The sequence below is a fragment of the Melospiza georgiana genome, chromosome 32, assembly GCF_028018845.1.
Source record: "Melospiza georgiana isolate bMelGeo1 chromosome 32, bMelGeo1.pri, whole genome shotgun sequence".
In the NCBI taxonomy this organism is placed as follows: domain Eukaryota; kingdom Metazoa; phylum Chordata; class Aves; order Passeriformes; family Passerellidae; genus Melospiza; species Melospiza georgiana.
The window spans coordinates 425,001-486,333 of NC_080461.1; the positions used below are offsets into that span (position 1 = coordinate 425,001).

A 61,333-nucleotide genomic window follows, 5' to 3' on the forward strand; every position below is an offset into this window, starting at 1 on the left:
AATCAGGATTGGGATTAGGACCGGGATTGGGACAGGGACTGGGACTGGGATTGGGACTGGGTTCGGGATGGGGATGGGGACCAGGACTGGGACTGGGATCAGGATTGGGATTGGGATTGGGACTGGGATTGGAACTGGCACCAGGGTCAGGATCGGGATTGGGATTGGGGCCAGGATCAGGACAGGGACCGGGATTGGGATTGGGATTGGAACTGGCACAGGGATTGGCACCGGGACACGGGGCCCAGGTGGGGAACGGGAACGGGGCGGGGCTGGGGGCGGGGCCGGGCTCACCTGGCAGCTGTCGGAGCCGCCCCGCGGGTTCTCCGCGCACACCTGGGGCGGGGCCGCGCTCCCGGCGCTGTCGCAGAGCTCGGGCGGGAGCAGCCGCACCTGCACCTCCCGCATCACCTCCCGGGGCGGGGCTGCGGGCGGGGCCGGGCGTGAGAGCCAGAACCGGGCACAGCCGGGCACACCTGGGCACAGCTGGGCACACACCTGGGTACACCTGGGATACACCTGGGTACACCTGGGTACACCTGGGGACAGCCAGGCACACCTGGGGACAGCTGGGGACACACCTGGGGACACACCTGGGCACACCTGGACACAGCTGGGGACACACCTGGGTACACCTGGGGACAGCTGGGGACACACCTGGGCACACCTGGGGACACACCTGGGTACACCTGGCACCCTTGGGACACACCCTGGGCACACCTGGGCACGCCTGGGACACACCTGGGACACATTTGGGATACACTTGGGCACACCTGGGTACAGCTGGGGACATCCGGGTACACCTGGCACCTTTGGGACACACCCTGGGCACACCGGGACACACCCTGGGCACACCTGGGCATACCTGGGATACACCTGGGCACATCTGGGATACACCTGCCCCACACCTGGGCACACCTGGGCACCCCTGGGCACACCTGGGACACACCTGGGCACACCTGGGCACACCTGTGTCTTCTGTGGGACCCCAGCCCCCATCCCAGGGACCCCAGCCCACCCTCAGGACAGACCCGAGACCATGATGGGATCTTAACCTGACACAGAGACACAGCTGGCACTCACCTGTGCCCACCTCAGACACACCTGGCACTCACCTGTGCCCACCTCAGACACACCTGGCACTGACCCGTGACCCCCATCGTCCCCGGGCACTCACCTGTGCCCCCTCAGCCCCAGCTCAGCCCCACCTGACCCCTACCTGTGCCCATCCCATCCCCCTGGCACTGCCCTGTGCCCAGCACGGACCCCCAGCCCCAGCTCAGACACACCTGGCACTCACCTGTGCCCACCTCAGCCCACCCACTGCTCACCTGTGCCCATCTCAGACACACCTGGCACTCGCCTGTGCCCATCCTCCCCTGGCACTCACCTGTGCCCACCTCAGCCCACCCATTGCTCACCTGTGCCCCCATTCCCCATCATTGCTCACGGTGGCCCTGCCCCAGCTCAGCCCCCCTGGCACTGCCCTGTGCCCACCTCAGACACACCTGGCTCTCACCTGTGCCCATCCCATCCCCACCTGGCACTCACCTGTGCCTGCCAGCGGTGCCCACCCCACGGTGTAGCAGGGCCTGATGCCCTCTGTGCCGCTCTGCCCAGCTCAGACACACCTGGCACTGCCCTGTGCCCATCTCAGACACACCTGGCACTCACCTGTGCCCACCAGCGGTGCCCAGCCCACGGTGTAGCAGGGCCCGATGCCCTTGGTGCCGCATTGCCCAGCTCAGACACACCTGGCACTCACCTGTGCCCATCTCAGAAACACCTGGCACTCACCTGTGTCCTGCCCTCACCTGTGCCCCCTGGCACTCACCTGTGCCCGCCAGCGGTGCCCAGCCCGCGGTGTAGCAGGGCCCGATGCCCTCGGTGCCGCTCTGCCCAGCTCAGACACACCTGGGGCACACCTGGCACTCACCTGTGCCCGCCAGCGGTGCCCAGCCCACGGTGTAGCAGGGCCCGATGCCCTCTGTGCCGCTCTGCCCAGCTCAGACACACCTGGCACTCACCTGTGCCCACCTCAGACACACCTGGCACTCACCTGTGCCCATCTCAGACACACCTGGCACTCACCTGTGCCCGCCAGCGGTGCCCAGCCCGCGGTGTAGCAGGGCCCGATGCCCTCGGTGCCCCGCCGCTGCCGGGCCCGGCTGACGCAGCCCAGCTGCACGAAGTCGCTGCACCGCGCCGGCGGCTGCAGCTGCAGCAGCGCCACGTCCAGCCCCGGGTGCAGCCGCGCCCGCAGCACGCGCCGCACCTCGGCCTCGGGCCCGGGGTCGCTCAGGTCGGCGGCGCCCAGAACCACCCGGCAGGCGGTGACGTTCCTGGGGACACCGGGACACCGTCAGGGCAGCCGGGACCAACCGGGACCACCGGGGGTAGCAGAGGGGCGGCTGAGAATAACCGGGACACCGGGACACCGTCAGGGCAGCCGGGACCAACCGGGACACCGTGAAGGGGCCGGTGGGACCAACCGGGACACCGTGAGGGGGAGCTGCGACTGCCCGGGACACCGGGAGCACCGTCAGGGGAGCCGGGACCAACCGGGACCACCGGGGGTAGCAGAGGGGCGGCTGAGAGCAACCGGGACACTGTGAGGGGCCGGCGGGACCAACCGGGAGTACTGGGGATGGTGAGGGAGAGCTGAGAGCAACCGGGACACCGTGAGGGGTGGCTGAGAGCAACCGGGACACCGGGCACCGTGAGGGGGAGCTGGGACTGCCCGGGACACCGGGAGCACCGTCAGGGAGCTGGGACCAACCGGGACACCGTGAGGGGCCGGCGGGACCAACCGGGACCACCGGGGGTAACGGAGCGGCGGCTGAGAGTAACCGGGACACCGGGGGTAACGGGGGGCCGGGACAGAGCATTCCAGGGCCATCCTGGGACCATTCCAGATCACCCCGGAGAGTCCCGGGGCCATCCCGAGGACATCCCAGGTTATCCCGGATCATCTCAGGGCCATCCCAGAGTCCCCCAGGGCCATCCCGGGGCCATCCCAGATCATCCCAGGGCCATCCCAAAGCCCCCCAGAGCCATCTCAGGGCATCCAAGGACATCCCAGATCATCCTGGAGCCATCTCGGGTCATCCCAGACCATCCCAGGTCATCCCAAAGGCCCCCAGAGCCATCTCAGAGCATCCCAGGTCATCCTGGAGCCATCTCGGGTCATCCCAGGTCATCCCAAAGCCCCCCAGAGCCATCTCAGAGCATCCCGGACCATTCTGGACCCCCCCAAAACTCCCTAGGGCCAACCTGGATCATCCCAAGATTGTTCCGGGGCCCCCCAGAGCTTCCCAGCACCTCCTGGACCCCCCAAGACCATCCCAGGTCCATCTCAGATCCATCCCAAAGCACCCATGGCCATCCCAGATCATCCTGGAGCCATCTCGGGTCATCCCAGATCATCCCAGGTCATCCCAGGTCATCCCAAAGCCCCCCAGAGCCATCTCAGAGCATCCCAGATCATCCTGGATCACCTGAAAGCGCCCTGGGGCCATCCTGGGTCTTCCCAGGACCACCCCAAAGCTCTTTTGGCACCATCCCGGAGCCTCCTGGGATCATCCTGGACCATCCCAGATCATCCTGAGACCATCCCAGGGCCATCCCAGAGCCCCCCAGGGCTATCCTGGATCATCCCAGGACCATCACAGATCATCCCTGATAATCCCAGATCTTCTTGAGGCCATCCCAGGGCCATCCTGGGGCCATTCCAGATCATCCCAGAGCGTCCAAGATCATCCCAGGTCATCCCAGATCATCCCAGGGCCATCCCGAGGCCATCCCAGAGCATCCTGGACCATCCCAAAGCCCCCCAGAGCCATCTCAGAGCATCCCAGGTCATCCCAAGGGCATCCTGGGGCCATTCCAGATCATCCCAGAGCATCCAGAATCATCCCAGGGCATCACGGATCATCCCAGGGCCATCCTGGAGTCCCCCAGGGCCATCCCAGACCATCCCAGATCATCCTGGAGCTTCCCAAGGTTATCCCAGGACCTTCCTGAGGCCATTCTGGATCATCCCAGAACATCCCACAGCCATCCCACAACCATCCCAGAACATCCCAGAGCCCCTGGAACCTTCCTGCAGCATCCCAGGACCATCCCAAAGCTCCTCAGGGCCATCCCTGAGCCTCCCAGAGCCTCCTGAGGTCATCCCGTGGCCATCCCAGATCATCCTGGACCATCCCAGATCATCCCGGATCATCCCGGGGCCATCTCGGAGCCCCCCGAGGCCATCCTGGAACCTCCCAGATAATTCCAGATCGTCCCAGGACCATCTCAGATCATCCCAGGTCCATCTCAAAGCCCCCGTCGCCATCCCAGATCACCCTGGACCATCCCAGATTATCCCAGATCATGCCAGGGCCATCTCGGAGCCCACCAAGGCCATCCTGGAACATCCCAGGTAATTCCAGACCATCCCAGGTCCATCTCAGACCATCCCGGACCATCCCTGATAATCCCAGATCTTTCCGAGGTCATTCCGAGGCCATCCCAGATCATCCCAGGTCATTCCAGATTATCCTGGATCATCTCAGAGCCATCCCAGAGCCCCCCCGAGTCCATCCCAGATCACCCCAGGTCATCCCAGATTATCCTGGATCATCTCAGAGCCATCCCAGAGCTCCCTGGGCCCATCCCAGACCATCCCTGGCCATCCCAGGCTCATCCCGGGTCCATCATCCCAGCCCATCCCAGGGTTATCCCAAAGCCCCCCGAGGCCATCCCAGCCTATCTGGTTCATCCCAGTCCGTCCTGGCCCATCCCAGCCTATCTGGTCCATCCCAGCCCATCCCAGTCCGTCCCGGGCCCATCCCAGCCTATCCCAGTCCATCCCAACCCATCCCAGTCCATCCCAGCCTATCCCAGTCCATCCCAGTTTGTCCCAGCCCATCCCAGTCCATCCCAGTCCATCCCAGCCATCCTGGTCCATCCCAGGATTATCCCAAAGGTCCCTGAGGCCATGCCAGCCCATGCCAGTCCATCCCAGCCCATCCCAGTCCGTCCCGGGCCCATCCCAGCCTATCCCAGTCCATCCCAACCCATCCCAGTCCATCCCAGCCTATCCCAGTCCATCCCGGGCCCATCCCAGTCCATCCCAGTCCATCCCAGCCCATCCCGGGTCTATCCCGGTCCCACCCTGGCCCATCCCGAGTCCATCCTAGACCCATCCCACGCTCATCCTTGCCCATCCCAGCCCATCCTAGAGCCCCCTGGGACTATCCTGGGTCCATCCCGGCCCATCCTGGGCAAACCCCAGCCCACCCCAGCCCATCCCAGCCCATCCTGGTCCCATCCCGTGTCTATCCCGTGTCTATCCCGCTCACTGGGGCAGGCAGTGGGCACAGTCAGCAGCCAGCCGGGGCTGATCAGGCCCATCCCGGCCCATCCTGGTCCCACCCAGTCCCACCCTGGCTCGCCCTGGGCCATCCTGGAACTATCCCAGACCCATCCCAGTCCATCCCAGACCCATCCCAGTCCATCCCAGACCCATCCCAGTCCATCCCAGTCCATCCCAGACTCATCCCAGTCCATCCCAGACCCATCCCAGTCCATCCCAGACTCATCCCAGTCCATCCCAGACCCATCCCAGTCCATCCCAGACCCATCCCAGTCCATCCCAGTCCATTCCAGACTCATCCCAGACCCATCCCAGCCCATCCCACTCCATCCCAGACTCATCCCAGACCCATCCCAGTCCATCCCAGACTCATCCCAGCCTATCCCAGACCCATCCCAGTCCATCCCAGTCCATCCCAGACTCATCCCAGCCTATCCCAGTCCATCCCAGTCCATCCCAGACCCATCCCAGTCCATCCCAGTCCATCCCAGACCCATCCCAGTCCATCCCAGACTCATCCCAGACCCATCCCAGTCCATCCCAGTCCATCCCAGACTCATCCCAGACCCATCCCAGTCCATCCCAGCCCATCCCAGTCCATCCCAGACTCATCCCAGACCCATTCCACTCCATCCCAGACCCATCCCACTCCATCCCAGCCCATCCCAGTCCATCCCAGCCCATCCCGCTCCATGCCAGACCCATCCCAGACTCATCCCAGTCCATCCCAGTCCCACCCCAGCCTGTCCCAGGTCTGTCCCGCTCACCGGGGCAGGCAGCACGCCGCGGTCAGCAGCCAGCCGGGGGTGATCAAGCCCATCCCAGCCCATCCTGGTCCCACCCAGTCCCACCCTGGCTCGCCCTGGGCCATCCTGGAACCATCCCAGACCCATCCCAGACTCATCCCAGACCCATCCCAGTCCATCCCAGCCCATCCCTGTCCCAACCCAGTCCCACCCCAGCCTGTCCCGGGTCTATCGCAGTCTGTCCCGGGTCTGTCCCGCTCACCGGGGCAGGCAGCGCGCCGCGGTCAGCAGCCAGCCGGGCGCGATCAGGCTCCCGCCGCAGACGTGGCCGCTGCCGGCCCGCAGCGGGTCCTGGATGCTCGCCAGCCCCGGCCAGGCCCCGGGAACCGGCCCGGAGCCGCCGCCGAACTCCTCGGCCATGGGCTGGAGACCGCACGTACCGCTGGGGGGGACAGGGACAGATGTGGGGACAGGGACAGACACGGGGACAGGGACAGACACGGGGACAGGGACAGGGACGGGGACAGAGGGCACAGGGACAGGCGTGGGGACAGAGGGACAGGGACAGGGACAGGCGTGGGGACAGGCATGGGGACAGGGACAGACGTGGGGACAGGGACAGAGGGACACAGGGACAGGCATGGGGACAGAGGGACAGGGACAGGGATGGGGACAGGGACAGATGGGACAGGAGCAGGGACTGGGACCGCGACACGGGACAGGGACACCTGACACCAGGACAGGGGCAGGGACAGGGATGGTGACACGGGGGCAGGGACATCACCCGGGGACGTGACCGTGCCCACCGGCTCTGCCTGACCGGCTGTGCCAGCCCTGGGCTGTGACAGTGACAGGGACACGGGGACACAGTGACACTGCAACACGGGGACAGTGACACTCTGACATCGGGAAGGGACAGGGACACAGGGACAGGGACACGGGGACAGTGACCCCCAAGATGGGGAGAGGAACCGTGACACTGGACAGGGACAGGGACACCCCGACACGGCGACAGGGAGACAGGGACAAGGGGACCCCCGACACGGGACAGGAGTCCCCAGTGCCACACGTGTCCCCCTGGTGGTGCCAGAGCCTGGCACGGGCACGGGGCTGCGACCCCCCCCCCGGGCTGTGGTGACCTCGGGGACCTCGGGGACCCTGGGGACACTCAGGGGACTCAGGGGACCCTCAGGGGGACCCTCAGGTAACCCTGGGGACCCTCGGGACAACCTCGGGGACATTCGGGGATCCTCAGGTGACCTTGGGGACCTTCGGGGGACCCTGGGGACGCCCTCAGGTGACCTCGGGGACACTCAGGAGACCTTGGAGACCCTCGGGGACCCTCAGGTGACCTCGGGGACCCTCGGGACGCCCTCAGGGACACTCAGGTGACCTTGGGGACCCTCGGGACGCCCTCAGGGACACTCAGGTGACCTTGGGGACACTCAGGTGACCTTGGGGACCCTCGGGGACACTCAGGGGACCCTCAGGTGACCTCGGGGACCCTCGGGACGCCCTCAGGGACACTCAGGTGACCTTGGGGACCCTCAGGTGCCCTCGGGGACCCTGGGGTGTCACCCACTCGCACGAGTCCCAGGTGGCGCGGGCGGGCGCGGCCAGCAGGAGCAGCAGGAGCCAGAGCGGAGCCATGGCTGGGCCAGGGGACAGCGGCAGCGCCCGAGGCTCCCCGAGGGTCCCCCCCGGTCCCGAGGGTCCCGCCGGGCCAGGGATGACGTCACAGAGCGGCCCCGGTTCCGCCCGGCGCCGTCACAGAGCGGTGGAACCGGGGGAGGGGCGGAACGGCCGCGGAGGGTCCGGGGCGGCCTCGGGCAATGCCGGGAACTCCCGGAACAAAACTCCGGTCCCGGAAATCCCTGTCCCAAAAAATCCCGTCCCGAAATTGTCATCCCAAAAAATCCCATCCCGAAAACCCCATCCCGAAATTGTCATCCCAAAAATCCCATCCCGAAAACCCCATCCTAAAACATCCCAAAAGCTCCCAGACCAAAATCCCGCCCCAAAAATCCCGAACCAAAAATCCCATCCCAAAATCTCCCAAAATCCCCATCCCAAAACTCCCATCCCGAAATTCCCATCCGAGAATTGCGTTCTCAAAATGCCCATCCCAAAAATCCCTTCGCAGAATTCCCACCCCAAAATATCCAAAAATCCCCATCCCAAAATTCCCACCCCAGAATTGCCATCCCATAATTCCCCTCACAGAATTCCCACCCCAAAATATCCCAAAATATGCCAAAAACTCCCATCCTAAAATTCCCATTCCAGAATTCCATTCCCAAAATCCCCATGCCAAAAATTCCCATCCCAAAACATCCCAAAACTCCCATCCTAAAATCCCTATCCCAAAATCCCCATCCCAAAAACTCCCACCCCAAAATTCCCATTCCAAAATTGCGTTCCCAGAATTCCCATCCCAACGTTCTGATCCCAAAATATCCCTAAATCCCCATCCCAAAATCCCCATCATAGAATTGCATTCCCAAAATCTCCATCCCAAAATTCCCATCCCAAAATATCCCAAAAATTCCCATCCCAAAACATCCCAAAACTCCCATCCTAAAATCCCTATCCCAAAAATTTCCATCCCAAAATTCCCATCCCAAAATATCCCAAAAATTCCCATCCAAAAACTCCCATCCCAAAATACCCCAAAAGCCCCATCCCAAAATCCCCATCATGGAATTCCATTCCCAAAACTCCCATCCCAAAAATCCCACCCCAGAATTACATTCCCAAAATTCCCATCCCAAAATATCCCAAAAGCCCCATCCCAAAAATTCCTATCCCAAAATATCCCAAAAGCCCCATCCTAAAATTCCCATCCTGAAATTCCCATTTTCACCCCAAATCATTTTTATCTGAAAAATCCCTGCTTGCAGACTGGGGAAGCTTCTCAGCAGGGAATTTATTTTTATTTTTTCAATTTTTATTTATACAAAAATCTATTTTTCTGTATGTAAACAGAGGAAAGTTCTCAGCAGAGAAATTATTTTATTTTAATTTTATTTTTATTTTTATTTTTATTTTTATTTTTATTTTTATTTTTATTTTTATTTTTATTTTATTTTAATTTTAGTTTTAGTTTATGTATATGTTTATCTTTATGGTGTCTTTATTTTTATTTTTAAATTTTTATAAAACTCAATTTTTCTCCTTGAGAATGGACGAAGGTTCTCAGCAGGGAACTTTATATTTATATTTATTTATATTCATATTTATATTTATATTTATATTTATATTTATATTTATATTTATATTTATATTTATATTTATATTTATATACATTTATATTTATATACATATTTATATTTATATTTATATATATTTATATATATTTATATTTATATTTATATTTACAGTTATAGTTATTTTTATATTTTATTTATATCTTTATTTTTCCAAAGCTCCATATCCCCTGTACACACGGGAAGGTTCTCAGCAGGGAGAATAAATAAATAAATAAATAAATAAATAAAATAATAATAGTTATTGTTATTATTATTATTAATAATATTAATATTAATATTAATATTATTATATTTTTATTTTCCCAAAGCCCCATTTCCCCTGTCCAGACGGGAAGGTAAATAATAAATATTTTAATTTTAATTTTAATTTTTATTTTTATTTTTATTTTATTTTTACAAAGCTCCATTTGTGGTCAGGGCCCTTTTCTGAGGCTGTCGAGGAAGAGCCGCTCGCTCTGCAGGAACTCGTGATCCTGAGGGACAGAGGGCGGGGCTGAGCCAGCCGGGGCATCCAGGCCCTTCCAGAACGTTCCGAGCGCCCGAGCAGCCCAGCCCCGCAAAGCTGGGCACAAACCCTTCCCTGCAATCCCAAATCTCCTCCCAGACAATCCCAAACCCTTTCCAACAACCCCAAAACCTCTCTCATACAATCCCAAACCCTTCCTCACCAGTCCCTTTCCCTTTCCACAATCCCAAACCCTTCCCCACAATCCCAAACCCTTCTCCACCAGTCCCTTTCCCTTTCCCCAATCCCAAACCCTTCCCAGACTGTCCCAAACCCTTTCCCACAATCCCAAACCCTTTCCAACAACTCCAAACCCTTTCCCCAATCCCAAACCTTTCCCCAATCCCAAACCCTTTCCCGGACTGTCCCAAACCCTTTCCCACAATCCCAAACCCTTTCCAACAACTCCAAACCCTTTCCCACAATCCCAAACCCTTTCCAACAATCCCAAACCCTTTCCCCAATCCCAAACCCTTCCCCACCAGTCCCTTTCCCCAATCCCCAATCCCAAACCCTTTCCAACAACTCCAAACCCTTTCCCTCCCATCCCAAACCCTTTCCCCAATCCCAAACCCTTTCCCCAATCCCAAACCCTTTCCCCAATCCCAAACCCTTTCCCCACAATCCCAAACCCTTTCCCCAATCCCAAATCCTTTCCCCACAATCCCAAACCCTTTCCCACAATCCCAAACCCTTTCCAACAACTCCAAACCCTTTCCCCACAATCCCAAACCCTTTCCCCAATCCCAAACCCTCTCCCCAATCCCAAACCCTCTCCCCCAGTCCCAAACCCTTTCCCCAATCCCAAACCCTCTCCCCCAATCCCAAACCCTTTCCCACAATCCCAAACCCTTTCCCCAATCCCAAACCCTTCCCCCCAATCCAAATCCCTTCTCCCCCATTCCCAGTTTCCCCAGTTCCCCCAGTCCCGTTCCCAGTCCCGTCCCCACCATCCTGGCGCGGTGTTTCAGCAGCAGGACGTGTCCATAGAGCGCAGCCGTGCTGTCCCCACTGTCCCCAAGGAGTGTCCCCAGGGCTGGCAGGAACCCGGGAGAGGCTGCAGGAGGGGACAGCAGAGTGTCCCTGTCCCCAGTGTCCCCAGAGCCCCTGCAGGAGGGGACAGCAGAGTGTCCCTGTCCCCAATGTCCCCAGAGCCCCTGCAGGAGGGGACAGCAGAGTGTCCCTGTCCCCAATGTCCCCAAGGAGTGTCCCCAGGGCTGGCAGGAACCCGGGAGAGGCTGCAGGAGGGGACAGCAGAGTGTCCCTGTCCCCAATGTCCCCAGAGCCCCTGCAGAGGGGACAGCAGAGTGTCCCTGTCCCCAAGGAATGTCCCCAATGTCCCCAGAGCCCCTGCAGGAGGGGACAGCAGAGTGTCCCTGTCCCCAATGTCCCCAGGAGCCCCTGTAGGAGGGTACAGCAGAGTGTCCCTGTCCCCAGTGTCCCCAGAGCCCCTGCAGGAGGGGACAGCAGAGTGTCCCTGTCCCCAGTGTCCCCAGAGCCCCTGCAGGAGGGGACAGCAGTGTCCCTGTCCCCAATGTCCCCAGGAGCCCCTGCAGGAGGGGACAGCAGTGTCCCTGTCCCCAATGTCCCCAGAGCCCCTGCAGGAGGGGACAGCAGTGTCCCTGTCCCCAATGTCCCCAGAGCCCCTGCAGGAGGGGACAGCAGAGTGTCCCTGTCCCCAAGGAGTGTCCCCAATGTCCCCAGGAGCCCTTGCAGGAGGGGACAGCAGAGTGTCCCTGTCCCCAATGTCCCCAGGAGCCCCTGTAGGAGGGTACAGCAGAGTGTCCCTGTCCCCAGTGTCCCCAGAGCCCCTGCAGGAGGGGACAGCAGAGTGTCCCTGTCCCCAATGTCCCCAGGAGCCCCTGCAGGAGGGGACAGCAGAGTGTCCCTGTCCCCAATGTCCCCAGGAGCCCCTGCAGGAGGGGACAGCAGAGTGTCCCTGTCCCCAGTGTCCCCAGTGTCCCCAGAGCCCCTGCAGGAGGGGACAGCAGAGTGTCCCTGTCCCCAAGGAGTGTCCCCAGTGTCCCCAGAGCCCCTGCAGAGGGGACAGCAGAGTGTCCCTGTCCCCAAGGAATGTCCCCAATGTCCCCAGGAGCCCCTGCAGGAGGGGACAGCAGAGTGTCCCTGTCCCCAGTGTCCCCAGGAGCCCCTGCCGGAGGGGACAGCAGTGTCCCTGTCCCCAGTGTCCCCCAGCAGCGCCTCCCACCTCACCCCACCCTGCACCCCCAGCCCATGAGGATCCCAAAGACGGCCCCGCAGGGCTGAGCCTCCCCCCGTGCGCTGATGGGCGCCGTCCCTGTCCCCATGCTGTCCCTGTCCCCAGCAGTGTCTCCAGTGGTGTCCCCAGCACTGTCCCTGTCCCCATGCTGTCCCTGTCCCCATGCTGTCCCTGTCCCCAGCAGTGTCTCCAGTGGTGTCCCCAGCATTGTACCTGTCCCCATGCTGTCCCTGTCCCCATGCTGTCCCTGTCCCCAGCAGGGTGCCCAGTGGTGTCCCCAGCATTGTTCCTGTCCCCATGCTGTCCCTGTCCCCAGCAGGGTGCCCAGTGGTGTCCCCAGCACTGTCCCTGTCCCCATGCTGTCCCTGTCCCCAGCAGTGTCTCCAGTGGTGTCCCCAGTGTTGTTCCCAGCAGTGTCCCCACCCTTGGCAGTGTCCCCAGCGCTGTCCCCGTCCCCATACCCAGCAGTGTCCCCATACCCAGCAGTGTCCCCATACCCAGTAGTGTCCCTGGCTGTGTCCCCAGCATTGTCCCTGTCCCCAGCAGTGTCCCCACACCCAGCAGTGTCCCCACACCCAACGGTGTCCCCAGGAGTGTCCCTGTCCCTGGCAGTGTCCCCAGCGGTGTCCTCATAACCAGTGCTGTCCCCAGGGCTGTCCCCAGCATTGTCCCTGTCCCCAGCGCTGTCCCTGTCCCCAGCGCTGTCCCTGTCCCCAGCAGTGTCCCCAGGGCTGTCCCCATACCCAGCAGTGTCCCCATACCCAGAGGTGTCGCTGTTCCTGGCAGTGTCCCCAGCGTTGTCCCCAGTCGTGTCCCTGTCCCCAGTCGTGTCCCCAGCAGTGTCCCCATACCCAGAGGTGTCGCTGTTCCTGGCAGTGTCCCCAGCACTGTCCCTGTCCCCAGCAGTGTCCCCAGCAGTGTCCCCATACCCAGAGGTGTCCCCAGCGTTGTCCCCGTCCCTGGCAGTGTCCCTGTCCCTGTCCCTGTCCCCAGGGCGGGGCCCAGCTCCTCCTGCAGCTCCCGGAGCTGCTCCCGCTGCCGCTCCAGGCTGCGCCGGCCCTGCAACAACGGGAACGGGAACGGGAACGGGGATGGGATGGGATGGGATGGGATGGGATGGGATGGGATGGGTGGGATGGGATGGGATGGGATGGGATGGGATGGGATGGGATGGGATGGGATGGGATGGGATGGGATGGGTGGGATGGGTGGGATGAGTGGGATGGGTGGGATGGGATGGGATGGGTGGGATGGGTGGGATGGGATGGGTGGGATGGGTGGGATGGGATGGGACGGGAACGGGAACGGGGATGGGATGGGATGGGATGGGATGGGATGGGATGGGATGGGATGGGATGGGTGGGATGAGTGGGATGGGTGGGATGGGATGGGATGGGTGGGATGAGTGGGATGGGATGGGTGGGATGGGTGGGATGGGATGGGACGGGAACGGGAACGGGGATGGGATGGGATGGGATGGGATGGGATGGGATGGGATGGGATGGGATGGGATAGGATAGGATGGGATGGGATGGGATGGTGGGAATGGGGAATGTGGGAAATGCGAAAGGTGGGAATGGAATACTGGGAATGGGACAGGTGGGAAATGAGGGAATGGGAAAGGCGGGAATGGGGATGTGGGAAATGGGACAGGTGGGAATGGGAAAGGTGGGAATGTGGGAAAGGGAAATGTGGGAATGGGGAAGGTGGGAATGTGGGAAACATGGGAATAGGAAAGATGGGAATGGGACAGGTGGGAAATGTGGGAAAGGTGGGAATGGGAAAGGTGGGAATGGAATGGTGGGAACGGGACAGGTGGGAATGGGGAATGTGGAAAAGGTGGAAATGGGAAATGTGGGGAATGTGGGAATGGGAAATTTGGAAAGGGGAAATGTGGGAATGGAAAGGTGGGAATGTGGGAAAGGGAAAGGTGGGAATTGGAAAGGTGGAAATGTGGGAATGGGAAAGGTGGGAATGTGGGAATGGAAAGGCGGGAATGTGGAGAATGTGGGAATGGGGAATGTGGGAAATGTGGGAATGGAAAGGTGGGAATGGGACAGGTGGGAAATGTGGGAAAGGTGGGAATGTGGGGAATGGGAAAGGTGGGAATGGAATGGTGGGAATAGGACAGGTGGGAATGGGGAATGTGGAAAAGGTGGGAATGGGAAATGTGGGAAATGTGGAAATGGGGAATGTGCGAAAGGGAAAGGTGGGAATGGAATGGTGGGAAATGTGGGAAATGGGAAAGGTGGGAATGTGGGCAATGTGGGAAAGATGGGAAATTTGGAAAGGGGAAATGTGGGAATAGAAAAGGTGGTTATGTGGGAAAGGGAAAGGTGGAAATGGGAAAGGTAGGAATGGAATACTGGGACAGGTGGGAAATGAAGGAATGGGAAAGGTGGGAATGTGGGGAATGTGGGAAACGTGGGAATGGGAAATGTGGAAAGGGGAAATGTGGGAGTGGGAAATGTGGGAATTATGGAAGGGGGATTTTCTGGGGAGGGGGGATTTTCCCGGGGGATATTCAGGGAAGGAGGGGGTATTTTCTGTGACGGGGTATTTTCCGTGGGGATTTTCTGGGGGGATTTTCAGAAAGGGGAATTTCCTGGGGGGCGATTTTCTGGAGAAGAGGATTTTCTGAGGGGATTTTCAGGGAAGGAGGGGGGATTTTCCAGGGTGATTTCCAGGGAATGAGGGGGCATTTGCCTGTGTAAGGCGCTGCTCCTGCTGCCGCAGCCGCTCCTGCTGCTCCTGCAGCTCCTGCAGCCGCTGCCGCTGCTCCTGCTGCGTCCTGCGAGACTCCCGCAGCGCCCGCTGCCCGTCCTGCTGCTGCTGCGCTGAGCGCTGCACCGGGAAAACAGGAATGGGATTGGGAATGGGACACGGGAATGGGGATGGGGAACGGGAACGGGAACGGGGAATGGGGCTGCCCCTCCTGCTGCTGCTGCGCTGAGCGCTGCACCGGGAAACAGCAATGGGATTGGGAATGGGACACGGGAATGGGAATGGGGATGGGGAACGGGAACGGGAATGGGGAATGGGGCTGCCCGTCCTGCTGCTGCTGCGCTGAGCGCTGCACCGGGAAAACAGCAATGGGATTGGGAATGGGACACGGGAATGGGAATGGGGAATGGGGAATGGGGAATGGGGAATGGGGCTGCCCGTCCTGCTGCTGCTGCGCCGAGCGCTGCACCGGGAAAACAGGAACGGGATTGGGAATGGGACACGGGAATGGGAATGGGGATGGGGAACGGGAACGGGAATGGGGAATGGGGCTGCCCGTCCTGCTGCTGCTGCGCCGAGCGCTGCACCGGGAAACAGCAATGGGATTGGGAATGGGACACGGGAATGGGAATGGGGATGGGGAACGGGAACGGGAATGGGGAATGGGGCTGCCCGTCCTGCTGCTGCTGCGCTGAGCGCTGCACCGGGAAAACAGGAACGGGATTGGGAATGGGACACGGGAATGGGAATGGGGATGGGGAACGGGAACGGGAATGGGGAATGGGGCTGCCCCTCCTGCTGCTGCTGTGCTGAGCGCTGCACCGGGAAAACAGGAATGGGATTGGGAATGGGGAATGGGGAATGGGAATGGGGAATGGGGGATGGGAATGGGGAATGAGGAATGGGAATGGGGAATGGGAATGGGAATGGGGAATGGGGGAATGGGAATGGGAATGGGGATGGGGAATGGGGATGGGGAATGGGAATGGGGATGGGAATGGGGGATTGGGATGGGGATGGGGATGGGAATGGGGAATGGGAACAGGAATGAGGATGGGGAATGGGAACAGGGAATGGGGCTGCCCCTCCTGCTGCGCCGAGCGCTGCAACAGGAATGGGAATGGGAATGGGAATGGGAATGGGAATGGGAATGGGGAATGGAAATGGGGATGGGAATGGGGAATGGGAATGGGGAATGGGGAATGGGGGAATGGGGAGTGGGGATGGGAATGGGGAATGGGAATGGGGATGGGAATGGGGAATGGGGCAATGGGGAGTGGGGATGGGAATGGGGAATGGGGAATGGGAATGGGGAATGGGGGAATGGGGATGGGAATGGGGAATGGGGAAGGGGAATGGGGAATGGGAATGGGGCTGCCCCTCCTGCTGCGCCGAGCGCTGCAACGGGAACGGGAATGGGAATGGGGAATGGAAATGGGGATGGGAATGGGGAATGGGGGAATGGGAATGGGGAGTGGGGATGGGAATGGGGATGGGGATGGGGAATGGGGGAATGGGAATGGGGATGGGGATGGGGAATGGGGGAATGGGAATGGGAATGGGGATGGGGATGGGGATGGGAATGGGGAATGGGGAATGGGAATGGGAATGGGGAATGGGGATGGGAATGGGGAATGGGGAATGGGAATGGGGAATGGGGCTGCCCCTCCTGCTGCGCCGAGCGCTGCAACGGGAATGGGAATGGGAATGGGGAATGGAAATGGGGATGGGAATGGGGAATGGGGGAATGGGAATGGGGAGTGGGGATGGGAATGGGGATGGGGATGGGGATGGGGAATGGGGGAATGGGAATGGGGATGGGGATGGGGAATGGGGGAATGGGAATGGGAATGGGGATGGGGATGGGGATGGGAATGGGGAATGGGAACGGGAATGAGGATGGGGATGGGAACAGGGAATGGGGCTGCCCGTCCTGCTGCTGCTGCACCGAGCGCTGCGACAATGGGAACGGGAACGGGAACGGGATCAGGGATGGGAATGGGGAACAGGGAATGGGGAACGGGAATGAGGAGGGGAATGGGAATGGCAATGGGAATGGCAATAGGACAGGGAACAGGATCAGGAATGGGATGGGGAACGGGAATGGGATGGGGAACAATGAACGGGGATGGGAACAGGAATGGGGAACGGGGATGGGAACGGGGAATGGGACGGGGAACAGGATGGGGAACAGGGATGGGAATGAGACCGGTAATGTGGAACGGGACCGGGGCTGGGACTGGGACAGGGAACAGCATCGGGATGGGAGAATGGGACTGGGAATGGGAACAGGAGCAGGACAGGGGAATGGACTGGGAACAGGACTGGGATGGAGAAAGGAACAGGGAATGGGATCGGGAATGGGACCAGGACAGGGACAGGGAATGGGACTGGAATGAGGAAACAGCACTGGGATGGGGAATGGCACTGGGAAACGGAAAGGGACTGGGACAGGGAATGGGACGGGGACAGGGAATGGCACCAGGACTGGAATTGGCACAGGGATGGGGGAATAGCACGGACACAGGGAACAGGACCCAGGCATGGCTCAGAGGGATGTGGAGCCCCAGTTTGGGGGGATGTGGAGCCCCAGTTTGGGGGATGTGGAGCCCCAGTTTGGGGGATGTGGAGCCCCAGTTTGGGGGGATGTGGAGCCCCAGTTGGGGGATGTGGAGCCCCAGCTGGGGGGATGGGCAGCCCCAGTTTGGGGGATGTGTAGCCCCAGTTTGGGGGATGTGGAGCCTCAGTTTGGGGGATGTGGAGCCCCAGTCTGGGGGGATGTGGAGCCCCAGTTTGGGGGGATGTGGAGCCCCAGTTGGGGGGATGGGCAGCCCAAGTTTGGGGGATGTGGAGCCCCAGTTTGGGGGATGTGGAGCCCCAGTTGGGGGGATGTGGAGCCCCAGCTCAGTGGGATGTGGAGCCCCAGTTTGGGGGATGTGGAGCCCCAGTTGGGGGGATGTGGAGCCCCAGCTCAGTGGGATGTGGAGCCCCAGCTCAGTGGGATGTGGAGCCTCAGTTTGGGGGATGTGGAGCCTCCGTTTGGGGGGATGTGGAGCCCCAGTTTGGGGGATGTGGAGCCCCAGCTCAGCTCTGTCAGTTCCACCCCCGATGCTCCATTTACCTCGGCCAGCTCACGGATCTCCTCCTCCCGCTCCTGCAGCCGCTGCTCAGCCCTCAGAACCTTCTCCTTCTCCAGCCTCAGCTCCCTCCAGGCCTCCTCCAGCTCCTCCCTGTCCCTGGCGAGCTGCTCCTCCTTGGATCTCAGCTCCCTGCTCCGCAACTTCAGCTCTGCCTGATCCTTTGGGGGAACAGCAAACCTCACCTGTCCCGTCCTTTGGAGCAGCGGGAGGAGGAGAAGGTGGTTTAGGAACCCCGGGTGCCCACGGGGACCTTGGCCAGGCTCCTCAGCGCCGCGTCCAGGCTCAGGGCGCGCTCCCGGTGCTGCTCGTCCCGCTCCCGGCCCAGCCGCTCCCGCTGCCGGAGCTCGGCCCACGCGGCCGCCAGGCGCCGCCGCTCCTCGGAGCGCTCCCGGAGCTCCGCCCGCTGCTCCTCCAGGCACGCTGCCTGCGGGACCGGGGACAGCTCCAGGAGCCGCTTCCCGCGGGGCTTGCCCTCCTACAGCCCGGCCCCGCCGCTCGCAGAGCGGAATTCCAGAGGCTGCTCCAGCCCGGGAGCTCCAGCCCCGTGTGGGCCTCCAGAGGGCTCGACCTGGCCTGTTCTGAGCCCCTTCCAGATCCCGTCCTGCTGGTTCTGAGCCTCTTCCTGATCCCATCCTGCTGGTTCTGAGCCCCTTCCTGATCGATCCCATCCTGCTGGTTCTGAGCCCCTTCCAGATCCCATCCTGCTGGTTCTGAGCCCCTTCCTGATCCCATCCTGCTGGTTCTGAGCCCCTTCCAGCCCTGAGCCCTTTTCCCTTCCAGCTCCAAGCCCTGCTCCCATGCCACCCGGTTCTGAGCCCCTTTCCCTGTCCTGGCTGGTCCCGAGCCCCTCTTCCAGTCCCACTCTCACCCAGCTGGTTCTGAACCCCTTCCAGTTTCCATCCTGGCTGGTTCTGAGCCCGTTCAAGCCCTGAGCCCTGCGGGACCGGGGACAGCTCCAGGAGCCGGGTTTGCCCCCCTACAGCCTCAGGAGCCGGGTTTGTCCTCCTGCAGCTCCAGGAGCTGGGTTTGCCCTCCTGCAGCCCCAGGAGCCGGGTTTGCCCTCCTGCAGCCCCAGGAGCCGGGTTTGCCCTCCTGCAGCTCCAGGAGCTGGGTTTGCCCCCCTACAGCCTCAGGAGCCGGGTTTGCCCCCCTACAGCCTCAGGAGCCGGGTTTGCCCTCCTGCAGCTCCAGGAGCTGGGTTTGCCCTCCTGCAGCCCCAGGAGCTGGGTTTGCCCTCCTGCAGCCCCAGGAGCTGGGTTTGCCCTCCTGCAGCTCCAGGAGCTGGGTTTGCCCTCCTGCAGCCCCAGGAGCTGGGTTTGCCCTCCTGCAGCTCCAGGAGCCGGGTTTGCCCTCCTACAGCCCGGCCCTGCCGCTCACAGAGCGAAATTCCAGAGGCTGCTCCGGCCCTGTGTGGGCATCCAGAGGACTTGACCTGGCTGGTTCTGAGCCCCTTTCCTGGTCCCACTCCCATCCTGGCTCGTCCTGAGCCCCTTTCCCAGTCCTGGCTGGTTCTGAGCCCCCTCCCCACCCCAGTCCCTCCCAGAGCGGGTCCAGGCCCCCACCCCGGCATCCCCCAGTGGTTCCCTGGGGAAGCCGCAGCCCCTCCCTGCTTGGGGCTCACCTGGGGCTGACCTGGGGCTGTCCCTGCTCACCTGGGGCTCACCTGGGGCTCCCCTGGGCCCTGTCCCCGCTCACCTGGGGCTCCCCTGGGCATGTCCCCACTCACTTGGGCTCCCCTGGGCGTGTCCCTGCTCACCTGGGGCTCCCCTGGGCGTGTCCCCGCTCACTTGGGCTCCCCTGGGCGTGTCCCTGCTAACCTGGGGCTCCCCTGGGCGTGTCCCCACTCACCTGGGGCTCACCTGGGACTCCCCTGGGCATGTCCCCACTCAATTGTGCTCTCCTGGGCATGTCCCTGCTCACCTGGGGCTCCTCTGGGTGTGTCCCTGCTCACCTGGGGCTCACCTGGGCCCTGTCCCCGCTCACCTTGGCCTCGTCCAGCGCCGCCCTCTCCATGGCCAGCAGCTGAGCCGAGAGCCGGCGCTGCTCCTCCAGCGCCTCCCGCAGGGAATCCGCACGGCTGCGCTCGGCCGCGGCGCGACGGCGCTCCTGGGGGGACGGGGGCAGTGGCATGGGGACAGGGGGACAGGGACACAAGGACAGGGACAGGGGGACAGGAGACAGGGACAGGGATATTGGAAGCAGCGCTCCTGGGGAGGCACCGAGAGTGGGATGGGGACAGGGATGGGGACAGGGGACATGGATGGGGACAGGGATAGGGACACAGGGAGTGGCGCTCCTGGGGAGAGATCAGGAGTGGGATGGGGACAGGGACAGGGAATGGGGGATGGGGATAGGGACAGGATGGGGACAGGGGATAGGGACAGGGACACAGGATGTGGACATGGGACACGGACATGAACAGCAACAGGGACAGGAGACAGGGACAGAGGGACAGGGACAGAGATGGGGACAGGAGACAGCCACAGCTCGGGGACGGGGCCTCACCAGCTCCAGGAGCTGCTCCCGCTCCCCCAGCCTGGTCTCCAGGTCAGCCACGGCCTCCTGGAGCTGGCTCTGCTCCCGCTCCGCATCCCGCTGCTGCCGGCACAGCCTGGCCTGGAGCTCTGCCAGGGACAGCCGGGAGGCAGGAGATGGGATCACCCTCCATGCACGGGGAGATCCCACAGGGAAAAACCCCTCTGTTCCTGCTCCATCCCATCCCAGGACAGCAATATCCCACAGGGAAAAACCCCTCTGTTCCTGCTCCATCCCACCCCAGGACAGCAATATCCCACAGGGAAAAACCCCACGTTCCTGCTCCATCCCACCCCAGGACAGCAATATCCCACAGGGAAAAACCCCTCTGTTCCTGCTCAATCCCATCCCAGGACAGCAATATCCCACAGGGAAAAACCCCTCTGTTCCTGCTCCATCCCATCCCAGAACAGCAATATCCCACAGGGAAAAACCCCGTGTTCCTGCTCAATCCAATCCCAGGACAGCAATATCCCACAGGGAAAAACCCCTCTGCTCCTGCTCCATCCCATCCCAGGACAGCAATATCCCACAGGGAAAAACCCCTCTATTCCTGCTCCATCCCATCCCAGGACAGCAATATCTCACAGGGAAAAACCCCATGTTCCTGCTCAATCCAATCCCATGCCAGAACAGGGAAATCCCACAGGGAAACCCCTCCATGTTCCTGCTCCATCTCATCCCATCCCATCCCATCCCATCCCATCCCATCCCATCCCATCCCATCCCATCCCATCCCAGGGAGATCCCTCTGTGGGATCTGGATCAGGACTTTGCCAGCCTCAGCTCCTGGCCTCTGGTTCGCCAGGGACAACTCAAATTCTGTGAATTCGGTGCATTCTGTGACTTCCATGAATTCTGAAATTCTGTGAATTCTGTGAATTCTGAAAATTCTGTGAATTTTGTAAATTCTGTGAATTCTGTAAATTCTGAGAATTCTACAAATTCTCTGAATTCTGCAAATTATGTGAATTCTGCAAATTTTGTGAATTTTGTAAATTCTGTGAATTCCATGAATTCTGCAAATTCAGTGAATTCTATGCCTTCCGTGAATTCTGCGAATCCCATGAATTCTGTGAACTCTGTGAATTCTGCGAATTCTGTGAACTCTGTAAATTCTGTGAATTCCATGAATTCTGCAAATTCCGTGAATTTTGTAGTCTGTGAATTCTGTAAAGTCTGAGAATTCTACAAATTCTATATATTCCATTAATTCCATGAACTCTGCGAATCCAGTGAATTCCATTAATTCTGTGAACTCTGTGAATTCAGTGAATTCCATGAATTCTGCAAATTCATTGAATTCTGTGACTTCCGTGAATTCTGAGAATTCTGAAAATTCTGTGAATCCCATGAATTCTATGAATTCCATGAATTCTGTGAATTCTGCAGACTCTGTGAATTCTGTAAATTCTGAGAATTCTACAAACTCTGTGAATTCCAAGAATCCGGTGAATTCTGTGAACTCTGTAAATTCTAAGAATTCTACAAATTCTGTGAATTCCATTAATTCTGTGAACTCTGTAATTCTGTAAATTCTGTGAACTCTGAGAATTCCATGAATTCTGTGAACTTTCCCCGTTTCCTGGGATCCATTGGGATCCCAGACGGAGCTGAGCCCCTGTTCGAGCATCACTTGCCACCCTGGCCAGGATCCCTCCAGGAGGGCTGGGACAGGGATCTGCAGCCCCAGGGATCCTTTGGGATCCTTCTAGACACCAGGATCTGTCCCGGGACCCTCTGGATTCAGTGAATTCAGTGAATTCTGTGAAATCTGTGAATTCAGTGAATTCTGTGAATTCTGTGAAACCTGTGAATTCCATTAATTCAGTGAATCCTGTGAACTCTGTGAATTCCGTGAATTCTTTGAAATCTGTGAATTCCATTAATTCCATTAATTCAGTGAATTCAGTGAAATCTGTGAATTCCATGAATTCTGAGAATTCTGTGAACTTTTCCCGTTCCCTGGGGATCCCGGACAGAGCCCAGCCCCTGTTCGAGCGCCATTTCCCACTCAGCCCAGCAGAGCCCCAGGCCAGGATTCCCCCAGGAGGGCTGGGACAGGGATCTGCAGCCCCAGGGATCTTTTGGGATCCTTCTGGACACCGGGATCTGTCCCGGGACCCTCTGGATTCTGTGAATTCAGTGAATTCAGTGAATTCTGTGAAATCTGTGAATTCAGTGAATTCCGTGAATTCTGTGAAATCTGTGAATTCAGTGAATTCTGGGAATTCTGTGAAATCTGTGAATTCCATTAATTCAGTGAATCCTGTGAACTCTGTGAATTCCGTGAATTCTTTGAAATCTGTGAATTCCATTAATTCCATTAATTCAGTGAATTCAGTGAAATCTGTGAATTCCATGAATTCTGAGAATTCTGTGAACTTTTCCCGTTCCCTGGGGATCCCGGACAGAGCCCAGCCCCTGTTCGAGCGCCATTCCCCACTCAGCCCAGCAGAGCCCCAGGCCAGGATCCCACCCAGGAGGGCTGGGACAGGGATCTGCAGCCCCAGGGATCCTTTGGGATCCTTCTGGACACCGGGATCTGTCCCGGGACCGTCTGGATCCCATGGGATCAGCTCTGGGATGGAGCAGAGGGTCCCACTGGAATGATGCACTCGGAGGGAATTTACCTGTGAGGGAATTTACCTGAGAGCTGCTTGTCCTGCTCCTGGGGTCTGGGGTGGTCCTGGGGTCTGGGGTGATCCTGAGTTGTGGGGTGGTTCTGGGATCTGGCGTGGTCCTGTGATCTGGGGTGATCCAAAGATCTGGGGTGATCCATGGGTCTGGGCTGACCCAGGGGTCTGGGGTGATCCTGGGGTGATTCTGGGGTGATCCTGGGGTCTGGGATGGTTCTGGGATCTGGGGTGATCCTGGGGTCTGGGGTGTTCCAGGAATCTGGAATGACCCAGGGATCTGAGGTGATCATGGGGTCTGAGGTGACCCAGGGTGATTCTGGGGTGATCCAGGGCTCTGGGATGATCATGGGGTCTGAGGTGACCCAGGGTGATTCTGGGGTGATCCAGGGCTCTGGGATGATCCTGAGGCCTGGGGTGTTCCCGGGATCTGGGGTGTTCCAGGGATTCAGGGTGTTCCTGGGCTCTGGAGTGATCCAGGGGTCTGGGGATGACCCTGGGGTTTGGAGTGATTCAGGGACCTGGGGTGACCCAGGGTGATTCTGGGGTGATCCAGGATGATTCTGAGGTGACCCAGGGTGATTCTGGAATTATCCAGAATTCTGGGATTGTCCCAGGGATGATTCAGGGATCTGGGGTGATCCTGGGGTCTGTGGTGATCCAGGGTGATCCTGGGGTGAGGGGTGATCCAGGGATTTGGGGTGCTCCAGGAATCTGGGGTGATCCTGGGGTTGCAGGTGGTCCTCTGCCCTGGGGTGATCCAGGGGTCTGGGGTGCTCCTGACATTCGGGGATCTGGGGTGCTCCTGAGATTCGGGGTGATCCAGGGATTTGGGATGTTCCCGGGATCTGGGGTGATCCTGGGGTCTGGAATGATCCAGGGATCAGGGGTGATCCTGGGGTCTGGAGAGATCCAGGGTGATTCTGGGGTGATCATGGGATCAGGGGTGATCCTGGGGTCTGGGGTGTTCTGGGGTGATTCAGGTTGTTCCTGGGGTGATCCTGGGGTGTTCCTGGGGTGATTCAGGGATCTGGGGTGTTCCTGGGGTGTTCCTGGGGTGATCCCATGTCCCGGGGTGCCCCAGGTAAGGAGCAGGGATCTGGTAGCACAGGTGAGCCCCCGTTCGTTACCTGGGGCAGCTCTCCGGGAGCTCCTGCAGGACCTGTCCCCACCACCGTGCCCGCTCCAGCTCCAGCGCCCGCACCTGGTGGCAACAGCATGGGCTCCAGGTGCCACCCTGGGCACGGGGCCCCCACGGGCACCTCCGTTTCCCCGTGTGGCTGGGATCCCAGGTGACACACACAGGTGACCCCAAAGGTGGACCCCACAGGTGACATCCCCAGGTGACATCCCCAGGTGAAACCCCACAGGTGACCTCCCAGGTGACACCTCCCAGATGACACCTCCCAGTGACACATCCCAGTGACACCTTCAGGTGACCCCACAGGTGACACCCCACAGGTGACACCCCACAGATGACAGCCCCAGGTGACCCTTCAGGAGACCCCTGCAGGTGACCCCACAGGTGACACCTCCCAGTGACCCCCCAGGTGACCCCCCAGGTGACACCCACAGGTGACATCCCCAAACCCCCCCAGGTGACCCTCCAGGAGACCCCTGCAGGTGACCCCACAGGTGACACCTCCCAGTGACCCCCCAGGTGACCCTCCAGGTGACACCCACAGTTGACATCCCCAAACCCCCCCAGGTGACCATCCAGGTGACATCCTCAAACCCCCCCAGATGACCCTCCAGGAGACCCCTGCAGGTGACCACACAGGTGACACCTCCCAGTGACCGTCACAGGTGACACCCACAGGTGACACACACAGGTGACATCTCCAAACCCCCACAGGTGACCCACAGGTGACCCCTCAGCCTCACCTGGTTCTCCAGCTCCTCTAGCCGGGCTTGGAGGGTCTGCAGGGCGACCCCACAGCCGGGATGGTCCTGGGAATGGAGAGATCCCAAATCCTTGTGGGGCCGGGGTGGGAGAGATCCCAAATCCTTGTGGGGAATGGATGAGAGAGATCCCAAATCCTTGTGGGGCTGGGGTGGGAGAGGTCCCAAATCCTTGTGGGGAATGGATTGGAGAGATCCCAAATCCTCCTTGTGGGGCCAGGATGGGAGAGATCCCAAATCCTTGTGGGGCTGGGGTGGGAGAGATCCCAAATCCTTGTGGGGAATGGATGAGAGAGATCCCAGATCCTTGAGGTGGGGCTGGGATGGGAGAGATCCCAAATCCTCCTTGTGGGGCTGGGATGGGAGAGATCCCAGATCCTCCTGGTGGGGCTGGGATGGGAGAGATCCCAAATCCTTGTGGGGAATGGATGGGAGAGATCCCAAATCCTTGTGGGGCTGGGGTGGGAGAGATCCCAAATCCTTGTGGGGAATGGATGGGAGAGATCCCAAATCCTTGTGGGGCTGGGGTGGGAGAGATCCCAAATCCTCCTGGTGGGATGGGAGAGATCCCAAATCCTTGTGGGGCTGGGACAGGAGAGATCCCAAATCCTTGTGGGGCTGGGATAGGAGAGATCCCAAATCCTCCTTGTGGGGCTGGGATGGGAGAGATCCCAGATCCTCCTGGTGGGGCTGGGATGGGAGAGATCCCAAATCCTTGTGGGGAATGGATGGGAGAGATCCCAAATCCTTGTGGGGCTGGGGTGGGAGAGATCCCAAATCCTTGTGGGGAATGGATGGGAGAGATCCCAAATCCTTGTGGGGCTGGGGTGGGAGAGATCCCAAATCCTCCTGGTGGGATGGGAGAGATCCCAAATCCTTGTGGGGCTGGGATAGGAGAGATCCCAAATCCTTGTGGGGCTGGGATAGGAGAGATCCCAAATCCTCCTGGTGGGGCTGGGATGGGAGAGATCCCAAATCCTTGTGGGGAATGGATGGGAGAGATCCCAAATCCTCCTAGTGGGGCTGGGATGGGAGAGATCCCAAATCCTTGTGGGGCTGGGGTGGGAGAGATCCCAAATCCTTGTGGGGAATGGATGAGAGAGATCCCAGATCCTTGAGGTGGGGCTGGGATGGGAGAGATCCCAAATCCTTGTGGGGCTGGGATGGGAGATCCCAAATCCTTGTGGGGAATGGATGGGAGAGATCCCAAATCCTCCTTGTGGGGCCGGGGTTGGAGAGATCCCAAATCCTGGTGGGGCTGGGATGGGAGAGATCCCAAATCCTGGTGAGGCTGGGATGGGAGAGATCCCAAATCCCTGTGGGGAATGGATGGGGGAAATCCCAAATCCTTGTGGGGCCCGGATGGAAGAGATCCCAAATCCCTGTGGGGCTGGGATGGGAGGGCTCCAGGACCCACCTGGCGTTGTTGGGATGGGGAGGATCCCAGATTCGCCTGGTGCCTCCGGGCTGGGAACGCTGCGGGAAGCTCTGGGCAGAGCCAGGACGGGAGAGCTCGGGGATTCTCCGGGCGGGACGGGGCTGGATCCCACACCAGATCCTCCTGTGGGACACGGGGATGCTCCAGGAGGGGCCTGGGACGGGCAGCTCCCCTCTCTGGGAATGCTGATCCATGCCCAGATCCCAAGGGATCCCCGGGATCCTCCCTGTTCCTGGCCCAGCACTCACCTGGGCGGGCGTGGCATGACCCGGCACCTCCTGCACGGCTGGGGTGGAAAATGGGACAAAGCCATCACTGGGACACGTGGGAGGAACGGAACCATCCCATCCCATCCCATCCCATCCCATCCCATCCCATCCCATCCCATCCCATCCCATCCCATCCCATTATCCCATTCCATCGATCTCATCAACCCTATCCCAGGGTCCCATCCCATGATCCCATCCCATCCCATCCCATCCCATCCCAAGGATTCCATGGATCCCATCCCATCCCATGATGCAATCCCATCCATCCTATCCCATGGACCCAATCCCATGGATGCCATCCCATCCCATTGATCCCATCCCATTGTGCCATCCCATCCGATCTTATGGATCACAACACATTAATCCCATTGATCCTATCCCATACTGTTATCCTGATATCACATGATCCCAGTCCATTGTCCTGTTACCCCATTCTTCCATCCTGTTATCCCATTATCCTGTTATCCCATTATCCTGTTACCCCATTATCCCATTCTCCTGTTATCCCATTATTCCATCATCCCATCCCGTTATCCGTTATCCCATCATCCCATCACATTATCCCATTATCCCATCCCATGATCCCATCCCATTATCCCCATTTCCCATTATCCTGTTATCTTGTTATCCCATCATCCCATCCCGTTATCCCGTTATCCCATTATCCTATTATCCCATTATCCCATCCCATGATCCCATCCCGTTATCCCATTATCCTATTATCCCATTATCCCATCCCATTATCCCAATTTCCCATTATCCTGTTATCCCATCCCATTATTCTGTTATTCTATTATCCTGTTATCCCATTATCCCATTATCCCACCCCATCATCCCATGATCCCATCCCGTTATCCCATTATCCCATCTCGTTATCCCATCCCATGATCCCATCCTGATATCCCATGATCCCATCCCATGATCCCAATTTCCATTTTCCTGTTATCCTGTTATCCCATCCCATTATTCCATTATCCTATTATCCTGTTATCCCATTATACCACTATCCCAATATCCCATTATCCCATCCCATTATCCCACTATCTTGTTATCCCACTATCCCACTATCCCATGATCCCATGATCCTATTATACTGCTATCCCACAATCCCGCTATCCCACAATCCCGCTATCCCATTATCCTGATCCCATGGTCCCATGATCCTATTATACTGCTATCCCATTATCCCGCTACGCCACAATCCCGCTATCCCGTTATCCCGATATCCCACTATCCCATGGTCCCATGGTCCCATGATCCTATGCCACAATCCCGCTATCCCACAACCCCGCTATCCGGTTATCCCGATATCCCACTATCCCATGATCCCATGGTCCCATGATCCTAGTGTACTGCTATCCCACAATCCCGCTATCCCGTTATCCCGATATCCCGCTATCCCATGATCCCATGGTCCCATGATCCTATTATACTGCTATCCCATTATCCCGCTATCCCACAATCCCGCTATCCCGTTATCCCGATATCCCACTATCCCATGATCCCCTGGCACAGCTCCCCACGTGTCCCTGCCCAGACCAGGGCACCTCTGAGGACACCTGGGGGGTGACAGAGCCTCACCTGCTGTCGCCTGTGACATCCGTGTGACCTGTGCCGTGTCACCTGCTGATACCTGTGCCACCTGTGCCGTGTCACCTGGTGCCACCTGCCCGAGGGGGAGCTCCAGCCTGGGGGGGAACAAATCCCAGGGGAGAGTCAGGGGGGTGGGGCCTGGCCTGTGACACCTGTGTGTCACCTGTGTGTCACCTGTGTGTCACCTCTGCCACCTGTGACACTTGTGACACCTGTGGCACCTGTGTCTCACCTGTGTGTCACCTCTGCCACCTGTGGCACCTATGTGTCACCTCTGCCACCTGTGACACCTGTGTGACACCTGTGCCACCCATGCTGTGCCATCTGTGCCACCTGGGTCACCTCTGTCACCTGGGTCACCTCTGCCATGTCACCTGCACTGCCTGTGTCATCTCTGTCACCTGTGCTGTGTCACCTGTGCCACCTGGGTCACCTGTGCCACCTGAGTCACGTGTGCCACCTGGGTCACCTGTGTCAACTCTGTCACTTGTGCCACCTGTGTCACTTGTGCTGTATCATCTCTGTCAACCTGTGTCAACCTGTATCAACCTGTGCAACCTGTGCCATGTCACCTGCATCACCTGTCACCTGTACTACCTGTGTCACCTATGGCACTTGTGTCATGTCATGTGTGTCACCTGGGTCACCTGTGCCACCTCTGTCACCTGTGCTGAGTCACCTGTACCACCTGTGTCACCTATGTCAGCTGTGCCATGTCATCTGTGTAACCTGTGCCATCTGTGTCACCTGGGTCACCTCTGTCACCTGTGCCACCTGTACCATGTCATCTCTGCCACCTGAGTCACCTGTGTCACCTGTGCTGTGTCACCTCTGTCACCTGTGCCACCTGCATTGTGTCACTTGTGCCATCTGTGTCACCTCTGTCACCTGTGCCATGTCATCTGTGCCACCTGTGCTGGGTCACTTGTGTCACCTCTGTTACCTGTGCCATGTCACCTGTGCCACCTGTGTCACCCATGCCACCTGGGTCACCTGTGCTGTTATCTGTGTCACCTGTGCCGCTCGTCCCCCTGACCTGCCCAGTGCCACGGGTGTCACCTTTGGGACTCTGAGGGAACGGGGACACCCCAAACTTCCATCCCTGGCGTCACCTCCCCAACACTGGTCACCTGAGCCCTCCCAGGTGACACCTGGACCCTCCTAGGTGACACCTGTGTCCCATCCAGGTGACATCTGTGTCCCAGGTGACACCTGAGCCCTCCCAGGTGACAGCTGAGCCCACCCAGGTGACACCTGGACCCTTCTAGGTGACACCTGTGTCCCACCCAGGTGACATCTGTGTCCCAGGTGACACCTGAGCCCTCCCAGGTGACATCTGTGTCCCAGGTGACACCTGCACCCTCCGAGGTGACACCTGTGTCCCAGCCAGGTGAGCTGAGCCAGGGGAGCCTCCTCCTGGGAACGGGGAGGTGGGAGGAGCTCAGGTGAGGGGAATTCAGAGCAGGGACATCCCTGACACACCTGGAGGGGACACCTGGGACAGGGATGTCACCTGGGCACACCTGAGATAGTGACATCCCTGGCACACCTGGGACAGGGACATCCCTGGGACACCTGGGACAGGGACATCCCTGGCACACCTGGGACAGGGACATCACCTGGCACACCTGGGACAGGGACAGGGACATCACCTGGGGCAGGGACATCACCTGGGACACCTGGAGAACATTTGGGACAGTGATGTCACCTGGGACACCTGGGACAGGGACATCCCCTGGCACACCTGGAGGGGACTGGAACAGTGACATCACCTGGGACAGGGACATCCCCTGGCACACGTGGAGAACATTTGGGACAGTGACATCACCTGGGACAGGGACATCCCCTGCACACCTGGAGGGGACTGGAACAGTGACATCACCTGGGACAGGGACATCCCCTGGCACACCTGGAGGACATTTGGGACAGTGATGTCACCTGGGGCAGGGACATCACCTGGGGCAGGGACATTCCCTGGGACACCTGGAGGAGACCTGGAACGGGGATGTCCCCCCAGACACCTAGGGGACAGCTGGGACAGTGATGTCACCTGGGACAGAGACATCACCTAGGCACACCTGGAGGAGACCTGGGATGGGGACGTCCCCCTGGACACCTGGAGGGGACTGGAACAGCGATGTCATCTGGGCACACCTGGAGGACATTCTGGGACAGGGACATCACCAGGGGCAGTGACATCCCCTGGAACACCTGGAGGACACCTGGGACAGTGATGTCACCTGCCACACCTGGATCTCCTGGATGCCAGGTGGGATCTCTCAAGGGTTCCCTTTACCTGCTGGGCTCGGGGGGCTCCGGGACCCTCCAGGGGTGGGAATTCCACAGGGATCCGGGGGCACCGGGGCCCGGGGGGTCCTCGGCCTTCGGTCCCGGGAAATCCTCATCCTGGTGTCCCAATCCTGGGAAATCCTTTTCCTTCGATCCCAATTCTGAGGGATCTTTGTTCTTCTGTCCCAGTCCTGTGGGATCCTTGTCCTTCTGTCCTGATCCCAGGAAATCCTTTTCCTTTGATCCCAGTCCAAGGAAATCCTTGTTCCTCGATCTCAATCCCGGAGGATCCTCGTCCTTTGATCCCAGTCCTGAGGGATCTTTGTCCTTCTGTCCCAGTCCTGGGAAATCCTTGTCCCGTAGTCCTGTGGGATCCTTGCTCTTCCGTCCCAATCCTGAGGGATCCTTGTCCTTTGATCCCAATCTTGGGAAATCCTCGTCCTTCGATCCAAATCCAAGGAAATCTTTGTCGCCCAATCCTGGGAAATCCTCGTCCTTTGATCCCGATCCTGAGAGATCCTTGTTCTTCTGTCCCAATCCAAGGAAATCCTTGTCCCTCGATCCAAATCCTAGAGGATCTTTGTCCTTTGATCCCAGTCTTGGGAAATCCTCGTCCTTCTGTCCCACTCCTGAGGGATCCTCGTCCTTCGATCCCAATCCAAGGAAATCCTTGTTCTTCAATCTCAGTCCTGGGTGATCCTCGTCCTTTGATCCCAATCCCTGGAAATCCTCGTCCTTCTGTCCCAATCCAGTGGAATCCTTGTTCCTCTGTCCCAATCCAAGGAAGTTTTTGTCCTTTGATCCCAATCCCAGGAAATCCTCATCCTTCAGTTCCACTCCTGTGGGATCCTTGTCCTTCTGTCCCATTCCCATGGAATCCTTGTCCTTCTGTCCCATTCCTGTGGGATCCTTGTCCTTCTGTCCCATTCCCAGGAAATCGTTGTCCCCCAGCCCCAGGAAATCCTCGTCCTTCAGCCCCAGCCAATCGGCCCCGGAGGGACGTCGGGAGCTGCTCCCAACTGAGCACCTGTGGGGACAGAGGGACACTGGGGACACTGGGGACAATGGGGGGCACTGGGGGCATTGGGGACAATGGGGACAACAGAGGACACTGGGGACAATGGGGGCATTCGGGACAATGGGGACTGGGCAGGGGACAATAGGGACACTGAGGACACTGGGGACAATGGGGCACTGAGGACAATGGGGACACTGGGGACAACAGAGGACACTGGGGACAATGGGGGCATTCGGGACAATGGGGACAATGGGGGCATTCAGGACAATGGGGACACTGGGGAACTGAGGACAATGGGGACTAGGCAGGGGACACTGGAGACAATGGGGGACAAAGGGGACAATGGGGACATTGGGGACAATGGGGGAAAATGGAGGCATAGGGGACAATAAGCACAACAAGGCCACTGGGGACAATGAGGACACTTGGGACATTAGGGACATTGGGGGACACTGGGGGACAATGGAGACAAAGGGAACACTTGGGACAATGGGGACATTGTGGACACCAGTGAGCACAAGAGGGTCACTGGGGACAATGGGGGCATTGAGGACAGTGGGAACCCTGGGGACAATGGAGGATATTGGGGACACTGAGGGACAATGAGGACAGTGGGGGACACTGGAGGACAATGGGGGACAACGGGGGCATTGGGGACAATGAGCACAAGAGGGGCACTGGGGACAATGGGGACATTGGGAGACAATGGGGACAATGGGGCGCTGGGAACAATGGGGATATGAGGGACAACGGGCACACCAGGGGCACTGGGGACATTGGGGGACAAAGGGGGCATTGGGAGACAATGGGGACAATGGAGATATGAGGGACAATGGGGACAATGGGCACCCCAGGGGCATGGGGACACTGGGGACAGTGGGGGACAATGGGGACATTGGGGGACACTGGAGACAATGAGCATAACAGGGACACTGGGGACATTGAGGGACACTGGGGGACAATGGGGGCATTGGGGACACTGGGGACAATGGGGATATGGGGGACAATGGGGACAATGGACACCTCGGGGGCACTGGGGACATTGGGGGATACTGGGGGATATTGGGGACAATAGGGACTGGGCAGGGGACAATGGAGACATTGGGGACGTTGGGGGCACTGGGTAAAATGGGGACATTGGGGACAATGGGTACAATGGGGACACTGGGGACAATGTGGGCATCGGGGGTATTGGGGACATTGGGGGACACTAGGGGATATTGGAGACAATGGGGACATTGGAGGCATTGGGGACAATGGGGACTGAGCAGGGGACATTGGGGACAATGGGAATATGAGGGACAATGGGCACACCAGTGGCACTGGGGACAATGGGGGACAATGGGGGACAATGGGGGACAAAGGAGGCATTGGGGACACTGGGGACAATGGAGACAGTGGGCACACCAGGGACACTGGGTACAACGGGGACACTGGGGGACAAAGGGGACAATGAGCACAACAGGAACACTGGGGACATTGGGGGACGTTGGGGGTCAAAGGGGATATTGGGGACAATAGGGACACTGGGGACAATGAGCACAATGGGGCACTGGGGACAATGGGGGCATTGAGGGCAATGGGGACATTGGGGACCATGAGCACAACAGGAACACTGGGGATATTGGGGACAATGGGGACATTGGGGGACAATGGAAATGTGAGGGACAATGGGGACAATGGGCACCCCAGGGGCATTGGGGACACTGGGGACAGTGGGGGACAATGGGAATATTGGGGACAATGGGGACATTGAGGACAATGGGAGACAATGGGGGACATTGGGGACATTCAGAACAATGGGGGACACTGGGGACAGTAGGGGACATTCAGGACATTGGGGGACATTGGGGACATTCAGGACAATGGAGGACACTGGGGACAGTAGGGGACATTCAGGACAACAGGGGACATTCAGGACATTGGGGACATTCAGGACAATGGGGGACACTGGGGACAGTAGGGGACGTTCAGGACAATGGGGGACATTCAGGACATTGGGGACATCGGGGACACAGCCAGCTGGGGACATCCCCCCCTCCCCGGTACCTCCGTCCCCGTCTCCGCCCGGTCCCCGAGGCCACTGAGGGCTCGTAGGATCCGAAGGGAAATCCCGGCCCTGCGGAACAACGGCACACGGAATTCCCAAAAAAATCCCACAAAATTCCCAAAATCCCTGGAATTCCCAACGGGGTTTCACCCTCCGGGACCCCCCCATGCTCACCTGGCTGCTCCTGCCCCTGGTTCTCCCTCTGCGGTTCCAGTTCCGCCTTTCCCGGCTGCTCCTGGGTCCCGGTGCGGCCCCTCTGGAGCCCCTGGCTGGGCACAGGTTGGGTGGCACTGAGGTGGCACTGAGGTGGCACCAGACCCCTCCCTGTCCCCGTTGTCCCTGTTGTCCCCTCACCCCCGCGGCGTTCCCGGCGCGCTCCCGGCTCCGTCGCTGCCGAGCCCCAGGGAATCCATCAGGTCATCGACGTCGTCCCCAAAGGTGACATCGGCACGGGGAGGGGCTGGGGGGGGAGCAGTGGTGGCATCTGGGATGTCCCTGGGTGCCACCAGCACTGGGACATCTCCAGGTGACACCAGCACTGGGACATCTCCTGGTGTCACCAACACCGGGACATCTCTGGGTGTCACCAACACTGGGACATCCCTGGGTGCCACCAACACTGGGACATCCCTGGGTGTCACCAACACTGGGACATCTCCTGGTGCCACCAGCACTGGGACATCCCTGGATGCCACCAACACTGGGACATCTCTGGGTGTCACCAACACCGGGACATCTCTGGGTGTCACCAACACCGGGACATCTCTGGGTGTCACCAACACTGGGACATCTCTGGGTGTCAACAATCACCTCTGGGACATCTCCAGGTGTCACCAACATTGGGACATCCCTGGGTGTCACCAACTGTGGGACATCCCTGGGTGTCACCAGCACTGGGACAACTGTGGGTTGATCCCACAGGATTGGGGCTGATCCCATGGATTGGGGTCGATCCCACAGGATTGAGGTCGATCCCGTGGCAATGGGGTTGATCCCACAGGATTGGGGTCGATCCCATGGATTGGGGTCGATCCCACAGGATTGGGGTTGATCCCGTGGCAATGGGGTTGATCCCATGGATTGGGGTCGATCCCATGGATTGGGGTCGATCCCACAGGATTGGGGTTGATCCCGTGGCAATGGGGTTGATCCCATGGATTGGGGTCGATCCCATGGATTGGGGTCGATCCCACAGGATTGGGGTTGATCCCGTGGCAATGGGGTTGATCCCATGGATTGGGGTCGACCCCATGGGGTTGAGGTTGATCCCACAGCAATGGGGTGGATCCCACTGGAGTGGGGTTGATCCCATGGGATTTGGGTTGATCCCCCAGGAATGGGGTTGATCCCAGGGTCGATCCCACAGGATTTGGGGTTGATCCCACGGATTGGGGTCGATCCCACGGCAATGGGGTTGATCCCATGGATTGGGGTCCATCCCACAGCAATGGGGCTGATCCCATGGATTGGGGTTGATCGCACAGGATTGGGGTCGATCCCGTGGGGTTGAGGTTGATCCCAGGTTGATCCCACAACAATGGGGTGGATCTCACTGGAATGGGGTTGATCCCGTGGGATTTGGGTTGATCCCTCAGCAATGGGGCTGATCCCACAGGATTGGGGTTGAATCCATGGGATGGGGTTGACCCCCCAGCAATGATCCCAGGGTCGATCCCACAGGACTGGGGTCGATCCCGTGGCAATGGGGCTGATCCCATGGATTGGGGTCGACCCCATGGGGTTGAGGTTGATCCCGGGGTTGATCCCACAGCAATGGGGTGGATCCCACAGGATTGGGGTTGATCCCACAGGATTGGGGCTGATCCCATGGATTGGGGTCGACCCCATGGGGTTGAGGTTGATCCTAGGGTTGATCCCACAACAATGGGGTGGATCCCACAGGATTGGGGTTGATCCCATGGGATTTGGGTTGATCCCTCAGCAATAGGGCTGATCCCACAGGATTGGAGTTGAATCCATGGAATGGGGTTGATCCCCCAGGAATGGGGTTGATCCCAGGGTCGATCCCACAGGATCTGGGGTTGATCCCCCAGCAATGGGGTTGATCCCAGGGTCGATCCCACAGGATTTGGGGTTGATCCCTCAGGATTGGGGTCGATCCCAAGGGAATTCCCGGTACCTTTTTGGGGGCCCGGCCCCTTCCCGCTGCATCTCCCCGCTCTGGACCCGGCTCTGGCCATTCCCAGGATTTCTGCATCCAGCTCGTCCAGCTCGTCCAGCTGATCCCGGAGATCCATGGGATCCACTGGATCCAGGTCCTGGTGATTTGTGGGATCCACTGGATCCAGATCCTGGGGATTTGTGTGATCCACTGGATCCAGATCCTGGGGGTTTGTGGGATCCATGGGATCCAGATCCTGGTGATTTGTGGGATCCACTGGATCCGGATCCCGGGGGTTTGTGGGATCCACTGGATCCAGGTCCCGGGGATTTGTGGGATCCACTGGATCCAGGTCCTGGTGATTTGTGGGATCCATGGGATCTTGATCCCGATGATCCATTGGATCCTGGTGATTTGTGGGATCCACTGGATCCATATCCTGGTGATTTGTAGGATCCATGGGATCCAGATCCTGGTGATTTGTGGGATCCACTGGATCCAGATCCTGGTGATTTGTGGGATCCGTGGTATCTTGATCCCGATGATCCATTGAATCCCAGTGATTTGTGGGATCCAGCTCCTGGTGGGGAGCAGCTCCTGCCCTCACCTGCAGCCCAGGTGGGTCCCAAATCCCTTGGGAATTCTGCCCTGCTCACCTTTGCGCCTTCCCCACTGGGAATTTCCCATTTCCCCTCCATTGGGAATTTCCCTTCCCCCATTGGGAATTTATCATTTCCTGTTTGGGAATTGCCCATTTTTTGGGGGAATTTCCCCGTTAGGAATTTGCTGGTTTTGGGGAATTTCCCATTTTTTGGAGTTTACCATTTTTTGGAAATTTCCAATTTCCCATTGGGGATTGCCCATTTTTGGGGGGAATTTCCCCGTTAGGAATTTGCTGGTTTTTGGGAATTGCCCATTTTTTGGGGGAATTTCCCTTCCCTCACAGGGAATTTCCCCGTTAGGAATTTGCTGGTTTTTTGGGAATCTCCCATTTTTTGGAGTTTCTCATTTTTTGGGAATTTCCAATTTCCCATTGGGGATTGCCCATTTTTTGGGGGAATTTCCCCGTTAGGAATTTGCTGGGTTTTGGGAATTTCACATTTTTTGGAGTTTCCCATTTTTTGGAAATTTCCTACTCCCCATTGGGTATTTCCTGTTCCCTATGGGGTATTTCCTGTTCTTTGGGAATTTCCCCATTGGGAATTTCCCATTTTCTGTTTTGGGGAATTTCCCATTTTCTGGGAATTTCCCGCTCTCCATTGGGAATTTCCTATTCCTGTTGGGAACTTCCTGCTTCCCATTGGGAATTTCCCATTCTTTGAGGGAATTTCCTGTTCTTTGGGAATTTCTCATTCCTCTTTGGGAATTTTTCCTCTTCCATTTAGGAATTTCCTTTTCCCCATTGGGAATTTTTTGGTTTTTTTGGAATTTCCCATTTTTTGGAGTTTCCCATTTTTTGGGAATTTCCCCTTCCCCATTGGGTACATCCTCTTTCCTATTGGGAATTTCCTGTTCTTTGGGAATTTCCCATTTTCTGGGAATTTCCCACTCTCCACTGACAATTTTCCATTTCCTATTTGGAATTTCCCATTTTTCTGGAATTGCTCATTCTTCGGGGAAATTTACCATTTTTTGGAATTTCCTGTTCTTTGGGAATTTCCTATCCCCTTTTGAGAATTTCCCATTCTTTGGGGGAAATTCCCTGTTCTTTAGGAATTTTCCCTCCTCCATTGGAAATTTCCTTTTCCCCGTTGGGAATTTCCTCGGTTTTTTTGAATTTCCCATTTTTAGGAATTTCCCATTTTCTGGGAATTTCCCACTCTCCATTGGGAATCTCCCATTTTTCTGGAATTGCCCATTCTTTGGGAATTTCCCCCTCTTTGGGAATTTCCTTTTTCCCGTTGGGAATTTCCTGGATATTTTTTTGGATTTCCCATTTTTCGGAGTTTCCCATTTTTTGGGAGTTTTCAATTTTCCATTGGGTATTTCCCATTTTTTTTCTTGTTTTTTTGGGAATTTCCCATTCCCTGTTGGGAATTTCCTGGGTTTGGGAATTTCCTGTTCCTTGGGAATTTCCCTTTCTCCATTGGGAATTTTCCATTTTTTGGGCCCCAGGTGAGCTCACCTGGAGAACGAGGCTCAGCCCGGCCCCGATGGGGGAAGGGCAGGGCTGGGCCCACCTGAGCTCACCTGGACCCACCTGGGCTCACCTGTGCCCACCTGAGCTCACCTGGGATCACCCAGAGCTCACCTGTGCCCACCTGTGCTCACCTGAGCTCACCTGGGATCACCCAGAGCTCACCTGGACCCACCTGGGCTCACCTGGACCCACCTGTGCCCACCTGAGCTCACCTGGGATCACCCAGAGCTCACCTGGACCCACCTGGGCTCACCTGGACCCACCTGTGCCCACCTGAGCTCACCTGGGATCACCCAGAGCTCACCTGGACCCACCTGGGCCCACCCAGAGCTCACCTGGGATCACCCAGAGCTCACCTGGACCCACCTGTGCCCACCTGGGCTCACCTGGGCTTACCTGCAGGAAGGAGGCGCGGGAACCTCGGGAGGGCGGAGCCGGGGCCTCATCTGGAAACAAGGGAGGGGTCAGGGATGGACACGGAGACAGGTGGGGGCGGGGAGGGCAAGGATCCCCCCCAGGTAATCCCCCCCAGGTGAGCCCAGGGCAGGGATCCACTCCAGGTAACTCCCACGTGATCTCCACGTGACCCCAGGTGATCCCCTCAGGTGACCCCCCCCCCCCCCAGGTGACCCCAGGGCAGGGGATTCCCTCCAGGTGATTCCCAGCTGGCCCCCAGGTGATTCCCAGGTGACCCCAGGGGATTCCCAGGTGATCCCCTCCAGGTGACCCCAGGTGATTCTCTCCAGGTGGTTCTCTCCAGGTGGTTCTCTCCAGGTGGTTCTGTCCAGGTGGTTCTCTCCAGGTGATTCTCTCCAGGTGATTCTCTCCAGGTGGTTCTGTCCAGGTGGTTCTCTCCAGGTGGTTCTCTCCAGGTGGTTCTCTCCAGGTGATTCTCTCCAGGTGGTTCTCTCCAGGTGGTTCTCTCCAGGTGGTTCTCTCCAGGTGGTTCTCTCCAGGTGGTTCTCTCCAGGTGGTTCTCTCCAGGTGACCCCAGGTGATTCTCTCCAGGTGGTTCTCTCCACAGGTGACCCTCCACAGGTGACCCCAGGTAATCCCCTCCAGGTGACTCCCCTCAATTGGCCCCAGGTGACCCCAGATGTGACTCCCAGGTGATTCCCTCCAGGTGACCCCAGATGACCCCAGGTGATCTCCCCAGGTGACCCCAGGTGACCCCGTTGGAGCTCCTCCGTTACCATCAGATCCCAGGAGCTCCCCGAGCACATCCTGGATGGGATCTGGAACAGGACAGAGCCCAGGTGAGCCCAGGTGGGCCCAGGTGGGTCCAGGTGGGGCCCAGGTGAGCCCAGATGTGCCCCAGGTGTGCTCCAGGTGAGCCCAGGAGTGCCCAGGTGAGCCCAGGTGGGCCCCAGGTGAGCCCAGGTGAGCTCCAGGTGAGCCCCAGGTGTGCCCAGGTGGGCCAAGGTGGGCCCCAGGTGAGCCCCAGGTGAGCACAGGTGAGCCCAGATGTGCCCAGGTGGGGCCCAGGTGAGCCCAGATGTGCCCCAGGTGAGCACAGGTGAGCTCAGGTGGGCCCCAGATGTGCCCAGGTGGGCCCAGATGTGCCCAGGTGAGTCCAGGTGGGTTCCCCATACCAGGCAGGTGGGGAAAGCTCCTGGGACATCTCACCTGTCCCACCTCACCTGTCCCATCTCACCTGTCCCATCTCACCTGTCACATCTCACCTGTCACACCTCACCTGTCCCATCTCACCTGGGCCATCTCACCTTTCACACTTCACCTGTCACACTTCACCTGTCACATCTCACCTGTCCCATCTCACCTGTCCCATTTCACCTGTCCCCTGTCCCACCTCACCTGTCACCTCTCACCTGTCACATCTCACCTGTCCCACCTCACCTGGGACATCTCACCTGTCCCATTTCACCTGTCACATCTCACCTGTCCCATTTCACCTGTCACCTCTCACCTGTCACATCTCACCTGTCCCACCTCACCTGTCCCCTGTCCCACATCACCTGTCACCTCTCACCTGTCACATCTCACCTGTCCCACCTCACCTGGGACATCTCACCTGTCCCATCTCACCTGTCCCATCTCACCTGTCACACCTCACCTGTCACATCTCACCTGTCCCATCTCACCTGACCCATCTCACCTCTCCCACCTCACCTATCCCCTGTCACACCTCACCTGTCACCTCTCTGGGACATTCCCACCCCGCTCCATCCCAGCATTCCCAGGGACCCAAATCCCCTGGAGAGCAGGTGGGGACAGGTGAGGACAGGTGGGGACAGGTGGGGACAGGTGAGGGGCACAAAAACAGGTGAGGACAGGTGAGGACAGGTGGGGACAGGTGGGGACAGGTGGGGACAGGTGGGGACAGGTGAGGAATACAAGGACAGGTGAGGAATACAAGGACAGGTGAGGGGGATGAGGACAGGTGAGGGGCAACAGGTGAGGGTGAGAACAGGTAAGAAAGGTCAGGACAGGTGGCACCAGGTGAGGACAGGTGACACCAGGTGAGGACAGGTGACACCAGGTGAGGACAGGTGACAACAGGTGAGGTGAGGACAGGTGACACCAGGTGAGGACAGGTGACACCAGGTGAGGACAGGTGACAGGTGAGGTCAGGACAGGTGACACCAGGTGAGGACAGGTGACACCAGGTGAGGACAGGTGACACGTGAGGTGAGGACAGGTGAGGTGAGGACAGGTGACACCAGGTGAGGACAGGTGACGCCAGGTGAGGACAGGTGACACCAGGTGAGGACAGGTGCCAACACTCACCTGGGGAGCGGCTCCGGGCCCGGCCAGCCTGGGGAGAGACAAAATTCCCTGGGGAGAGACGGAAACACCGAAACCTCCCCACGGCAAAGGTGAGACAGGAGGGGCTCACACCTGGATTCCACATCTGGATCTCACACCTGGATCCCACACCTGGATCACACCTGGATCCCACACCTGGATCCCACCTGGATCTCACACCTGGATCCCACCTGGATCTCACACCTGGATCCCACATCTGGATCCCACCAGGATCACATCTGGATCTCACACCTGGATCCCACCTGGATCTCACACCTGGATCTCACACCTGGATCCCACCTGGATTCTGCACTTGTCACACCTGGATCCCACACCTGGATCACACCTGGATCCCACACCTGGATCCCACCTGGATCTCACACCTGGATCACATCTGGATCTCACACCTGGATCCCACCTGGATCTCACACCTGGATCCCACATCTGGATCCCACCTGGATTCTGCACTTGTCACACCTGGATCCCACACCCGGATCCCCTCCCCGGCCTCTCCCCTCACTCACCCTGGCCCGTCCCGGCCCCTCCGCCATTCCCGGGCGGTGCCAGCTCCGCTGCCCGGTACCGGCTCCGGGACCCCGCGCTCAGCGCGGCCCTGAGGGGAGACGGAGGCGCCGCTCGGGTCCCGTTCCCGCTCCCATTCCCGGGTCCCGTTCCCGCTCCCATTCCCGGGTCCCATTCCCCCTCCCGTTCCCGGTTCCCATTCCCGTTCCCTCTCCCGTTCCCGGTTCCCATTCCCGTTCCCGCTCCCATTCCCGGGTCCCATTCCCGTTCCCGTTCCCTCTCCCGTTCCCGGTCCCCATTCCCGTTCCCTCTCCCTCTCCCATTCCCGCTCCCAGTTCCCGTTCCCATTCCCGCCCGCGCCTCCCCCGCCTCCCTCACCCGTTCCCGCGCTCGCCATGGGCGCCGCCATATTGCACGCCGCCCTCATGGCAGGCCCCCGCTGCCATAGCAACGGGGCTGCCCCGCGCGGCGCCTGATTGTAAACCTGCCGTTACCATAGCAACACGTCGCCCCTAAGGAAGGCCCCCGCTGCCATGGTGACGGGGTTGCCCCGCGCGGCGCCTGATTGGAAAGCCGCCGTTACCATGACGACGGGGCTGCCCCCCGAGCAGCGCCTGCTCCGAACCTCTGTCGCGATTCTCCTCCGTATCGCCGGCGATCCCCACATATCGCGGGGTTTATCCCTGGCGGGAGCTCCACGTTCCCAGGCTCGGGTACCCCCGTGGGAGAAACATCACGATATGTCACCATAAAATCGCGATACCGCCACACAACCCCTCAATGTGGCCTTAAAATCGCGATACCGCCACACAACTTCCGGGTGTGGCCTTAAAACCGCGATATCGCGACACAGCTTCCGGGTGTGGCCTTAAAACCGCGATATCGCCACACAACCCCCCCCAATGTTGCCTCAAATCGCGATATCGCGACACAAGACCGGGATTTCTCCTTAATATCGCGACACGAGCTCAGGAACGTGGCCAGAAAATGCCAAAAAATCGCCCGAAGGCCCCAAAATCGCCTTTATTGATCAACAAACGGGGCCGGGCCGGAAATGGGGGAAAGGACTGGGATGTACTGGGATGGACTGGGATGGACTGGGATGTACTGGGAGCGCTGCGCTGGCTGCACTGGTCCGGACTGGGTTGTACTGGGTTATACTGGGTTGTACTGGGTTATACTGGTTTATACTGGTGGGGCCCTATTGGTAGTAGAGCTCCAGGTTCATCCCATCGTGGATCTCATCTGGAGGCGCCGTCAAGGAAAAAGAATTTGGGGGTTTGGGGAGGAGCTCTGCAGTTTTTGGAGTTCTGGGGGTTTTTGGGGTTGGAGGGTTTGGGGTTTTTGGGGTTTTGGGCTTGAGGGGTTTTGGGGTTCAGGTGTTTTGGGGAGGAGCTGTGAGGTTTTTGGGGTTTTGGGGGTTTTTGGGGTTGGAGGGTTTGGGGTTTTTGGGGTTCTGGGAGTTTTTGGGGTTGGAGGGTTTGGGGTTTTTGGGGTTCTGGGGTTGTGTTTTGGGGTTGATGGATTTTGGGGGGAGTTTCTGGGGGATTTTTGGGGTTCTGAAGTTTTTAGGGTCCTGGAGGTGTTTGGGGTTGAAGGATTTTGGGAAGAGGGTTTGGAGTTTTTGGGGTTTAAGGATTTTGGGGAAGGGTCCTGGGGGGTTCTGGGGTTTTTGGGGTTCTGGAAGGTTTGGGGTGTTTGGGGTTGGAGGGTTTTGGGGTTGAGCTCTGGGGTTTTTGGGGTTCTGGGGTTTTTGGGGTTGGGTTTTAGGGGTTCTGGAAGGTTTGGGGTTGAGGGGTTTTGGGGAGGAGCTCTGGGGTTTTTGGGGTTTTGGGGCTTTTGGGGTTCTGGGGTTGGAGGATTTGGGGTTTTGGGGGTTCTGGGGTTTTTGGGGTTGGGTTTTAGGGGTTCGGGGGGGTTTGGGGTCGGAGGATTTGGGGATTTTTGGGGTGCTTTGGGTCAGGGTTTTGGGGTTGAAGGGTTTTGGGGAGAGTTTCTGGGGGGTTTTGGGGTTCTGGGAGATTTTGGGTTCAGGTTTTTTGGGGTTCAGGGGGTGTTTGGGGTTGGAGGGTTTGGGGTTTTTGGGGTTTAAGGATTTTGGGGGAGGGTTCTGGGTGGTTTTGGGGTGTTTGGGGTCGGGTTTTTGGGGTTCAGTGGGGATTCTGGGGTCAGGGGGTTTTGGGTTCTGGGGTTGGGTTTTTGGGGTTCAGTGGGGTTTTGGGGGGTCAGGGTTTTGGGGTTCTGGGGTCGGGTTTTTGGGTTCTGGGCTGGGGTTTTTGGGGTTCTGTGGGGTGTTTGAGGTTGGGTTTTTTGGGGTCAGGTTTTGGGGGTTTTTAGGGTCAGGATTTTGGGGTTCTGTGGGGTGTTTGGGGTCAGGATTTTGGGGGGTTTTGGGGTCAGGTTTTTGGGGTTCTGTGGGGTTTTTGGGAGTGTTTGGGGCCAGGATTTTGGGAGTGTTTGGGGTCAGGATCTTGGGGGTTTTAGGGTCAGGATTTTTGGGGGTTTTTAGGGTCAGGTTTTTGGGGTTCTGTGGGGTTTTTGGGGTCAGGATTTTGGGGTTCTGAGGGGTGTTTGGGGTTGGGTTTTTTGGGGTCAGGATTTTGGGGTGTTTGGGGTCAGGTTTTTGGGGGTTTTTAGGGTCAGGATTTTGGGGTTCTGTGGGGTGTTTGGGGTCAGGATTTTGGGGTTTTTGGGTCAGGATTTTGGGGCTTTTTGGGTCAGGATTTGGGGGTTTTTGGGGTCAGGATTTTGGGGTGCTGGGCGGTTTTTAGGGTCAGCTTTGGGGTGGATACAGTCCCCAAGCGTGACGTGGTCTTTGAAGATCGTGTACCTGGGGGGGCAGAGAGAGAGGGGGGGTCACCCCCTCCCCAAAAGCCCAGAGCAGGCAGCGCCCGCCCCCATGGCCCCCCAAAACCCCTGTGCCCCCCATGGCCCCCCAAAACCCAGAGCAGGCAGAACCCCCCCCCATGGCCCCCCAAAACCCCAGAGCAGGCAACGCCCCCCCCATGGCCCCCCAAAACCCCTGTGCCCCCCATGGCCCCCCAAAATCCCTGTGGGGGCTCCATCCCGAGCCCCCCAAAAACCCCTGAGACCCCCAGAGCACCCCAAAACCCCGGGGCTCCATCCTGAGCCCCCCAAAAACCCCCGTGCCCCCCAGAGCACCCCAAAACCCCCCAGGTGGCCCCCAGAGCATTGATGGAGGACAACCCTGAACCCCAAAACCCCCCAGTGCCCCCCATGCCCACCAGGTGCCCCCAGACCATTTTTCGACCACTATCTTGTCCCCCAAACCCCTGCTCAGCAACCCCAGGTGCCACCTGTGCCCACCAGGTGCCCCCAGACCATTTTTGGAGCACAATCCTGTCCCACTGGGTGCTCTCCATGCCCACCAGGTGCCCCCCAATGCCCCCCAGGTGCCCCCAGACCATTTTTTGAGCACAATCCTGTCCCATTGGGTGCCCCCCTTGCCCCCCATGCCCCCCAATGCCCCCAGACCATTTTTTCAGCACGATCTTGTCCCAGCGGGTGCCCGTCTGTGCCGCTATCAGCTTCTTCAGGTCCCGGATCGAGTCCTCGGGGCTGCCCGGGCGTCAAGGAAAAGGGGGACACAGGGACCCCAAACACACCCCAAAACTGCCCCAAACACACCCCAAAAACACCCCAAAACAACCCTAAAACCACCCCAAAATGGCCCCCAAAACCGCCCTAAAACCACCCCAAAACTGACCCAAAACACCCCAAAACTGACCCAAAACACCCCCAAAACAACCCCAAAATTGCCCTCAAAACTGCCCCAAAATTGCCCCCAAAACCACCCCAAAACTGCCCCAAAACAACCCCAAAATTGCCCTAAAACTGCCCGCAAAACCTGTCCCAAAACAACCCCAAAATCCTCCAAAACTGCCCCACAACTGCCCCAAACCAACCCTAAAACTGCCCCAAAACAACCCCAAAACTGCCCCCAAACTGCCTCAAAACCCCCCCAAAACAACCCCAAAATCCCCCAAAACACCCCAAAATCTCCTCACAGCACCCAAAACTTCCAAAACACTTCCCAAACCTCATCAAAGCCCCCCAATCTGCCCCAAAACCCCCCCAAAACCCCAAATCCTCTTCTGAATCCTCAAAGGACTCCCGAAATTCCCCCCAAACCCCAAATCCCCCCAGAATACTCCGAAATCCCCTCAAATTCACCTCAAATCCCTCCCCAGAACAGCCCCAAAACCTCCACAAATGGCCCCAGATCCCCCCAAAAACTTCCCCAAATCCCCCCCAAATCCCCTCAAAACCACCCCAAATCCCCCCAGAACGCCCCTAAATCCACCCCAAATCCCCCCAAAACCTCCTCAAAACCCCAAATCTCTTCCAGAACACCCCCAAAAGCTCCTCAAATCCCCCCAAAACCCTCTCAGAACACCCCCAAAAACCCCAAATTCCCCCTGAACAGCCCCAAATCCCCCCAGACCTTGCCAAAACCACCCCAAATGCCCCCAAAGCACCAAATCATCCCCAGAACACCCCCAAAACCTCCCCAAATCCCCCTAAAACCTCCCCAAAACCCCAAATCCCCCAAAACACCCCTAAATCACCCTAAAACATCCCCAAATCCCCCCAAAATCCCCTCAAATCCACCCCAAATCCCCCCAAAACCCCAAATTCCCCCCAAAACACCCCTAAATCCCCTCAAATTCACCCCAAATCCCCCTCAGAACAGCCCTAAATCCCCTCAAATTCACCCCAAAATTCCCCCAAATCCCCCCCAGAACACCCCAAACCCCCCAAATTCACCCCAAAATTCCCCCAAATCCTCCTCAAATTCACCCCAAAATTCCCCAAAAACCCCCCAGCTGAAACTCCGTGGGATATTTGCATTTCACCCGGACCTTCTTGCCCAGGCGGTCGTTGCACACGACCTCAATCATGGCTGGGAACAAAACATGGGAAAAAAAATGGGCAAAAATGAGGAAAAAATGGGGAAAAAATGGGGAAAAAGAGGAAAAAATGGGAAAAATGAGGAAAAAATGGGAAAAATAGGAAAAAATGGGAAAAATGAGGAAAAAATGGGAAAAATAGGAAAAATTAGGAAAAAATGGGAAAAAATAGGAAAAAATAGGAAAAAATGGGAAAAATAGGAAAAAATAGGAAAAATGGGAAAAAATAGGAAAAAATGGGGAAAAATGGGAAAAAATAGGAAAAAATAGGAAAAATGGGGAAAATGAGGAAAAAATGGGAAAAATAGGAAAAATAGGAAAAATGGGAAAAAATAGGAAAAAATGGGGAAAAATGGGAAAAATTAGGAAAAAATGGGAAAAATAGGAAAAATTAGGAAAAAATGGGAAAAAATAGGAAAAAATAGGAAAAATTAGGAAAAAATGGGAAAAATAGGAAAAAATAGGAAAAAATAGGAAAAATTAGGAAAAAATGGGAAAAAATAGGAAAAAATGAGGAAAAAATGGGAAAAATAGGAAAAAATGGGAAAAATAGGAAAAAATAGGAAAAAATGGGAAAAAATAGGAAAAAATAGGAAAAATTAGGAAAAAATGGGAAAAATAGGAAAAATGGGAAAAAATAGGAAAAAATGAGGAAAAAATGGGAAAAATAGGAAAAAACAGGAAAAAATGGGAAAAAATAGGAAAAATAGGAAAAATGGGGAAAATGAGGAAAAAATGGGAAAAATGGAAAAAAATAGGGAAAAATAGGAAAAAAAGGGGGGAAAATGGGGAAAAATGGGGGAAAATTGGGGGAAAATTGGGGGAAAGGGGGGGCATAAGGGAATGGGAGAAATGGGGATGGGAAATGGGGGAAAACGGGAAAAAAAGGGAAAAATGGGAATGTGGGAAATGAGAATGTGGGGGAAATGGGGGGGAAAGGGAACAAAGGGGAAATGGGGAAAAAGGAAATGAGGGGAAAAGGGGGAAAAGGAAAAAAAAGGGGGATAAAAGGGGGAAAAGGGAATGGGAATGTGGGGATGGAGGAAAAGGGGGAAATGGGGAATGAGGAAAAATGAGGATAAAGGGGAAATGGGGAAAAGGGAGAAAAGGAGAAATGGGAATGAGGAAAAAAGGGGGAAAATTGAGGGAAATGAGAATGAGGGAAAAGGAAATGAAGGAAAAAGGGAGGAAAGGGAAAAATGAGAAAAAATAGCAAAAAGGGAAAAAAGGGGAAAAGGGGGAGAAAAAGGGGAAGGAAAAAAGGAAAATACAGAAGAAAAAGGGAAAGAAAGGGGAAGGAAGAAAAGGAAAATGAGAAAATGAGAAAAGAGAGAAAAGAGGGGAAAGGGAAAGGGAAAAAAGAGGAAAAAAGAGGAAAAAAAGAGGAAAAAAGAGGAAAAAAAGAGGAAAAAGGGGGAAAAAGGGGGAAAAAGAGGAAAAAGGAGGAAAAAGAGGGAAAAAGAGGAAAAAAGAGGAAAAAGAGGAAAAAGAGGAAAAAAGGGGAAAAAAGGGGAAAAAAGAGGAAAAAGGGGAAATGGAGAAAAGGAGAAATGGGAATGAGGGAAAAAGGGGAAAATTGAGGGAAAGGAGAATGAGGGAAAAGGAAATGAAGGGAAAAGGGGGGAAAGGGAAATGGGAAAAATGAGAAAAAATGGCAAAAAGGGGAAAAAGGGGGAGAAAAAGGGGAAGGAAAAAAAGGAAAATACAGAAGAAAAAGGGAAAGAAAGGGAGAAGGGGAAGGAAGAAAAGGAAAGTGAGAAAATGAGAAAAGAGAGAAAAGAGGGGGAAAAGGAAAAGGGAAAAAAGGGGAAAAAAGAGGAAAAAACAGGAAAAAAGAGGAAAAAAAGAGGGAAAAGGGGAAGGAGAAAAAGGAAAAGGGAAAAAAGAGGAGAAAAGAGGAAAAAAAGAGGAAAAAAAGAAGAAAAAAGAGGAAAAAAAGAAGAAAAAAGGGGGAAAAAGAGGAAAAAGGAGGAAAGAAAGAGGGGAAAAGAGGAAAAAGAGGAAAAAAGAGGAAAAAAGAGGAAAAAGGGGAAGGAGAAAAGGAAAAGGGAAAAAAGAGGAAGAAAGAGGAAAAAAAGAGGAAAAAAGAGGAAAAAAAGAGGAAAAAAAGAGGAAAAAAGAGGAAAAAGGAGGAAAAAGGGGAAGGAGAAAAAGGAAAAGGGAAAAAAGAGGAAAAAAGGGAAAACCGGGAGCAAGGGGCAGAGAAAGGGGAAGGAAAATGAGAAAGGGAAAAAGGGGAAATGGAAACCGAAATAAAAAGGGAAGGAGGAAGAGGAAAAGGGAGAAAAAAGGGAAAGGAAAAAAAGGGGAAAATAAGAAAAAGAGAAAAGGGAGAAAAAAGAGAAAAAAAAGGAAAAACGGGAGGAAAAGAGATGGAAAACGGGACGGGAAGGGAAAAGAACGGGGGAAAGGGAAAAGAACGGGGGAAAGGGAGCGGGGTCGGTAACGGGAAAAGCTCCGGTTCCACCGCCGGGGCCGCCTCAGAAGCGGCTCCGCTCCCTCCCGACCTCTTCGGGACCCCAAAATCCCGTCCGGGACCCCAAAATTCCCCCCGGGACCCCAAATTCCCCCCCGGGATCCCAAATTCCCCCCCGGGACCCCCAAATCTCCCCCGGTACCTCCCGGGGCCTCCTCGCTCCGCCACAGCCGACCCGGAACCGGGGCTGACGTCACAGAGACGCGCCGGAAGTGGCGTCATTGCCCGCGCCCAAGATGGCGGCGGGGCCTGAGGGGAAGGGCTGGGGAATTTGTTAAAGTTTCTGAGTTGAGAGTGTTTGTAAATGTATTAAAGTTTATAAATTGATGATGTTTTTAAATTTATCAACGTTTTCTCCCCAAAGTCGCCTTTTGTTTCTTTCGCCGTTTGAGCAAAAGCGTCTTCAGAGCCTCATCGCGACCACACGGGGGGGAATTTCCACCTCAAATCTGCGCTAAATCCCCCAAATCCGCCCCAAATCCGCCCTAAATCCCTCAAAACACCCCCAAAATCTCCCAAATCTTCCCCAATTCTGCCCTAAATCTGCCCTAAATCCCCCCAAAATTCCCCAAATCCGCCCCAAGTCTGCCCCAAATCCCCCCAAATTCCCAAAATCCGCCCTAAATCTGCCCCAAATACCCCAAAAATCCCCCAAATCTGCCCTAAATTCCCCCAAATCCCCCAGATCTTCCCCCAAATCCGCCCTAAATTCCCCCAAATCCTCCCTAAATCCACCCAAAACCCCCCAAATCCGCCCCAAATCCCCCAAAGACTCCCAATTCTCCCCAAATCTGCCCCAAAATCCCCCAAATCTGCCGTAAATCTGCCCTAAATCTGCTCAAAATCCCCCAAATCTGCCCTAAATCCGCTCAGATGTCCCCCAAATCTCCCCAAATCCGCCCTAAATCCCCCCCAAACCCTCCAAAACCGCCCTAAACCTCCCAAAATCCCCCAAATCCGCCTTAAATCTCCCCAAAATCCCCCAAATCCTCCCCAAATCTGCCCCAAATCCCCCCTAAATCCACCCAAAATCCCCCAAATCCGCCCGAAATCCCCCCAAAGACCCCCAATTCTCCCCAAATCTGCCTTGAATCCCCCCAAATCCGCTCTAAATTTGCCCCAAATCCCCCCAAAATCCCCAAATCCGCCCCAAATCTGCCCCAAATCCCCCCAAAATCCCCCAAATCTGCCGTAAATCTGCCCTAAATCCGCTCAAATGCCCCCAAATCTCCCCAAATCTGCCCTAAATCTGCACTAAATCCGCCCTAAAACCCCCCAAAAACCTCCAAAACCGCCCTAAACCTCCCAAAATCCCCCAAATCCGCCTTAAATCTTCCCAAAATCCCCTAAATCTGCCCTAAATTCCTCCAAATCCTCCAAATCCTCCCCAGATCCTCCCCAAATCCCCCCTAAATCCCCCAAATCCTCCCCATATCCGCCCGAAATCCCCCCAAAGACCCCCAATTCTCCCCAAATCTGCCCCAAATCCCCCCAAAATCCCCCAAATCTGCCCTAAATCTGCCCTAAATCCACTCGAATGCCCCCCAAATCTCCCCAAATCCGCCCTAAATCCCCCCAAAACCTCCAAAACCGCCCTAGACCTCCCAAAAATCCCCCAAATCCGCCTTAAATCTTCCCCAAATCCCCTAAATCTGCCCTAAATTTCCCCAAATCCCCCAGATCTTCCCCCAATCCGCCCTAAATTCGCCCCAAATCTGCCCAAAATCCCCCAAATCTGCCCTAAATCTGCTCAAATGCCCCCCAAATCCCCCAAATCCACCTGAAATCTCCCCAAAATCCCCTAAATCCGCCCTAAATTCCCCCAAATCCCCCAGATCTTTCCCCAAATCCGCCCTAAATTCACCCCAAATCTGCCCAAAATCCCCCAAAATCCCCCAAATCCGCCCTAAATCTGCCCTAAATCTGCTCAAATGCCCCCAAATCCCCCAAATCCGCCTTAAATCTCCCCAAAATCCCCTAAATCTGCCCTAAATTCCCCCAAATCCCCCAGATCTTCCCCCAAATCCGCCCTAAATTAACCCCAAATCTGCCCAAACTCCAGCCCAAACACCCCCGTGAAAAATCTGTATTTTATGACTGTTGTTTTGCAAATATTAAAATGAATATCATCTGTGTTGTGTTGGAAAGTGACGCTGTGTTAATTCTCTTAATAAAAATGTTAATTCTCTGCGTTAAATGTAGTTTTGGGTTATCAAAAATGTTAAAATAGAAACGATGTTATGTAAAATATTTTATTTTTTTAAAGAAAGGACTCGCAGCGAGAGCCACAATGCACCCGAATCCTTCAGAGAAAAAGAATTTATTGAATTTATTGAATTTATAGAATAATTTATAGAATTTATCGCTCCATTTTCAGAAGGAATGAATTTCTTTCTGCCCCGTAGGCGATGACCGGCCCGAATCCCGCGTGGGAATGGAGTTCATGAATAATTCATGAATAATTAATGAATAATTCATGAATATGCAACAGGCCGCTGCTGTCAAGGGTTAATCCTCTGTTCACGGGCGTTTATTTCGGGTTTATTTTGCCCAGAAAGAGGAACCCGAAATATCCCAAATTCTTTGTGTTTATTGTTTCACATTGTCCCGATTCAATTCTATTATTTACTATTTAATTATTTAATTGCTTAATTATTTAATTGTTTATTATTCAAATTAGTATTACTCTAATTGTATTATTATTTTTAAAATAATTTTATTACTATTAAAGTTTTTACATTTTAAAACCGAGGGATTGGCGTTTGTCACATCCTGAACTGGGACCCATTCCCAGTGCTCCCAGTGCTCCCAGTAACCATTCCAGTGCTCCCAGTAACCATTCCCAGTGCTCCCAGTGCTCCCAGTAACCATTCCCAGTGCTCCCAGTGCTCCCAGTAACCATTCCCAGTGCTCCCAGTAACCATTCCCAGTGCTCCCAGTGCTCCCAGTAACCATTCTCAGTCCCCCGAGTGCTCCCAGTACCTCCTGTGCCACTCCCAGTACTCCCAGTATCCCTTCCCAGTGACCTCCCCAATACCCCCCCAGTGCTCCCAGTTCCCCCCAGTGCCCATTCCCAGTGCTCCCAGTGCCCATTCCCAGTGCTCCCAGTGCTCCCAGTATCCCTTCCCAGTGCTCCCAGTGCCCATTCTCAGTGCTCCCAGTGCTCCCAGTGCTCCCAGTGTCCATTCCCAGTGCTCCCAGTGCTCCCAGTGCTCCCAGTGCCCATTCCCAGTGCTCCCAGTGGCTCCCAGTGCTCCCAGTGCCCATTCCCAGTGCTCCCAGTGCTCCCAGTATCCCTTCCCAGTGCTCCCAGTGCCCATTCTCAGTGCTCCCAGTACTCCCAGTGCTCCCAGTGCCCATTCCCAGTGCTCCCAGTGCTCCCAGTGCCCATTCCCAGTGCTCCCAGTGCTCCCAGTGCTCCCAGTGCTCCCAGTGCCCATTCCCAGTGCTCCCAGTGCCCATTCTCAGTGCTCCCAGTGCTCCCAGTGCTCCCAGTGCCCATTCCCAGTGCTCCCAGTGCTCCCAGTGCCCATTCCCAGTGCTCCCAGTGCCCCTCTCCCCCCCCCAGCCCAGCTTTGCACCATCGGGACCATCGGTAACAGACATCGGCAGAGCTTCTGATTAACCATTGATTAATTATTGATTAATTAATGATTAATTTATGATTTATTAATGATTAATTAATGATTAATTAATGACTAATTAATGACTAATTAATGACTAATTAATGAATTTCCAAGTTTGCTGCTCCTGCCCTGGCTGGGAACATGGCTGGGGTGTCCTGAGGAGAGAGAGTGACAGTGACAGTGACAGTGACAGTGACAATGACAGTGACAATGACACAGTGACACAGTGACACAGTGACAGTGACAGTGACAGTGACACAGTGACACAGTGACACAGTGACAGTGACAGTGACACAGTGACAGTGACACAGTGACACAGTGACAGTGACAGTGACAATGACACAGTGACAGTGACACAGTGACAGTGACAGTGACAGTGACAGGGGACAGTGACACAGTGACAGTGACACAGTGACAATGACACGGTGGCAATGACATAGTGACAGTGACAGTGACAGTGACACAGTGACAGTGACAGGGACAGTGACACAGTGACAGTGACAGGGACACAGTGACAGTGACAGGGACAGTGACACAGTGACAGTGACAGGGACAGTGACACAGTGACAGTGACAGGGACACAGTGACAGTGACAGGGACAGTGACACAGTGACAGTGACACAGTGACAGTGACAGTGACAGGGACAGTGACACAGTGACAGTGACACAGTGACAATGACAGTGACACAGTGACAGTGACACAGTGACAGTGGACAGTGACAGTGACAATGACACAGTGACAGTGACACAGTGACAGTGACACAGTGACAGTGACAGTGACAGTGACAGTGACACAGTGACACAGTGACACAGTGACAGTAACAGTGACACAGTGACAGTGACAGTGACACAGTGACAGTGACAGGGACACAGTGACAGTGACACAGTGACAGTGACACAGTGACAGACCCCCACCCCAGTGCTCCCAGTTCTCTCTTCCAGTGCTCCCAGTATCCCCACGTCCCTCCCAGTGCTCCCAGTGCTCCCAGTACCATTCCCAGTGCCCATTCCAGTGCTCCCAATACCATTCCCAGTGTTCCCAGTGCCCATTCCCAGGGCTCCCAGTGCCCATTCCCAGTGCCCCCAGTGCCCCCAGTGCTCCCAGTGCTCCCAGTACCATTCCCAGTGCTCCCAGTGCTCCCAGTACCTCCTGGCCCCTCCCGGGCTGGGGGGCAGCGCTGGGGCCGGGGGGGTCCCGGGGGGCTGCGGGGGGAGGGGCAGAGATCAGGGGGGGAGGGGAGGGGAGGGGAGGGGAGGGGAGGGAGGGGAGGGGAGGGGGGATCCCACCCCAAACTGGGGGGAACTGGGGGGGACACGGGGGATACTGAGAGCACTGGGGACACTGGGAATGGGCACTGGGAGCACTGGGAATGGGTACTGGAGCACTGGGAGCACTGGGAGCACTGGGAATGGGCACTGGGAATGGGCCACTGGGAGGGACATGGGGGATACTGGGAGCACTGGGGACACTGGGAATGGGAACTGGGAGCACTGGGAGCACTGTGGGAACTGGTGGCACTGGGGACACTGGAATGGTACTGGGAGCACTGGGAGCACTGGTAATGGTTACTGGGAGCACTGGGAATGGTTACTGGGAGCACTGGGAGCACTGGGAGCACTGGGAATGGGCACTGGGAGCGCTGGGGGAACTGGGAGCACTGGGGGAACTGGGAGCACTGGGAATGGGTACTGGAGCACTGGGAGCACTGGGAATGGGTACTGGGAGCACTGGGAGCACTGGGGAGGGGGAACTGGGGGATCTCAGGGTTTGGGGGGGGTCTCGGTTAAAGGGCAATTGGGGGGGTGAATTTGGGGGGTCCTGGGGGGTTTGGGGGGTGCAAAGGGGGAATTTTGGGGGGGTCCCAGCCCTGGGGGGGTCTGGGGGAGGGGCGGGACCGGGGATGGGGTTCGGGGGGGGGGGAAATTTGGGGAGGGGTCATTTTTGGGGGGGATATTTTGGGGGTGGGGGTTATTTGGGATCGGGATTTGGGGGCATTGGGTTATTTTAGGGAGGGGGATATTTTGGGGTGGGGGATTTTTGGGGGGTCTTTCGGGGGTTGAGGGTTATTTGGGGAGGGGGGATTATTTGGGGGAGTTCTTTTGGATGAGGATTATTTGAGATGGGGATTATTTGGGATGGGGATTATTTGGGGGGATATTTGGGGGTGTTGGGTAATTTTAGGGAGGGGGATATTTTTGGAATGGGGATTATTTGGGGTGGGGGATTTTTGGGGGGGTCTTTCGGGGGTTGGGGGTTATTTGGGGGAGGGGGATTATATTGAGGGGATGGGGATTATTTTGGGGGAATTCTTTTGGGATGGGGATTATTTTGGGATGGGGATTATTTGGGATGGGGATTATTTGGGGGGATATTTGGGGGTATTGGGTAATTTTAGGGAGGGGGATATTTTTGGGATGGGGATTATTTGGGGCGGCAGATTTTGGGGGGGTCTTTCGGGGGTTGGGGGTTATTTGGGGAGGGGGGTTATTTGGGGGAGGGGATTATTTGGGGGAGTTCTTTTGGATTTGGATTTTTTTTGGGATGGGGATTATTTTTGTGGAGTATTTGGGTTATTTTAGGGAGGGGGATATTTTTGGGATGGGGATTATTTGGGGTGGGGGATTTTTGGGTGGATCTTTTGGGGGTTGGGGTTATTTGGGGAGGGGGATTATATGAGAGGATGGGGATTATTTTGGGGGAATTCTTTTGGGGTGGGGATTATTTTGGGATGGGGATTATTTGGGGGATTTGGGGGTGTTGGGTAATTTTAGGGAGGGGGATATTTTTGGGATGGGGATTATTTGGGGTGGGGGATTGTTGGGGGGATCTTTTGGGGGTTGGGGGTTATTTGGGGAGGGGGATTATATTGAGAGGATGAGGATTATTTGGGGGGAATTCTTTTGGGGTGGGGATTATTTTGGGATGGGGATTATTTGGGGGGATATTTGGGGGTGTTGGGTAATTTTAGGGAGGGGGGATATTTTTGAATGGGGATTATTTGGGGTGGGGGATTGTTGGGGGGATCTTTCGGGGGTTGGGGGTTATTTGGGGAGGGGGATTATATTGAGGGGATGGGGATTATTTTGGGGAGAATTCTTTTGGGATGGGGATTATTTGGGATGGGGATTATTTTCTGGGGTATTTGGGGGCATTGGGTTATTTTAGGGAGGGGGATATTTGGGGGTGGGAGATTTTTGGGGGGGTCTTTTGGGGCTTGAGGGTTATTTGGGGAGGGGGATTATTTGGGGGAGTTCTTTTGGGTGAGGATTATTTTGGAATGGGGATTGTTTTTGTGGGGGATTTGGGTTATTTTAGGGAGGGGGATATTTTGGGGAGGGGGATTATTTGGGGTGGGGGATTATTGGGGGATCTTTTGGGGTTGGGAGTTATTTGGGGAGGGGGATTATATTGAGGGGATGGGGATTATTTGGGGGAATTCTTTTGGATGGGGATTATTTGGGAAGGGGATTATTTGGGATGGGGATTATTTGGGGGATTTGGAGGCATTGGGTTATTTTAGGGAGGGGGGTTATTTTGGGGGGTTATTTGGGGGGGTTATTTTGGGGGGGTTATTTTGGGGGGGTTATTTTTGGGGGGTTATTTTGGGGGGGGTTATTTTGGGGGGGTTATTTTTGGGGGGTTATTTGGGGGGGTTATTTTGGGGGGATTATTTGGGGGGGTTATTTTGGGGGGGTTATTTGGGGGGGTTATTTTTGGGGGGTTATTTTGGGGGGTTATTTTGGGGGGGTTATTTTGGGGGGGTTATTTTTGGGGGGTTATTTTGGGGGAGTTATTTTGGGGGGATTATTTGGGGGGGTTATTTTTGGGGGGTTATTTTGGGGGGTTATTTTGGGGGGTTATTTTGGGGGGATTATTTGGGGGGGTTATTTTGGGGGGTTATTTTGGGGGGGTTATTTTTGGGGGGTTATTTTGGGGGAGTTATTTTGGGAGGATTATTTGGGGGGGTTATTTTGGGGGGTTATTTTGGGGAGCGGGGTTATTTTGGGGGGTTATTTTGGGGGAGAGGGATGATTTGAGGCAGGGGGGATAATTTGGGGATGGGGATTATTTTGGGTGATATTTGGAGGGGGTTGGGTTATTTTGGGGAGGGGATTTTTTGGGGGGTTGGGGATTATTTTGGGGGAATTCTTTTGCAATGGGAATTATTTCAAAATGGGGATGATTTGGGGGATGGGGATTATTTGGGATGAGGATTTGGGGAGATTGGATTATTTTAGGGAGGGAGTTATTTTGGGGAGTGGGATTATTTCGGGACGGGGATTATTTTGGGCGATATTTGGGGGGGACTGGGTTATTTTAAGGAGGGGGATATTTTTGGGATGGGGATTATTTGGGATGGGGGATTTTTGGTGGGATCTTTTGGGGGTTGGGAGTTATTTGGGGAGGGGGATTATATTGAGGGGATGGGGATTATTTTGGGGGAATTCTTTTGGGATGGGGATTATTTGGGAAGGGGATTATTTGGGATGGGGATTATTTGGGGGATTTGGAGGCATTGGGTTATTTTAGGGAGGGGGGTTATTTTGGGGGGTTATTTGGGGGGGTTATTTTTGGGGGGTTATTTTGGGGGCTTATTTTGGGGGGTTATTTTGGGGGGTTATTTTGGGGGGGTTATTTTGTGGGGGTTATTTTGGGGGGGTTATTTTGGGGGGTTATTTGGGGGGGTTATTTTTGGGGGGTTATTTTGGGGGGTTATTTTGGGGGGTTATTTGGGGGGGTTATTTTGGGGGGTTATTTTGGGGAGCGGGGTTATTTTGGGGGGTTATTTTGGGGAGAGGGATGATTTGACGCAGGGGGGATAATTTGGGGACGGGGATTATTTGGGTGATATTTGGAGGGGGTTGGGTTATTTTGGGGAGGGGATTTTTTGGGGGGTTTGGGGATTATTTTGGGGGGATTCTTTTGCGATGGGAATTATTTCAGAATGGGGATGATTTTGGGGATGGGGATTATTTGGGATGAGGATTTGGGGAGATTGGATTATTTTAGGGAGGGAGTTATTTTGGGGAGTGGGATTATTTCGGGGTGGGGATTATTTGGGGGGATATTTAGTGGGATTGGGTTATTTTAGGGAGGGGGATATTTTGGGGAGGGGGATTATTTGGCGTGGGGGATTGTTGGGGGAGTTTGGGGTTATTTGGGGGGGGATTACATTGTGGAGATGATTTCGGGGGCACGGGGATGATTTTGGGGGGTCTTTTGGGGTTCGGGGGTTATTTGGGGAGGGGGATTACATTGCGGGGATGATTTTGGGGGCACGGGGATGATTTTGGGGGGGTCTCTCACCTGTCCGGCCGTGCACGAACCAGAGCCCCCCCGCCAGCGCCACCCCCACCACGAAGGCACCGAAGGAAACGGCGGCCACGGCCCCGGGGGGCACGGGGGGGGCTGGGGGGCAGCGTCAGCGCCCCGAAATCGGGACCCCCAAATCTGGGGGCCGGGACCCCCAAATTCCCCCCTAAAGCCCCCAAATCTGGGGCTGGAACCCCCAAAATTCCCCCCTAAACTCCCCAAAATCTGGGGCTGGAACCCCACGAATTCCCCCCTAAACCCCCCAAATTCCCCCCTAAATCCCCCAAATCTGGGGCCAGGACCCCCCAAATTCTCCTCTAACGCCCCCCCAAAGGCACCCCGGGGTCCGGGACCCTCCCCAAAAGGGAAACCAGAGCCCCAAGACGCCCCCGGCCCCCCAAAACCCCCCAGGACCCCCCCAAAGCCCCTCCCCAAAAGGGACTGAGCATTTCGGGACCCCTCAAAACCCCCCCAAAGGGGTCTGGGACCCCCCCAAAATCCCCCCCCCAAACCCCCCAAAATGGACCCAGGTGTTCAGGACCCCCCTCAAAAAGAGCCCGGGGTCTCCTCCCCACCCCACACAAACCCCCCCAAAAGGACACTCGGGGCTCCAGGACCCCCCAAACTCCCCAGTCCCGGGGGTCCCGGTGCCCCCCCCCCATTGCTGTCACTCACCCGCGGGGGGGGCGCGGGGCCGCTCCCGGGGTGGGGGCGGGGGGCGCGGGAGGGGCGGGGGCGGCGGGAATGCCAGCGGGGGGAGCCCCGGGGGGGCACCTGGGGGGGGGGGGGAGGGAGGGGCGGTGATTGGGGGGCACCGGGAGCGGGGGGGGAATTGGGGGGGCCTGGTTGGGGGGGGGGTCCCGTTTGAGGAGGGGTCCCGGTTGTTTGTGGGGGGGGTCCCTGGTTTGGGGAGGGGTCCCGGTTTGGGGAAGGATCCCCGGTTGTGGGGAGGGGTCCCGGGGGGTCTGGAGGTGTCCCCGGTGTGGAGGGGGGGCCCCGGTTGTGGGGAGGGTCCCATATTTGGAGAGGGGTCCCGGTTTGGGGAGGGGTCCCGGTTGGGCCGGGGGTGTCCCGGTTTGGGGAGGGGTCCCAGATTTGGGCAGGGGTCCGGGTTGGGTGGGAGGGGGTCCCGGTTTGAGGAGGGGTCCCGGTTGTGGGGGGTCCCAGGTTTGGGGTGGGGTCTCTGTCAGGGGGTCCCAGGTTTGGGGGGGAGGTCTCTGTCAGGGGGTCCCGGTTGTGGGGGTGTCCCTGTTGTGTGGGGGGTCTCTGTCAGGGGATCCCGGGTTCCGGGCGGTCCCCAGGGGGGTCTCGGTTGGGGGTCCCGGGGGGGTTTGGGGAGGGGTCCCCGCACGGGGGTGCCGGGGGGGTTTGGGTGGTTCCAGTGCGGGGGTCCCAGTCAGAGGGTCCCGGGGTTGGGGCAGAGTTTGGGTTCCGGAGGTCCCGAGGGGGGGTCCCGGGGGTGTCCCCGCCCGGGGGTCCCGTACCGGGCGCGGGGGTCGCGGGTGTCCCCAGGGTCACCACGATCGGGCGGGTCACGGTGCGCACGGGACCGGGGCGGGGCCGGGGCCGGGGGGCGGGGCCTGAACCGGAGGCTCCGCCCCCTCGGCGGGGACAAAGCTCGGCCCGGCACTGGGGGAGGGGCGGGGTTAACGGGGGCGGGACCGGGGGGGGGACACCTCCGGAGCCCCCCGGTGTCCCTGTGCCACCTCCGTGTCCCCCTGTCCCTCTGTCAACCCCGTGTCCCCCTGTCCCGGTGTCCCAGGTGCCACCCCCCGGTGTCGCCCTGTCCCGGTGCTGCCACGGCCCCGCTCCCGCTGTCCCCTGTTCCCGGGGTGTGTCCCCAACGCGTCCCACTCCTGGTTCAGGGCTGTCCCCATTCCCAATATTCCCCATCCCCCGTGTCCCCCGTTCCTGGTGTCCCCCATTTCCTTTGTACCCCCATTCCCGTTATCCCGTTGTTATCCCATTGTCTCCCCATTCCCATCATCCCCATTCCTGTTATCCCATTCCCAGTGTTCTGCTATCCCGCTGTTATCCCGTTATCCCATTGCTATCCTATTATCCCACTCCCATTATCCCACTCCCATTATCCCATCCCTGTTATCCAACCCCATTATCTCATCCCCATTATCCCATCCCCCTTATCTCACTATCCCCACTGCTATCCCATTCCTGTTATCCCATCATCCCACTCCTGTTATCCTGTTACCTCACCCCTGCTATCCCGGTTATCCCATTGCTATCCCATTATCCCGCTCCCATTATCTCACTCCCATTATCCCATCCCTGTTATCCAACCCCATTATCCCACTCCCATTATCCCATCCCTGTTATCCAACCCCATTATCTCATCCCCATTATCCCATCCCCGCTATCCCAGTTATCCCATCCCTGTTCCGGTTATCCCATCACTATCCCATTATCCTACTTCTGTTATCCCAGTTATCCCATTATCCCATCCCCGTTATCCCACCCCCATTATCCCATTATCCCATCCCCGTTATCCCATTATCCCACTGCTATCCCATTCCTGTAATCCCATCATCCCACTCCTGTTATCCTGTTATCCCACCCCTGCTATCCCGGTTATCCCATCGCTATCCCATTATCCCACTCCCGTTATCATGTTATCCCATTGCTGTCCCATCCCCATTATCCCATCCCTGTTACCCCGTTATCCCATTCCTGCTTTTTCCCATTATCCCATCGCTGTCCTGCTGTCATCCTATCCTTGTTATCCCACCCACTATCCCCACTGTTATCCCATTCCCGTTATCCCCATTATCCCATTGCTGTCCCATTATCCCACCCCCGCTATCCCGTTATCTTCTGTTGTCCCACCCCCGTTATCCCGTTATCCCACTATCCCATCCCCGTTATCTCACTAACCCACTTCTCCTATCCCTGTTATCTCATTATCCCGTTATCCCATCGCTATCCTGCTGTTACCCCATTCCCATTATCCCATTATGCCACTCCCCTTATCCCCCTTATCCCATTCCTGCTATCCCCATTATCCCATCACTGTCCCATTATCCCATCACCATCCCGCTGTTATCCTGTTATCCCATTCCCAATGTCCAGTTATCCCATCCCGGTTATCCCATCACAATCCCATTATCCTACCCCGTTATCCCACCACCATTACCCCACCATGGTCCCACTGTTACCCCATTCCTGTTATCCCCATTCTTGTTATCCTGTTATTCCGCTGTGGTCCCGCCACTGCCCCGCTGTTAACCCATCACTATCCCACAAACCCATTATCCCTTTATCCCCGTTATCCCACCACTGTCCCAACAGCATCCTGCTGTTACCCCATCCCCACTATCCCATCCCTGTTATCCCACTCCTGTTATCCCACCCCTGTCATGCCACCACGGTCCCGCTGTTATCCCATTCCCGTTATCCCATCCTCGTTATCCCATTGCTATCCCATTGTCCCATCACTGTCCCGTTATTCCATCCCCATTATCCCATCCCTGTTATCCTGTTATCCCCATTATCCTACCCCCATTATCCCACCACAGTCCCACTGTTATCCCATTATCCCATTATCCTCGTTGTCCCATTGCTATCCCATTATCCCATTATCCCATCCCTGTTATCCTGTTATCCCCGTTATCCCACCCCCATTATTCCACCACAGTCCCACTGTTATCCCATTATCCCATTATCCTCGTTTTCCCATTGCTATCCCATTATCCCATTATCCCATCCCTGTTATCCTGTTATCCCCGTT

The 61,333-nt window shown here is 56.7% G+C and overlaps 3 protein-coding genes across 8 annotated transcripts in view; all 3 read right to left on the reverse strand.

The window, feature by feature from the left end:
* The window catches only part of LOC131095025 (acrosin-like), an 11,926-nt gene extending 4,025 nt beyond the window's left edge, over window positions 1-7,901 (reverse strand). The window contains exons 1-4 of the mRNA XM_058042620.1: window positions 7,691-7,901; window positions 6,371-6,550; window positions 2,092-2,342; window positions 295-425 (exon numbers count right to left, since the gene is read on the reverse strand). Of these exons, the coding sequence (XP_057898603.1) occupies window positions 295-425; window positions 2,092-2,342; window positions 6,371-6,550; window positions 7,691-7,758 (630 nt within the window). The 5' untranslated portion in view covers window positions 7,759-7,901. The remainder of the gene's footprint in view (window positions 1-294; window positions 426-2,091; window positions 2,343-6,370; window positions 6,551-7,690) is intronic.
* Window positions 7,902-14,736: 6,835 nt separating this feature from the next.
* On the reverse strand, window positions 14,737-41,667 carry LOC131095022 (fas-binding factor 1 homolog). Of its 6 annotated transcripts, XM_058042615.1 has the most exons (21): window positions 41,623-41,667; window positions 41,247-41,335; window positions 40,705-40,732; window positions 39,150-39,191; window positions 38,353-38,402; window positions 35,835-35,973; window positions 34,049-34,154; window positions 33,869-33,963; window positions 33,694-33,763; window positions 30,634-31,653; window positions 28,326-28,432; window positions 26,724-26,761; window positions 26,455-26,598; window positions 25,020-25,085; window positions 24,266-24,339; window positions 23,149-23,249; window positions 20,470-20,588; window positions 19,948-20,070; window positions 18,215-18,388; window positions 17,946-18,122; window positions 14,737-14,944 (listed from the first exon to the last, which is right to left on the reverse strand). In XM_058042615.1, the coding sequence occupies exons 2-21, from the start codon at window positions 41,271-41,273 to the stop codon at window positions 14,750-14,752; spliced, it is 2,895 nt and encodes a 964-aa protein (XP_057898598.1). In that variant the 5' UTR covers window positions 41,274-41,335; window positions 41,623-41,667; the 3' UTR covers window positions 14,737-14,749. The 6 variants fall into 6 exon arrangements, with proteins under 6 accessions (XP_057898598.1, XP_057898599.1, XP_057898600.1 ...); XM_058042616.1 differs by lacking the exons at window positions 38,353-38,402; window positions 40,705-40,732; XM_058042617.1 differs by lacking the exons at window positions 35,835-35,973; window positions 39,150-39,191; window positions 40,705-40,732; window positions 41,247-41,335; window positions 41,623-41,667 and having other exon boundaries at window positions 38,353-38,523.
* Window positions 41,668-42,309: 642 nt separating this feature from the next.
* On the reverse strand, window positions 42,310-48,854 carry UBL5 (ubiquitin like 5). Its single transcript, XM_058042622.1, has 5 exons — window positions 48,794-48,854; window positions 46,111-46,168; window positions 44,740-44,823; window positions 44,037-44,074; window positions 42,310-42,489 (listed from the first exon to the last, which is right to left on the reverse strand). The coding sequence occupies exons 2-5, from the start codon at window positions 46,164-46,166 to the stop codon at window positions 42,446-42,448; spliced, it is 222 nt and encodes a 73-aa protein (XP_057898605.1). The 5' UTR covers window positions 46,167-46,168; window positions 48,794-48,854; the 3' UTR covers window positions 42,310-42,445.
* Window positions 48,855-61,333: the final 12,479 nt, after the last annotated feature.

Coding starts and splice junctions, on each gene's coding strand:
- UBL5 (XM_058042622.1), bottom strand. CDS start 46,166: ATGATTGAGGTCGTGTGCAACGACCGCCTGGGCAAGAAGGTCCGGGTG. Junction 44,075..44,739: donor AAGATCGTGCTGAAAAAATG/GTCTGGGGGCAT, acceptor CTGCCCCCCCAG/GTACACGATCTTCAAAGACC. Junction 42,490..44,036: donor CCACGTCACGCTTGGGGACT/GTATCCACCCCA, acceptor CGGCGCCTCCAG/ATGAGATCCACGATGGGATG.
- LOC131095022 (XM_058042613.1), bottom strand. CDS start 36,366: ATGGATCATCGGGATCAAGATACCACGGATCCCACAAATCACCAGGAT. Junction 26,762..28,325: donor GATGTCACAGGCGACAGCAG/GTGAGGCTCTGT, acceptor TTTCCACCCCAG/CCGTGCAGGAGGTGCCGGGT. Junction 24,340..25,019: donor TAGAGGAGCTGGAGAACCAG/GTGAGGCTGAGG, acceptor TGTTGCCACCAG/GTGCGGGCGCTGGAGCTGGA.